At 41.4% G+C, this 72089-nt stretch overlaps 1 protein-coding gene across 1 annotated transcript; it reads right to left on the bottom strand.

Annotated features, from left to right (window-relative positions):
• Window positions 1–45185: 45185 nt before the first annotated feature.
• QPCT (glutaminyl-peptide cyclotransferase) lies at window positions 45186–70859 on the bottom strand (the record flags this gene model as incomplete). The annotated part of the gene is made up of 7 exons (XM_084235736.1): window positions 70665–70859; window positions 62631–62777; window positions 56560–56838; window positions 52216–52392; window positions 50235–50334; window positions 46954–47070; window positions 45186–45331 (listed from the first exon to the last, which is right to left on the bottom strand). The coding sequence occupies exons 1-7, from the start codon at window positions 70770–70772 to the stop codon at window positions 45186–45188; spliced, it is 1074 nt and encodes a 357-aa protein (XP_084091862.1). The 5' UTR covers window positions 70773–70859.
• Between the last annotated feature and the right edge of the window lie 1230 nt (window positions 70860–72089).

Here is a 72089-nt window from a genome sequence, read left to right as displayed (position 1 = left end):
CTGTTGTGCCATGTGGGTTGCTCCCTAGCCAGGGATCTAACTCATGCTGTAGTGGCTTGATAACACACTGTATCTTTTTTTTTAAAAAAGATTTATTTGTTTATTTATACAAGCACTGGGTACAGTCAGAAGCGCGGGAGGGTGAGAGAATTCACCAGAGCCAGAGTGGGGAGCAGAGCAGGCAGAAGGACCGAAGTACACTGCTGAGGGGAGCAGCGGCAGCAGGAGAGGTCTGCGCGCCATGTGGGACCCTCCTCCGGTGGCCGGGGAGCCGCTGGGGATTGAACCGGCGCTGCAGAGGCCGCAGGCAGCTTCGCAACCCAGCGCTCAACCACTGCGCCACCGGGGAGACCCGATAACACTGTATCTTTAACCCCTGTGCCACCAGGGAGGCCCAAGAAATAATGTTCTTGATATAACAGATATAATTGATATAATTCTGTTCATCTTCAGTGATTAGCTGACAATCCCTATTGTAGAATTCAACTCTGCCATGGCTATGTGACTTTGGGACAGACAGTTAACTCATTCAGTCCTTTAGTTTCCTTATTTACAAGTAGAGACAACACCTCTCTTTGAGAGTCATCAGGATAAAATAACATATTTACAGTAACTGGCACTCAGATAAGGCTCTATTGGCAGATTTTATTGGTTTTTTCTTATTACTTCGTAAAACCATGCTGTCTGGCAGCCATTTAACTAGTCACAAATACACCAAATCAAACATACTTTACACTCCTAATAAACATGTACACATGGGAAGAGAGTCGTCCTCAGATGTTTATAATTCGTGGTAGGAAGAGCGTGGTCTCCTTTTCCAAGATAAAGTTTCAACCCAAATCTTCTGTGTTCCATATCTCCCCGAACCTGAACTCTGGGGTTGTGGTGGATAAATCATGTCATGACAAAAAAGAGAAAGAAAGGGTCTCCCTGGTGGCGCAAGGGTTTAATGAAGCAATCCACAGCCTCTGCAGCACGAGTTCGATTCCTGGCCAGCCAAGGAGCTACCCCATGGCACAGCAGACCTCTCCTGTCTCGCCCGCTGCTCCCCTCAGCAGTGTATTTCAGTCCATCTGCCTGTTCTGTTTCCCACTCTGTCTCTGGTGAATCCTCTCACCTGCTGCATCTCTGGCCTGTACCCCAGCTCTTGTATGCATAAATAAATAAATCTTTAAAGAAAAGAAAAAGAGAAACACTCATTAAGAGTCAGCAACATACCAGGCACTGTTCCAGACATACTTTGTCACATTGTTGTCCTCATTTTAAAGATGAGGAAGCAGAGGTTCAAATGGTTGAGTATGATATGGTTGAGTAACTTGTCCTAGATCCCAACAGAGTGTATGACAGAATCAGACATCATATTTGAGTCTGTTCAACTCCAACAACTACACTTTCTGTTATGTTTAGCTGCCAAGTTTAGTTTCTGACCACAGTGTCATGAACTATTGTTACAAGAAAATGAGACCACTGTTTACTACCCATCGTGGCTAGGTTTTAAATCAAGCCTAAAGATATAAAACATATGACCTCTGTGTCTTAAATAAAAACCCACTTAAAATAAAACAAAACAATGGAAAATGCCTTAGTAATTATATTTGAAAAATCTTCAGAATGTGAGCTATCAGCTGGCTCTGTTTAGTGGATTGTCCCTGCGCAGAGATGGGGGGACATCTGTGGGTGTTGGAGCGGTCAGTTTTGCCAGTGTGGAAGACGTGAGTCTAAAGCTATGTATTTCTCTTCCTGGTCACCAAGCCACAGTTTAAATCTGTCATAATTACCCTTTTCTACAGTTTGTAAGCCTTCATCCCAACAGGAACATAGATTCTGACTAGGCTTAATTTTAAATGGAAAAACAAATTAGTTTTCATTCTTCCAGCATGTGAGTCATGGGGGCAGAGAAAACTGTGCCTGGCAGTACCTTTTCTAGTCCTACAATGCTCTGACAATGCACATTCCTCCAAAGAGCCACCACCCAAGGCTGCACCACAGAGCAGGTGTCCTGCTCCCTGGGCCACCACCACCAGTCTTTACCACATGGGAAGGGCTAACTTTTAGCCCAGAACCTGGTACAGTACATAGTGCATAAAGGATGATTAGTAATGTCCACTCAGTGAATCCATGAATGAAACCATGTCTGTTCCACCCAGCAAAGGGGCTTAAAATCACTCCTTCTTGATTTCCTACTACTTAACATTGGCTTTTCTATCTGTGCCTCCTGCCTACCAGCTAAAACTTCCCAATTCATAGATCAAAGGCAGGTGTTCATTGGTTAGATCATGACCCATGACTGCCTCATGGATCTTGGGAGGATCAACTGGATGTAGCTGTCAAAAGCTCTGGAGCCACAGTGTATGCCCTATACCATCAGAAATGGGACAGAGAGAAAGTATTCAATTGTCATCCTTGGCCATATATTAAAATCATTTAAGAAGCTTTCAGAAATAGAAACCCTAGGTCTCACCCCAGTTAAGTCAGAATCTCTGAGGACAGAGCATGGATAGGATATTATCTAAATGTCCCCCCTGGTAATATTTAGTTACATATAGATTGAAGATCTTGAGGCTGGAGAAGGCCAAGAAATGGGGACATCAGACTCTACAAGCTAGGAGAAGCATCTGGCACTCATAAAAGAGGAGGCTAGAGGATGGGAAATGCAACATTGAGTAGCAGCTATTGTTGCAGCCAAAGGGCCCCTTCCCAGGCCTACAGTCCTCCTGCTGCCCTTGGCCTACCTCCACATGTTCAGGGCATGCTACAGTCTCATTTTCAACTGGGCCTGGGAACCTGCCCCAGGCAGATTTTTAAGAGAGAACGAGCACCAGGTCCTGACTTCTACCCAACCACCCCAGCATCAGGCCTCACAAACACTAGACTGCCTCCTCTCTATCCCTATCTCCTCCTTAAATCTGGACACCCAAACAACAAACCCCGAATAAGTACTGATGGACTGTGTCTAAGCCCAGGTTGCTATAGAAAGGACCATAGCTCATTAACTCATAAAGGCAAGCTGGAGGGGGGAACATAACCAGAGATTCGAAATGCTATGTCCTCTGTGTTACGAAAGTGTCATTGATTCATCACATTGGGGAAAATGCTTCTTAGACCTCGTGTGGTATAGGAAATAGAAATAGACACACACACACACACACACACACACACACAAATGATTTGGAGGCTAAAGTCCTAAGTTCACAGCCCAGCTGTTATAGATGAAATGTGTTCCCTAAAAATACATATGTTGAAGCTCTCAGTGTGGCTATATTTGGAGGGTCCTCTAAAGAAGTAATTAATGTTAAATGAGGTCATAGGGTGGGTCCAATGTGAATGGCATCTTAGAAGATGAGACACCCTTGCTCTCTCTATCCTGTGAAGACACTGGGAGAAGGTAACTGTCTGCGTGCTGGAAACCAACCCTGCCAGACCTTAGTCTAGGACTTCTAACTTCCAGAACTGCAAGAAACAAATGTCTGTTGTTTAAGCTACCCACTCTATGGTATTTTGTTACTAACATACCCACTTTAGACAAGTCACGACGTCTCCAGGTCTCAGTTTCCTCATCAATAAAAGAGAAGTAAATCCTACTTGTTCATTACAATCAAATGAGGTAATGTATGTTTTAAGGGCTCTGCAAACAGTGGGGTATGAAATTGGCATTAACCACTCATTAATCTCCTCCTCTGTGCTCAGATTTTAATCCTCAAGCACTTACCACATTGTATTAGGTTGTTTTTTTGTTTCTCCTGTCAGCCAAAATCCTTAAGGCCAGGAGCCACTTCTCATCCATCTGTTTCCCCAGCACCAAGGTACAATTAGTGCTCAAAGAAAGATTATGGAGCAATCCCCAGATGGTGTTAGACCCCCTTTTCTTGTGTCCCAACAAACACCTCCGTGTGTACTTCCATCATTTAGCATTGGTTATCGACATTATTAATTTTTGAGTTTTTCTCCTCCACTGGACGTAACCCACAGATGGTGGAGACCATATCTTATCAGTACTTTTACCCTAATGCCTGGTAGCTAATAGAACTCAGTAAAAGTTGATAGAAAGAAGGGAAATGATTCATTTCTTGAGGAATTTGCATGCTTGAATTTCAGTGTTTACAGCTGCCCTGTATTCAATCTACCATCTCCAACAGAAAAAACATGAACTGCCCGACATCCTAGAGAGTCTTTTTTCAAGGCGCTTCTGAAAGGTCTCAGTTCATGCAGCTCTTTTATCTTCTTATAATCAGCTAAGGATCTGAATGCACCATTTTATTGTATAAATCAATATCACACACGCACACCCAGAACTAAGAGTAGTCATTTACACCACCAGCAGTTGCTATGCAACCAGCCTCCAAAGCTTAGATTGAAAGATCCAAGGCTAAGGTGGTGATTTTTCCCACCTGGAAGGGACTTTAATTTCTAAGAAAAAACATACCAATTATGCAGAGCCACTCTTCTTACAAAAATGAATTTAGCTACATCAGAAAGTATACTTTCTAAGTCATGCATATAAAACCTCTATATAATTAGATGGGTTTGTTTAGCATTTGAACCCAAAAACACACTATATGTGTTTGTGTGTTTGTGTCATTTATGAACATTTGTATATTTATAAAGATGTATATATGTGTATTTTAAAAAAGGAAAAACACCATTTATTTTTATGCCAAAGTAATTCCAGATGGGTCAAAACAGCCATTCTTTTTACAGAAGTAAACTTTATATATATATAATAGATCTGTTTTTGAGTTTTTTTTAAAGATTTATTTATTTATACAAGCACTGGGTACAGTCAGAAGCGCGGGAGGGTGAGAGAATTCTCCAGAGCCAGAGCGGGGAGCAGAGCAGGCAGAAGGACCGAAGCACACTGCTGAGGGGAGCAGCAGGAGGCAGGAGAGGTCTGCGTGCCTTGTGGGACCCTCCTCCGGTGGCCGGGGAGCAGCCGGGGATCGAACCGGTGCTGCAGAAGCTGCTGGCAGCTTCACAACCCAGCGCTCAACCGCTGCGCCACAGGGGAGGCCCAGAAGTAAACTTTTTAAATGTTTTTCTTTCCAGTGGCAAAAAAATTTTTTGAGAAAATACAGAAATATTTAAAGAAGAAAATAAAAAAGACATATCAAATAGTCTAGATAAAACCAGTTAGATTTTGCTATACAGACTACTTCCAGATAGATAGATACACAGATACATAGACAGAGATAGACAAACATATATAGATATAGATACATAAATAGTTCTTAAGTATGCATAATATCTAGTATATAATTAGTTAGGTGGGTAGTTTGAACATATATAGTCTTACTAAAATGGGAATGCTCTGTACGCAGTTTGGATATTTCCTTACTTTAAAACTTCACACCCACACCATACCATGGATATCTTTCCAAGTCAGTATATAACATCATTATCTTTAAGGCTGCATAATGTCATAGCTTAAATGCATCAGAGTGTATTTAATAATTTTCCTGTGTATCTGTTTTTCATGATTACAAACGATGTTGTGAAAAACATCCTCTTACACACATCCTTGAAAACTCATCAGATTGCTTCAGTAAAATTAATTCATGGAGAGGATTAGAGATTATGCATTTATTTTAAGGCTTTGGAACATTTTGCAAGTAAAGAACCTAATATTAGGCATTCATCGCCAAATAAATGTAACAAAATCTTTGTATTATTTTAAATATTTAACAAATAATTATCCAAGGTTTTCAAGGACATCATTTGATACAATCATTTTCAGTTTCACTCCTCATGTTGCTGGTATGCCAAACCACTCTGTCTGCTGCCCTTCGCAAAACAGAGCAAACTGTCTTTCTTTGCTCCCTAAATTGGTCCTTCTTACCTTCTTCCAGTACAACACCTCCTCTTAACCTGACCTGTGGTTACCAGCTGCATTTTAGGATTGACTACTAATGGCTCTACCCAGGCTTACAGCTAATCCTGAGGAGTAGCTTCAAAACCTCCAAATGAGGTCGGAGACAGGTTCAGGATTCGTGTACCAATTCAAGTTGTATGTCTTGAAGTATTTGGAGTATATTGACACCTACCTTCCAAGGAAACATATTGACTTTTGTTCAAGCTTCTTTCTTTGTTGAAAACATTAAAAGACTAGTTTCCCCACTTTTAACATGGCCTTATTTTTCAAAGTCAACATATACCCTTCTGAAGAGTAATCTGCTAAGTATGCAACACTGCTCATTTCAGATTCTGTTCAGAGACATTAGAGTTTCCCACACCTAAGCTCCTGCCCACCGGTCACTATACAGGTGCCTCTCTAGTTCTCCTTTTCCTAATAAATATCTCCTTTCAAAATGTTAAACAAACAAACAAACAAACAAACAAAAAAATCCAAGCTCCTAAGAATGACATTTGAAGCTCCTCCAATCTTCCCCCAGAGCAGGCTATTTGCCATTCTGTGGACACAATCTGGTTCTAGACTATGCATTCGCCCACATTGTCTCTGTTACCCTGTTCTTTCCACTTGCAAGTACATCTTTAATTTGCCCTAAACTCTGTCCACTTGTCAAAGTTTCTTAAGTTACCGCCTTTAAAAAAATCATTCCCATTCCCTCCAGTCAAAGTAATATCTTTCCATGGGACCAGAATCAAAAAATACCAAAGTGTCCCAATTCAGGAGAACTTCAAGTCCACAAACTTGGAAATAATCAGCAGTACTCCACTGAATGAATGTCATTCTAAAAAGCATAAATTTAAAATATCAAATGTAAGAAAATTGGGCCAGCAAAGGGATATTAATTTATCACAAATTAAGTATCAGATTCTTTCTGTTTCCTAATAACACTGAAGTGTGCCTGGCCCAAAAGACAAGGGCAGAGCTTTAAAACTTCCCAGGTAGTGCCACAGCCCTCACTTCCACACACTTTCCAGATCCCCCTGATGCCACTCAACCCTGAGAAGCTGAAAAATACAAACAGGCTCTCTACAAAAACAGAACAGACCCTCACAACCCACAGGAACACACCCAAGATCAAACTATGTCTGCAGTAAGCAGGCCCAGAAACCAAAACATCAACCCTGTAATCAGTCACCTGCCCAAATGACCAAGACTTAACTATTAAGTGACAGTTTCTCTGGTGTGCTACCCCCGTTCCAACTTAGGGCCAACCAGAGAAAGTCACATATGGGCCCCTAATGTATCACATAGCGTGCCCCCTTCTGGTTAGCCCACCTATAACTTCCTCAACCAACAACCTCCAATCAGAGCATACTCACACATTCCCTTTTCCCACTGGAAGGCTTTCCCACTCTGCCTGCCTCTGAGTCTCTGCTTAATGCAAATGGTAGCAGCGGACTCCTTTGTGAGTGCAGGCTCTAAATAAATGGCCTTTGCCTGTTTTCATTTGGGTAGTCTTTGTTTATTTCAACAATCCCAACTCAATCCCTGGTGCTAAGTGGTGATTCAAAAGTTTTCTAATAAACACCCTTCGTGATTTTGATTCAGTCTGCTCTAGGGGGCTGTTATGACCAATGTTAATCCCTTTCACTTGAGATGCCAACGTCCAGTGGCCAGTGAGGCAACCCAGAGAGATCCTCAATTAGACAGGCCTGGACTCCTGACTAGAAGCCAGAGGCCCCTCTTGGCTATGTCATGAACCGCTTTAGGGGTTCAGTCTCGTCTCTATGCTTCAGCCACAAAATGGGGATTAAATCCCATGCTCATTCACAGGCTTGGTGTAAGAAGACAGAATACAGTATACGACTGTGCTTTGAAATAGTTCCTAATTATGAAATATAAGATGTTATCATCAACACATGCATCCATTCTTTCAACACCCCCTGGTGTCTCAGACATGGGAGAGATCAAATAGGGATAAAGAAGGAAGAAAAAAAAAATTGGCTCAAGGCACATTCTCTGGACGAGCGAGGAAGTGGGAGCAGGCCAGCGGCTGGAGCTGGTTCCTGGTCATGTTATTCTATGCTTTTAAACTCCCACACACACCCCATCCTCCGCCAAAATACATAAACCTCTTTGAATTACACTCCTTCTCTTACAGGAGCAATTGACTACAGTTGGATGTGATTTTCCTTTGTTTGTTTTAATTTATGGATGACCAAGAATGCTGCTTGGCCCCCCAATTTTAAACACCCACCACTCCTCCATCAGAAGAGTCTTCTAGGGTCTTAGTTTTCTGGTAAATTTTTTTGATAAGAATAGTTGTGGTTAAAGGCAGCTCCAAGCACAGCCCAAGGCCCTAAAGCTCATTAAGGACTTTCCCCAACTCAGCCTCAGCAATAAATCACCAGCTCCAGGAAGAGTGGGTTGGGCAGAGCGGCTGCAGAGCCAGCCCTTAAGCGGGTTTCTGGAAGGAAGGCTGCCTGGGTCTCATTCCAGGATGACAGCTCCCATAAAGGAGAAGAGTTAGAGAAATAGAAGAGAGAAGAAAGCAAGACCAAGGAGCACACATTTCATCTCTCAGTTGGCACCTGTTATTTTGCAAACATGACAGTCAAGTAGGGTGAAGAAAGAACCAACTTCACTCATAAGATTCCTCAGGAAAGCACCTCGCTTTGAGTTTCTCACTTAAAAACCCCTAGAGCGACTTCTGTCATACCCACCTCCCAATTAGTAAGTAGCTTTGGACAGAAGTACCCACTAGAAAGACAAATTACATGATAACATCTTAATCCGAAGTTGGACAATGAAGCCGCTTTTGTTTTTTTCCTGCCTTCAATATCAGAGAACTGTACCTTTAAGACAAGCATTTTCCAAAGCTGTTGATATGTGTATACCTAAAATCAAAAGAGAGAGAGAGCATGTGAACTTAAGAAAATTAGATGAGTCACACTGCATGTTGGCCTGCTAAATGCTCTGAGAAGTCCTGCACTGAAGAAATGTTCATCTAAAATACAGTTGTAGGGGCAGGCCAGGCCACAGAGCAGGTATGATCCAGCAGACCAGGTAAAGGAGGAGTCAGAGTCCTCAGTGGTTTTGCAGGCCTTTTATTGGGATATACCCGGTACACAGCAGGCAAGGGTGCTGGGGGGCCGGGAGGCTGTCAGGCCTCCCAGCCCCCAGCAAATCCTCACTCTATCTGGGCTCTCCGGCCTTCTCTCTGCTTCTCTTCTTCTCTCAGCTTCTGCTGGTGTCCCCATGACGCCGCCCTTAAAAGCCCAGTCTCAGCCCAGGTAAATCCCATCTACCTATGCCCACACCCTAATCCAGGTGCCCGCCATCAGGCATGCATTCAGGACCTCAAGGATCCATCATCTATCCTGATGGCGGGAGGGCAGAAAAGCCTGACATTTTTCCTTACCCTGCAACAGTATTTGCCTGTATTTTAGGCAAGTACTTGGTTGCAGACACCTATTAATATTCTGCAGAAGTATTGCTCTGGTCCCCAGGAGGGAAGTCTGCATGTGGCTGTTTAGATTCAGTTTGGTTTGAAGAAAAAGGCAAATTTGCCTCCAAAGTCAATCTTTTCAATACATGGTTCCTCGCCAGAGTAATGCCGACATTCACATGGACTCAATCCCCTGCATCAGGAACAAGTGTCACCCTCTGCTCTTCTCCTTGCACCCTTTCCCACCTTCCACCACCTCGTAGCTTTCTTCTGCCACCTCTCCCCAGTGAAGGCAAGCTGATGGTTTTGTACAGTCCACGTGGCAGAGAGCAAAACAATTAAAATGGATACCAGCCAAAGAAATCTGTGAAGCAGATGATAATGTCAAATATACATTCAGTGCATTTTTATGCGGTTCCTAAATGGAAAAAAAAGACTTCTCTTCTTCCAATCCTTCTGTTCATAATTTTTAACAAATGGGCTTCTTGGAATAAGCAAATTCAGAGACGGAAGCGACGTGGCCTTACATGGAACTTCAGATTTAATTACAGAGACCATCCCAAGAAAGAGTCCCAGGCAGTGAGCGGCAAGATCCAGCTGAGGAACAATGCTAACTTTCTCCATGGAAAATTGTTCACAATGTATTGTTGAATGAAAGAGCAAATTAAAAATGATACACACACACACACACACACACACACGGCAATTCATTTTTGTAAATGCCGAAGACTCAACGTTTGGTAAAAGAATATTCATGAAAAGGAGACTATAAGAGTTTTTGACAGTAGTCAACTGGACAGGTCTTAGTGGAGGAATTTTTTTTTCTCTTTATTCTAATTTTTCTTGAATAAAATGATACTTTTAATATTAAAGTGATATTTTAGAGGGACTCCCCAGTGGCACAGTGGGCTGAGTGCAGCGCCGTGAAGCTGTCCACAGCCTCTGTAGCTCGGGTTCGAATCCCAGCCGGCCAGAGAGATACCCACATGACGCGGCAGACCTCTCCTGTCTCAGCAGCTGCTCCCCTCACCAGTATATTTCAGTAGATCTGCTTGTTACGTTCCCACACTCTGTCCCTGGTGAATTCTCTCACCCTCCTGCACCTCTGGCCTGTACCCCAGTTCTTGTATAAATAAATAAATCTTTTTCTTAAAAAATTGATATTTTAGAAATGTTCTAATCTATCACTCTTGTTATCTGTGAAGAAGGAGCCAAGGATGAAGGGAGCACTTTCTGTCATGGGGAAGAGGGATCACGAGACCCAACAGAGCAACAATGAGAATCCAAAGGGAGGACAACGTCCCCACAGCTCCTGTACACAGTGGTCAGCAAGTATTTGCTATAGACGAGTCAGACTGGGAGATGACAGCAGGGAGTCATCATTCCAAATATTGGGGAGAGACAGTATACCCCATCTAAACCAACCAATAAGTACAAGGTTACAAATAAGATTGAGATCTCAATACAAAGTCCCACCACCACACCACATCACACACACACACTATTCAGTAACTGGAAGTTCAATCTTTTTTGGTACTCTTTTCCCCAACCAGACCAGAGAATGTCCAGGGTTGTAACCCAAATATCCACCAATTAGCAGGTTCTTGGATTGATTCCCTAGGAATAACAAAGAAAGAGGTGGGGTGTCACAGATGTAATAATGGTCTCCACCTGTCCTTTTTTGGCCTGGCCTGTTAACCATGGTCAGCCAGTCACCCACAGGGCACTACCCCTCAAGGCTGACCAGTATTCTCTAAACCACCAAGGTGGGCTGCTCTTCTCCTGTTCCAGACAGTTGGTAAACATGCATTTCCCAAAAGAACTCCTACCAAAGGCATCCCCCACAGGGCTGTGGAGCCCCTCTGCTCCTTTTCTGTACCTCAGTTCCATTCTCTTTAGGGTAGACAGATACTACCAGATTGGGGAGACGCTTGGGGATGACTTGGGTGCATTTGAGAAGTAAATATCTTAGCTAGGCTGATAAGCACAACCCCACATTACCTCAGAACTATCATATTTTTACCTCGTTGCTCAATTTAGCTCAATCTGCCAAACTCTTTCGCACAAAAAGTAGGGTTTTTTTAAGAATTATTCCTTTATTGCAAGATTTTTATTTTATTTATTTTGGCACAGAAAAACTAGGGTGTAGGCCAAAGGTGCAGGAGGTGAGAGGATTCACCTGAGACAAAGTGGGGGTCAGAACAGGCAGATCCACTGAAATACACTGTTTAGGGGAGCAGCAGCAATATGGGAGAGACCTGCTGCACCATATGTGGGTTAACTCCCTGGCTGGGGGTCAAACTCAGGCTGCTTTGCCGTGGGAGGGCCTTCACAGTGGTAGCACTGAGACTTAACCCCTTGGCCACCAGGGACGCCCCTCCCAAAGTAAGTTTTTGCAAGCAGGGTTTTGTGTCTGTCTTCACTAGAGCTCCCTTTAGACTCCACAGTACCTCAACTACTTCAATACATAGCAAAGCTCCAAAAATGGGCAGAGCTGGTATGTATTCCCAAGACTCATGGGCTCCAAGCAATCAAGAAAATGTAATTAAACTCATCCCCTTAATTTTTCTTGACAGTTGAACTGTTAATAAGTGTCCCCAACATCTGAAGTTGATTCTAAGACTAATGAACCCCAAACACAAAGAGGTTCATTTGAGAGTAGTCTTGTTAATTCCACAGCCAACCTGAATGGCCTTACTTCTCACATGGTCATAATGCCCGTTGTGTGGATGACTATGCAAAGTGAAATGCATTTTACTCAGAATTACGAAAAGAATTATTAATTTACTCAGAATTACTAAGAGAAACCTCAGTAATTTCCTGGAAACTCCCCAGATCACAGATAAAGAAAAGGCTCATGGGTTGCTCCAGCCAGGTTAGTGGTAAAACAGACTGGCTGCTAAGCCTCCCAATGTCTAATTCCATGAAATGGAATATCAAGTCCCTAATATTAAAAAATGACATGTTATAGCATGATATACAGAATAAGAGACAGCTAATCAACCCAAATCCAAACTCTATACTAGATCTTATTTTTGTTTTTCATTGAGAAATGTCATTCTCTTAGTCTTTAATATTACCTTCTTTTTACAGATGAATTCATTAAGGCTCAGGAAAGTAACTCCTGGAATCATACAGTTTGGACATAGTGGAGCCAGAATTCCAACTGAAGTCAGTCTGACCCAAGTGTGTGTTTTTTGTACAACACTAAACTGATCTCAGGGAAGACAGAGCAGATGAAAGTTCTTACATTTAAACACAAAGTGGTGATTTATCAAGAGGATTTGCAAAGAAAATAAAGCTCCCTACATGTGATGAGTGGCCCTGACTCCTCATACGAAAATCCAGTTCCAAATAAATCAATGTTCTGTTTCAACATATTTCTCAAAATTTTTGTGACCTCCTTGTCAATTATACAGAAAGCTTATATAAGGAATAATAATATTATTTAATCAAGTAACTTTGCAGTAAGAATGAGTGCAATGCCTATGTGCTGCAAGGACATTACAAACATCAAATAGCAACTCATAAAGAAAGAAAATAAAATACTTTTAAATCAATGAATGGTCTCCTTTAATTTCTAAAAATAACTTGAATATAAGAAAGCACCAATTCATTAAAATCTTATAATTTATGTCTAAGAAAATTATCTTATTTTTGCAAAATGCTCTAACACTACGTACTTTTCAAATTACTAAGACTAATAAAAATGGAGTAAAGCTTCACACTTCCCAACACCTGCTGAATGGAATAGACTTGGTGGGGGGGGGGTGGCCCATACATGCTTGTGCAAAGATTTTGTCCCTACTACATGAGTTGGTTGAGATAAATGATTTATATGAATGTTTATCAATGCTGCCCTAAAATGAAAATGAAACAAAACAAAAAAGCTACAAAACAGCAAACATACATTTTATGTCAGAGAGAAAGAGAATCTTCTTCCATTTAGGGTTTCCCTCTAGCTCAACCCATAAATACAATGAAACATGGATCTCAGAGAGAGAGAGAGAGAGAGAGGATCGTGTGCATTCCATCCATAGTCTCCTTGTACCACATCTTTTCCTATTATTTTCTAGGAGTATTTACTAAGGATATTACTTATAGATGTTAAAAATAGAAAGTTTCAAGAATGCAGAAAAGCCAATATTACTCAGAGACCCTTACAGTGAAGATCTGTTGTAGTTTCTATTTCAAACACACCAAATATAGTTTTTATTCAATTTGTATCACTATATCTTGTATGTTTTGTCTACATTTAGATATAATCTATAAAAGCATGATATTTAATGACAGCATAACATATCACCATGTGGATATCTAACAATTTATTAAGCCACTTTGCTATTGTTCAATATCTAGGTCATTTTCAGTGTTTTGCAATTATAAATACAAGTTCTAGGAAGTACCTTGTTGTGCATTTGTATCTAACTTTAAATTTAATTTTTGAAAGTAATTACAAAAGTAGAATTATTAGGTCAGGATTCCATTTTTAAGGTTTTTTTCTTTTTTATTTTATTCAACAAATACTTTTTTTAAAAGATTCAATTAAGACAGAAATACAAAAAAAGAAAACAAAAAATCCTTCCTGCCTGGTTAATCCTATCCTTGTCTCTGGATCACTATTTCAGTCCTGAGTTGAGGTCATTCTATTATTTATTCCATCTGGTGATTTTTTTTTTTTTTTTTGGCAATGAGTTTTCAAAAACCCCGTCGTTCTCTGACAATTATCTTCTTAGAGCACTTTTTTCTGTTTAGGAATACAACCTCCCCTTAGATTGTTTTTTTGTTGGTTTTTTTTCCTGAAGACAGAATATAGGCATGAAGCTGTTCACCTAGAAAGATGAACTGCCTGGTTAGAGGGTTGGGGTTTAGAGCCACATAATATCTTTTAGGAATGGAATGTTTTTTTGTTCTCTGAATTTTATCTCTCCTAGTTTTCGCTAATATGTTTATTCATCCTAATCCTTCTTCTTGCTGTATATCGGATATTCCTGGATTTCCCATCCATCTCTACAAATAAAAGCTTGGGAAGCTTTATTTCAGTAGCTTTGCAGATGCAGAGATCTTTCCTCACCCTCCCCTCTCCCAAACTGCTTGAATGGGAGGGTTGACTCTGTGCTGTCTTGGAAGGTTCCCATCCTAAGAAGGAGCCCTGCCCAAGCAAAGGGGATCTGCCCTTATGTGAAGGTTTCAGTGTTTTACTCTGGAGTGAAGTCTATGTACCCATCTCCACCCCTGTAATCTGCAGCCCATTGTCAAAGGGATTATGGACACAACTGGCCCTGCTCAAGAACAATGATCCACCTCGGGCCTCCCCTGGTGGCGCAGTGGTTGAGCGCTGGGCTGTGAAGCTGCCAGCAGCCTCTGCAGCGCCAGTTCGATCCCCAGCCACCATGTGAGGGTCCCACATGGCGCGCAGACCTCTCCTGCCGCACCCGCTGCTCCCCTCAGCAGTGTACTTCGGTCCTTCTGCCTGTTCTGCTCCCCGCTCTGGCTCTGGTGAATTCTCTCACCCTCCTGCGCTTCTGACTGTACCCAGTGCTTGCATAAATAAATAAATAAATCTTAAAAAAAAAAAGAAAGAGAAGAACAAGTTAAAAAAATAATAATAATAATGATCCACCTCATGGCCCCTCAAGTATCTTTTGTTCTTTTGAAATTTTCCAGGATCTGCTCTTATCTCCCTAGCTATTTTCTGTGTTTAGTGTGATGCTGTCTCTTGTCCCTTATCAAATCAATCCCATTACTTTCCACCTCCAGCAAATTCTTTGTAATTTTGTGTATGTTGGTGTTGCCCCTTCTTGTTTTTCTTCATTGTTTTTCTTCATAGTTTAAAAAGAGTATTTTTTTCTTTCATTTCAAGAGTTTTAGGATAAGGACAGAGGTGGCCGAGTGTGCCTACGCCAATACCTAAATCCAATATACCATACCTTTTTCTATTGTAAGAATATTATTTTATATATGGCTTTTACTTCCTATCAAAATAATCATCATCTTCCATATTAAAGCAATTGTTTCAGAAAGGTGTTGTATATAAATATCAGAAAGTGCTGATCCAGGGCCTCCCCGGTGGCGCAGCAAGTGAGCGCTGGGTTGCGAAGCTGCCCGCAGTCTCTGCAGCGCCGGTTCGATCCCCAGCTGCTCCCCGGCCACCGGAGGAGGGTCCCACATGGCGCGCAGACCTCTCCTGCCACTTGTTGCTCCCCTCAGCAGTGTACTACGGTCCTTCTGCCTGCTCTGCTCCCTGCTCTGGCTCTGGTGAACTCTCTCACCCTCCTGCACCTCTGACTGTACCCAGTGCTTGTATAAATAAATAAATAAATAAATAATCAAACAAACAAACAAACAAATAAATAAATAAATGAAAAGAAATAAAAAAGATTAAAAAAAAGAAAGTGCTGATCCAAATTGACTAGAAAAATAAAGGGAATACATAAACCCGCATAACAACAATTTGGAGGTATATGAAATTCAGGTGCAACTTGATCTAGCAGTCCAACATTGATACCAAAGACTGCCCTTTTCAATGCCTTCTTCAAACTAAGGTTTCATCCTGTAGTTAGAAGATGGAGCCTAAGGGCTTCTAGATCTACTTACATTCCTGTTAATATCCAGCAGGAAGAGGGTGTCTTGTCAGATACACTCTGAAATTTCAAGAACAAATTGTCTTTCCCGTGGACCCCTAGAAAATATCTCGCCATGGTTCATTGGACCAAAATGGACTACATGAGCCAATTATTGTAATCAGAGGGAAGGAATTTGCTTATTTGGTTTAAGTCAAAAATGGGGCACTTCTAGATTTGAAGTTGGTTGGGAGTCATCTCTCCCAGAAACAGAGATGGGTACTAGGAAATTCGAGAGAGGTGAATCCTGAACAGAAATAGGGTTCTATTTCAAACAGGAGGAAATAAGCCAAACAAGCACATAGACACCACAATCATAAAATAACATGAATATTTACCAAAAAAAACCCAAGTCATTCAAGGGGAAGTAGCAGCACATTTTGATTACGGAACTGAGAAAATGCTCTTCCCTGATGTTGGTTATACTTGCTCTCTGTATACAGTTTTGCCTTCAGATTCATGCCATCCTAGTCATCTACTAATGGGATATTATTTTGGAGACACCTCTTAGGAACCTTCACATAATTTTATGTTTGAGATTTCATACAAAGATTTTAAATTCAAGTATTTGCAATGAGTTTCCCAAACTAAAGTTTCCCAAGGGCACAGGTCCCTACAAGACTGCCCTCACCGAAGATACCAGTCACAAGTTTGGGGATCCAAAAGACACTCTTGTTTCAAACCAGTTGGCTATAAATTTTGAAGAGCCCGTGAATTCCCTCAGGTTTGGTAATTCATTAGAATGAATCACAGGACTCAGAAAAGCACTGTACTTACAGGGGTTTTTTTTTACAGCAAATGGACAGAAATAAAAACCAGACAATGGAAGAGATGCATACAGTTTACTGTGGAAGGATTCTGGACATGGAGTTTTTGTCATTATCAGGGATGTGTTACCCTCCTGGCATTGAAGTGTGACAACACTCAAAGACTGTTACCAACCAAGGAAGCTCACAGGAGCTTCAGTGTTGAGATTTTATTGGGGGTCTCATTACATACATTGTTAATTGAATCATTGGCCTTATAACTCAACCTCCAGCCCTCGCCTCTCCCCAGAGTTTTAACCAATTTTGAAGTTTAGGCTGGTATTAGGTGGCTCCAAGTCCTAACCTTCTAATCACACAGGTCATCTTTCTGGGTGAACAGCCCCCATTCTGAGTCATTGCATTAACATAAAATAACAGAGGTCTTTTTAAGGATTCTATAATAAATAAAAAAGCAAATTCCAAGGGTTTAAAAAATTATCTACCAGGAACCAGGGACAAAAGTCAACCAAATTCCTTATTGCACACATTTTGTTTAGAATAGTACTCAACAAATTTGTATAAATAGATTTTATTACCAAACTATTCATAATAAATCAAGAAAAACATCCATCTTCTTACCATTTAACAAGTAACATAGAATCTTAATTTAAGTATATAGCATAAAATATGATTTCTCAACAAATCACTTTAAAATGACTTACATCATATTTGAAGTATTGTCCCAATACCTTTTAAATTCTAGACTAAATTTAACTATGAGCTCTGGCATTAAAAACACCAAAATTCAATATTTAGAATTCTTACAGATGAGTGGATCCAGAAGATTTGGTATATATACACAACGGAATATTACTCAGTGATCAAAAAAGATACTCATTTGTGGCAACATGGATGGAGCTGGAAGGGATGATGCTGAGTGAAATTAAGTCAGAAGGAGAAAGATAAATACTGGATGGTGTCACTAACATGTGAAATACAGAGAACCAAAAGTGAGAATCAGATGAAGACAAGCTTTAACCCTTGAAAGCTGTCTATGAACTGTAGCATCCAGAGGGAAGGGGGTGGGGGAGGGATAAGAATAAAGAGGGAAGGAAACACAATGGATGAAGGTAATATTGGCAATATTACCAATATTTAAAATAAATAATTTTTAATTCTTATATTTTACATTTAAAAACATTAAAGAACTTTTTTTTTTGCTTTTTTTAAAGGCATACTAAGAGAATATTTTTAACAACTATCTAGAAATATTTCTCTGCAAATAACCTTGTGCATGGCTCTTTAACCTTTATCCCCAATATAACAAAAGTCAGCTGATTATATAATCACCAATGTATTTTCTGGTTTTTGAACTCTGGAGTTTTTGATTAGTGCTGAGATTCCTATTATAATGCTGACAGAGATGGTAACTCATTTGTTTAATAGATTAACACAGAACTCACAGTATGAAACAGAATTACTGTTTAAAGACTATGTACTGACTCATCCATTTACTCATAAATTAATTGAACTACCAGTTAAGTTCTTTGATAATGCCATCTTTTTCTTGCTTTGAAGGATTTCACATGTCACAAATGTGAGTTCGCTATGATGCTTGCCTTGAAAACAGAACTGAGTGATCAGCTGATAACAATCACAAAGATAAACACTCAAACGTGTACTTTTAGAAAAGTGACTAAGGGCAATTTAAACAGAATGTTTGAAACCTCAGTAAATTCAAAACAAATCAGCTATGAGCTCCACAGAGGACAAAATTTACTTTGTGTTGCTACCATGTTGATATATTTGACTACAATGTCACTGTCACAGCCTTATCAGCTGATGGTTTTACTGGGTTCAGGACCCTTTCACAAAATACATTTGTTATATAATAGATTTATAAATTTGGGGAAATAAATTCCTCATGAAGTCCTTCTGCCCTAGGAATTCTAAAGAGATCAGTAAAAATTTCAAAACCCATTTTTTAGTCCTGAACTAAAATATATAAAACACTAAATCAAGCGAAGTTCTTCCCTTTTTTAAAACTCTCAGACAGTGAAAGTCAGAATGAAATTCATGGCTTACACTTTTAGGGCTTCTGTTAGAAATGTGATCCCAATATGTTCTACTTAAAGATTCTTCAAACTGGATAAGCTAATGAGTTCAAACAAAAATTACTTATTTATTTTCTTGCTAATATGTGTTTTTCAAAATGAGTTGATCACTAAGAAATGTTTAAGCAAGATCTTTGGCTGAATTTCAGTGGAAAAATAACTCTACTCATGAGGTCCCACTTAAAACTCATGTCTTTTCTGAACCCTGCAGATCATTCTAGTTATCTTCCTTTTCACTGAGCTTTTACATCACTTTTGTCTCCTCTACTAACTTTGATACTATTTGGACATTCACCTATGAATCCTGCCCATCCATCATGAGTCCTGCCCATTACTGTGAGAGACAGTTAGCAAATGAGCTGATGAATCTAGAGTCTTCTGTGATTCTCGATAAAAAAAAAAAGTTAGCTGTCAAATTTCACCAAGAAATCTAAACTTCACTTAAAACTGGTTCTTGCAATTTGTCCAACATTATATCTGGTAGCAACTGGAGCTGCCTGCATAAAGTAAAGTAATTTCTCAGCAGTCCTGTCTAAGAGAAAGGAAGCTCTGGTTCTAATAGCCAGTTAGTGAGAATGTATCTCCAGTGCACAAATACAGACTTGGACAAGGTGATATACCCTGAAGGACAAGCCCTTCATAAATTCAACTTTCTTTTCTCTAATTCCATAATACTAAAGTGTACAGATGTGTTATTTGGGCTCCTGAATGTGTTTCCCCAGATTCAATGCTAACAGTTGGAAAGAAGTAGAAGTTTGCCTACCCTCCTAAGCTAGCAGCCTTACAACACAGCCAGGTTTAACTAGTTATTTCTAATACTTTGCTCAGTTTTCCCACAACATTCTCTTATCTCTGTTTTTATCTCTCCCTGATTTTATCTTGAGGAATTTTAGATGCACAAAAAAGTGAGGGAAGTACAGAGAGTTCCCATATACCTATTTCCCAGTTTCCCCTATTAGCAGGTTTCTGCATTCGTAGGGCTATATACAACTAATAAGCTAATATTGATACACTATTATTAACAAAAGGCCATAGTTTACAATAGGGTTCCCTTTTGGTGCCCTCACCTCTTTATGTTCATTCCACCCAAGGGTTTCCCTACTTCTTGGCCTAGTACCCCTTTTATCTGAAGGTCCTGCCCTACTCCATCACTTGCCAAAAGAGACCTCTGTCCCCATGTTGGAGCCAGCCATCTGACACTTGCTTCCAACCTAGTCTAATAATACATAGTACATAATATAATATACAATATGCATAATAAACAAGTCTAACAGAGGAAAGAAGCCTGCTTTTCTCATCCTGCCCTAAGATGTCCTCTCCCTGACCAATTACTCACCCTCACTCCTGTCCTCATCAGACCAGAAAGAACAGAAAATGAAAACCAGGATGTTCTGACTCCCCCCCCCTTCCTTGCCTCCCAGAGCCTCCTTGATAATCTTAACTAATCAGTTAATGAGGAAACATCTGCAAAACGCCCTTCAATATAAGGTGTCAGTGGGGGCTGTCATCAGAAGGTGAAATTCCCACTCTTCTCAATGTCCCTGTCATTCATGCCTGTCAACATCCCAGGAGTCTGTCCTCAGACTGGCATATATCCTCCTAGCAACAGCCCCAGCCCCTTGGCAACACCTTGACTGGTGTTTGTTACTAACTCCAACAAAACTGGAAACTCAATACCTGCCAGAGTCATAATGCTGGAAAGCTGATATTTGGGGAATGCATTGTGCTTTATTAAAGACTTTCACATCCAATTTACTGGCTGAATTTCAGACCAATGGCACATTTAGGCTCCATCAATATGAATCAGCTTGACTGAAGTCAGTATAATATATGTGTATATAATTCAATCAGATTTTCAGAATTTTCTTTATCCACATGACACCGGTGATATAGTTTTCACTCTTTCATCAGTTGTTTTGACAGGTATAGTCATAGATTAAGCTACCATTTTGGTTTTCTGCTCGATATAGAAGAGGATTAGAAAAAAAAATCTTCTGGCAGAATTTTTAAATGGTATTTTCAAATCTCAGAGGGGATTTGCCATTTCCTCACAAGCTAAAATGCCTTTAGGATGTGTGCTTAACTGCATTCTCACCCCATCGTGCATTGCACAGAACTTACAAGCCCCAGTGGAGAATTTGGGTCAATTTTATCATTAAATAAACTCTGGAATGCCCCAGGCAGGATCATTAACTTGTCTCTACTACAGACTAAATGTCCAAATAGCCACCTTCCTTCTATGGGCTCCCATGGGTCTCTGGGCATGCTCCATGGCCCACCTCCTGACATGAGGGGACAATTGCACCATTATATTTGCATCAGGAGCCAGCAGCCAGGTCAGTTCAGCTCTGTACACAAGGATGGAAAAAAGGGGGGGGGCACCAAATATAGACCACTGGGACAATTTATTTGTCTTAAGAGTGTTTAAGGCACAGAAGCAGCCCCCAGCAGGTTATAAATGGTCAGCTTTGTGCAATTACCACACAAGTCTGAAGAGAATTCTACATAAAATCACTTTAGAACCTCGATGGTGGTTCACAGCACGTAGGTGGCCTTGATAAACATCTCCTTCTTTACATCTATGACAAAACAGGAGATTAAGGACCCTTCTTTGACCCTTCTCCACATTATGTTTTTAAACATTTATATTATTGTCTTAAAACATTAGTTTTAAATCCCCATTTTTCCCTCAAAATAAAGGGTTAAAATTAATGAGTCAAAATTTCCAAAAGTTCTTCTTGTCCACATCTTCAATTTTCATAAAAGGAAACTTATGACCAGTTGGGTCATATACCATTGAACAATTCTCTTCTAATTCTGGCATTGTTACCAACAAAGAGTCCGATTTTTTTAAGTCTAGGGGTCACCAAAACTGTTGACTGTGACTGAAATTCATACTGTGTGTCTCTAAGGCCATTAGAAAATGGAAGGGAGAGAGGGACAGAGGCAAGGAAGGAAGGAAGACTTGGAACCTGGTTTTCTCATTCATTATTTATAGCATGTCTTTTAGATAGAAATACTGGGACCTCTGCCTCATACCGCCAGAATCCACTCCTCTCTATCAGAGAACATCCATTCATCCACAAACTGAGTATTTCAACCAGCAGGCCTGGCTGCTCACCCTCTTCTGGAGAAATAAATGTGCTCTCTCTCTGCGGTTGAGCATTGTGTGCCACAGAAAGAGACCCCGCAGACAGAGACATAACCCACAGCAGGCAGAAGCCTCCACTGCCCACTGCCAAGCTTTGAAGTCCTGGATCACAGTCAGGGTAAAGTTTCCATCCAAAGGCAGCTGCTGCTGCTAAGGGTGGACAGGGATGTGAATAAATGTAAAGGTTGCCAGAGTGACAGCTATGAGACTCCCTTGGAGACAAGTGTCCAAGATAAAACTGGACAGAGGAAAAATGAATCCATAGAAGCATAGAAATAAAATTGTAAGCTCATTTCTCTTTGTATTCTGACACTGCATGGGCAAAACTAGGCAAGGGTAACATACCAAAAGTACCTGTCTCTTCCAGGAAGAGATTGCTGCCTCCCACCCCGCCACTGCTAGAGAAAACGGATCAAGTAGTTCTAAAGCCAGGATGACTCAAAGAGGGTTGCATAGTGTTCATCTTTAAACTGTCTCATCTACCCCAGCATGCTCTACCTAGAGCCCAAGACACAGGCAATCTCCAGCAGCCCAATGACCCAAGCCAGAGTTAAGGTAGTCACAGACCACAAGGACCTGGTGGAAGGAGGACCTGCCACCTAGCAGCTTTCTACTACCTCTTCTGTGTTGAGATCCCTCCACTGTCTCCACCAGTGAGCCCCACATCTTCCTCTTTCTTTCTCAAGATCTTGGGCAGATGCTGATTAAAGGGAGATGCTCCGGACTAGGGAAGGAACACCTAGTCTAAGCTTCATTCTCCAGCCAGCTGGACCCCAGGAAAGTCCGTTAACTAGTCTGACCTCTGTTAGCTGGTTTCTAATCTGTCAAGTTGGGATAACAAGCATAGTTTATGGTTTAATCCCTTTCTAGTTGTGGGGGTTAAGCGTGCACTTCTGGGACCAAACAGTTTTATTTTTTAATCTCCTGGATATCTTTGGATAAACTCCTTGACCTCTTTTATGCTTTAGTTTCTTCTACAAAATAGCATGACAGTATTGTGTCAATGAACTGAAACAATGTACAAGGGAATTAAAGGTGATACAGAGAATCAAGCCCTCAGCATGGTACAAAGTATGAACACAATAAATGTTAACCATTTGCATTGTCATCTTGCCATCTTCTGTGAAACAGGGGATAATGGAAAGTGTTTTCTCTCCCTAAAAATAATCAAGTGCTACACATGTTTTTACCCTCACTACAGGGGATCCACTTTACCACTTTCCTCAGTCTATTTCACTAGTTGAAAGGAAGGGCAAACGATCCTGTCTTCACTTTGGGGAGCTCATGGGATCTGAGAGACGGACTTTTTATCTTCAATTCTCAACGGAGTTAGAACAAAAGAAGCTTGCAAAGCACAAAGAGGAACAAAATCACCAGGCCTGCTCTGACTTCCTTGAATCTTGGGCGCCTCCTAGTGGTTATCCCCCAGAATAACTCTGAAAACATCCTTAGAATCTAAGGGAGAAACTGGAGTCATTCAGACTTCTAGGGAGGTCTGAATAACACACCAAGATATTTCATTGTTTTTTAGTGTTTTCTTTTTTATTTTTGGTCATCACAATTTTTGTTGTTTCCATCTTTAATGAGATATAGTTGACACATCATGTAAGTTAAAGTTGTATAATGTGGTGATTTCACATGTGCATATACCACAAAAATTTTACCACAATATGATTAATTAACACATTCTTCATCATTCATAGTAACTGTTTTGTTCTTATTGATATGATAAGAATGTTTAAAATGTACCCTCATGGCAACTTTCAAGTATATAATACAATAAGTTATCATGGGCCTCTCTGGTGGTGCAAGGGTTTAAGCGCCACACTATGAAGCAATCCGCAGCCTCTGCAGCACAAGTTCGATCCCTGGCCAGCCAGGGAGCAACCCACATGGTGCAGCAGACCTCTCCTGCCTCACCCACTGCTCCCCTCAGCAGTGTATTTCAGTCAGTCTACCTGTTCTGTTCCCTACTCTGTCTCTGGTGAATCCTCTCACCCCCCCCATATTTCTGGCCTGTACCCCAGCTCTTGTATGCAATAATAAATAAATCAAATCTATTTAAAAAAACTCATCATGCTATAAATTAAACCCCTTAGAATTTATTCACTTTATAACTAAAGGATACTCACCTTTAACCAACATCTCTTATTTCCCCTACTCCTCAGCCCCTGGAAACCACCATTCTACTCTATTTCTATGAATTCAGCACTTTCAAATGTTGCCTATAAGTGAGAATCTGTCTCTGTCTAGTTTATTTCACTCAGCATAATGTCCTCAAGGTCCATCCATGTTGTCATAAATGGTAGGATATCCTTCTTATGACTGAGCAATATTACATTTTATATCCCACATCTGGGATCCAGCTAAAGACACTCTAAAGGATAATTTCTTTATAAATTCCTACATTAAGAAAAAAAAAGAGGGGCCTCCCTGGTGGTGCAGCGGTTGAGCGCTGGGTTGTGAAGCTGCCCACAGCCTCTGCGGCGCCGGTTCGATCCCCGGCTGCTCCCCGGCCACCAGAGGAGGGTCCCACATGGCGCGCAGACCTCTCCTGCCGCCCGCTGCTCCCCTCAGCAGTGTACTTCGGTCCTTCTGCCTGCTCTGCTCCCCGCTCTGGCTCTGGTGAATTCTCTCACCCTCCCGTGCTTCTGACTGTACCCAGTGCATGTATAAACAAACAAACAAACAAACAAAACAAATAAATAAAAAAAAGCCTCTATAAAAAAAATTTTAAAAAAAAGAAGAAAAAAAAGAAATAACTCAAATTAAAAATCTAACTTATACTTCAAAAACTAGAAAGAGACTAAGTTATGTCCAAAGTTAGAAGAAGGAAGGACTCTGAGGCTAGGAGGAAGGAGAGAGGGAAAAGGACAAGGGAATATAAGAGGTGGTGGTGGGGAAATATATAAAGCAATGTAGGAATTCAATGGAATACTTTGATTAGAGGCATGACTTGCTATGATTTACATGTCAATGGAGTCATTCCAGGAACTGATTGTGGAGTAGATTGTAAGGAGCAAGAGTAAAAGCAGGTAGATCATTTAGCAACCACTGCAGTAAGTCAGATATAATGATGTCTGTCTGGATGATTTTTTTTTTTTTAGTAGAGCTGAATAATTGCTAAAGTTTGGATGAAAAAAAATCATCATAATTCTATCCAATTGGGCTTTACTTTTCAGATATGTGTCTACTACATCCATAAAAAAGAAAGAAATGTGGTCAGCATCCAACAGACTGGAAGCAGCAGAGCTAGAATCCAAATCCAGAGCTAGAATCCAAATCCAGAGCTAGAATTCAATCTGACTTGGAAGCACATCCTTAAAGCACTCTTCTATGATGCTGGGGGATGAAAGGAGTTTCAGAGAAGCTTTTTTCAGCAAAAGTAAGGAGACTGGTTGCCCAGGCAACAGAGCTCTCAATTTCAAAACAAACCATACGTTCTCTGCCAAGCCAAGCCTAGAGGATTTCAAGACCTTTGCTCCTAACATAAAACTGGGACTGAACAAGTGACTCAAGACTTAGACCACCCAAGTCCAACCCAGCCTCTCTAGTCATGACCTCTAGCCAGTTCAGCTGGTCACAGAACAGATACAATGGGTGTTTCCCTTTTGTGCACACATGAATCTCCCAAGAAGTCTGTTGAATAAAATTCTAGGGTCCTGTATCCAGTTAATTTGGCTGAAACAGGCCTGGGTTGGGTCTAAGAACCTGTGTTCTAGGGAAACTAATAAAATTATAGGCTTCAGAGACAAATATATCCGGTCTGAAGGCTAACTGTGATCCTTTGGCCAAGTAAGCCCATCTGATCTTCCTTTCCTTATCTAGAAAAGAGAGTTAATAACAATACCTAGCTCTTTAAAGCTGTGAAATTTTAACGACACTGTGCTTTGAGAATGTGCTCACTAAGTAGTAGGGTTTTTTGGGTTTTGTTTTGTTTTATTTTTTCAGTTTATGTGTGTTTTTCCTAGAAAGTCTGAAAAGATGGTGTTTGGCCACCAATCCAGATGAAAGGCTTTTTCTCAGAATCATTTCAAACATGCTACTTAGTCAGACAAAATCAACCCAACAGAGTAAGCAAAATAACCAGGCCTTGTAGTCCTCAGGTACTATTGATTTGTGTCCCTTCTGGGAGACTTGAATATCTAAAGTGGAACTTCATTGACTCACAAATGTCTTCTTTTCCTGGCCTCCAGAAACAATCCTGAGGAAAAGCACTAAGAAACCATGAAGCAGCGCTGACACCTACTGGCGGCAGGAGGTCCCTGCAAAAGGAGTTGCTGCTGCTCAACTGCTTCTGAAGAAGGATCCTGCCTCTTCATCCTGCAGCGCGTTTCCATGGCAACCGCTGATAGCCAGTAAATAGGCTATGTGGACAAAGGTTTACAGGCAAAAGTTTTCATCAGATATTCCTACTGTTGATCACTATATCTTTCCAACATTTCCCTCAACTATAATATAGTGTTTACTTGTTTCATCAAGTTGTGTCTCCTGCCCTTGTCCCAGTGACCCACCAGACACAGTGTTCTTGAGCTCTGTGTTGTATCAGTATATAAGTTTTTTCTCTTTAAAGGTTCAAAATAAAAAAAAAAGGAATAGATGAGATTTTGCCATTTGCAGCATCATGGAGAATTTTCTTACATCAACGATTGACAAAAAAAGGTCTGCTCTGCTGGGTAGGTGAGCAGGCTGCATCTCCTGGGTGAATGGCTGGGATGGCCTCTGGCTTTCTCCCCCATGTTTAGCAAGACCCTGGATCCATTACACAAGAGCTCTGCAGTCTCCTGACTTCTCTGAACTTCACTCTCCTCATTGGTTGAAGATGACAATAGTCCCCCAACTGCCCTCCACAATTGCGAGCTTTGTGTGAGATGTCTTTTTTTTTAAAGATTTTTTTTTTATTTATGCATACAAGAACAGGGGTGTAAGCCATAGGTGTGGGGGATAAGATGATTCACCAGAGACAGAGTAAGGAAGCAGAACAGGCAGATCTACTGAAATACACTGCGGAGGGGAGCAGTGGGTGAGGCAGGAAAGATCTGCTGCACCATGTGGGTCAGCTCCCTGGCTGGGGATCAAACTCATGCCACAGCAGCTAGCGATAGCTTGATAGCACTGAGACTTTAACCCCTGTGCCACCAGGGAGGCCCCAGATAATGTCGTTTGAAAGCAAAATACATTCAAGTTCATAGCAGTCAACATCTTTGATTGCATGAATGTAGACCAGACACTTGACAAAGAGCTTTCTTACACATTATTGCATTTAATCTTCATAAAACGCCTCTGTGTGCATATAAACCCTATTTCACCCATGAAAAAACTAAGTTTATAACCTACTTTAAATCAAACACCTTTTACATTACAGAGCCAGGATTTGAACTCAGCTCTGTCTTTAAAAGTCAGGCTCTTAAACGCTATGCTTTACCATTGAATAGAATCTAAGCACTCCCAGGGACCCAAGGAGTTACTAGGTTAAACCCTTATAGCTTGTAAATGAGGACGCCAAGGCACAGCAATGGGATATGACTTGCCCATACAACCAACTCAAATGCCACAAACTCAAGACACTCACCTCACAAGACACAAGGAGCCTCTGCAGAGTCTGCTGGCCCATACGGCTCCTGCTGGTTTGAGCCTAGGATGTGGGCAGAGGTTTCAGTTCTGTTAGCTCCATGTCTCTTTTGCTGGGAGCAGACACTTTTGGATCTACTCTGCTACTCAGTGATCAAATTACACATATTCTTAACTGAGTGAAACTTTGAACTTCAGGGGAACATGAACTTCCACATGATCAAGTTTTCAGCACAGCCAAAGCCAAAGGGATGGAGCATAGTAACAGGGGCGGAGAGGCCACCAGTGAGAGGGGGATAAGATCACCTGCCAAGCTGAGGCCTAGATGTCAGATGCAGCCCAAATTATATCATCTTATCTAGGACCCTTGATAGTGAAATGGGGACATTACTAATAATTACAGTCACAGTATCCAGAGGACAAAGTCATTGTCAGAAGAACCATGTTGAAGAAGAAGCTAGCAAGGGGCAGATGTGCCAAAACCAAAGTCACAGGATCTGAGATCAGAGGCAGAAAGACAAAGCTGAGTTTGGGCATTCCCCTGGGCTGTGGTCCTGAGACTGTCCAATGATTCACCCTTTATCCATACGTAAGTGTCACTTCTTTGGTGCTGTGCCTTAGCCCACAGGGAGTGATAGACAAGACTCAAGTATATGAAAAGATCACAATGTAAAAGCAGCTTCCACACCAAGAGTGTAATGTGCATAGAAGTCACCACACAAACATCTCCCCATTTAGCTCACTCTACATCCCATTCTATGAAGTAGCATTTCCCCCTGAAACTTTCACTTTCACTTCTATTTTATGTCTGTGTGAAAGAGGAAAACCATAATCAAGTATCCCTTTCTATATCCTAATCATGAGCTATACTAGATTCTTTTGTGTCATGAAGTATGATGTAGCCTTCCAACAGCCAAGGTGGGGAAAAAGAAACTAATCTAGAAGTCACACTTGTATATGGGGTCAAACTAGCAGGATAACTGATTTTTCTTTTAATCATATTTGCTTATTATCAATAACCATGCAATAGACTCCAGAGGGCTTTAGAATTGACCCATCTGCCCACAGTTTTGGCTCCAATTACAACCTGAAATGTCAGTGGCCTCTACACCCACCTGTCCTGTGACTGCCTTCCAAGACTATCTTTGATTTTATTAACTAGTCACTCATTCACATTCACTTATTTAATAAATATTTCATGTCAGTCACTATACAAATAAACAAAATAGATCTCCACTTTTAGGAACTTCTATTTTAAATGAGGAATAAAAAATTTAAATAAGTAAATTGTACAGTATGTGGAGAACAATAAATCTTTTATTTATTTGTTTGTTTGTTTGTTTGTTTATTATTTATTTATACAAGCATTGGGTACAGTCAGAAGCACAGGAGGGTGAGAGAATTCACCAGAGCCAGAGCAGGGAGCAGAGCAGGCAGAAGGACCGAAGTACACTGCTGAGGGGAGCAGCGGGCGGCAGGAGAGGTCTGCGCGCCATGTGGGACCCTCCTCCAGTGGCCGGGGAGCAGCCGGGGATCGAACTGGTGCTGCAGAGGCTGCGGGCAGCTTCGCAACCCAGCGCTCAACCGCTGCGCCACCGGGGAGGCCCATATGGAGAGCAATAAAAGAAAAAATAGAAAATAGGAAGAGATCAAGATTAAAATTTTAAAAGAGAAGATCAAAGAAAATACCACTTAAAAGATTTGGCAAGGATAAGAAAAGGATAAAGAAAGTAGTCATGAAGGTATTTGAAGGGAAAGTTCTCTAGGCAGACGGAACAGCCTGTGTAAACGTCTGAGGTAGGATGAAGTCTGAGAGCGTGGAGGCCAATGTTGCTGCAGCAGAGTGAGCAGTGGGAAAGAATAGTCATAAATGAGGTCAGAGTGTTTTAAGGGACAGTTTATAGGGGGTCATTGGTATTTGTTCTGAGTGAAATAAGGAGATTATAGGGTTTTCAGAAGAGTGACACAATCTAACCCACTTTCTTAAAGGATCACCCTTGCTCCTGCATTCAGAATAGGCTGATAGGTAGAAGAAGGAAGACTTGATGAAAGACTCTTAGAATAACTGATGCAAGGATACAGAGGGCTTGGACGAGTGTGGCAGCAATAGAGGTGGTTTGAAAAAATTGGATTCTGCATGTACTCGGAGATAGACTTGACTTATTTCTTGACTCACTGAATGTGGAACATGGAAGAATGACTCCAGTGATTTTTGACTGAGCCACAGAATAACAGAGCTACCCTCCACTGAGATGGAGAAGAGCATGGGCAGAGCCGACGTGTGTGGAAAGATCAGCTCAGTGGGACATGTTGAGTCTGACCTCCAAGTGGAGCTGCTGATTTGGTAGTAGGACATAAGAGATTGAAGGACAGTGGCGAATTCTGGGGATCAACACTCAGGGATCCAAGTACGTACATCCTTGACATTGGACTAGGTCAACAATGGACTAAGTGAGACAGGGGAAAAGAAAATGACCAAGGACTGAACCCTAAGACCCTTTAACATTAACCAGTCTGGAGACAAAGGGGTATCATTCAAAGAACCTGCAAAAGTGTACAAATGAGGTGAAGGGTGTTAGGGTCAAGCAGTAAGACAGGCTGTAATTTCAATGAGAACATGTGTGAGGAATATTCTACTCTCCAGTGACTTTGTTCTTGGCCTCCCTGTGACCACAATCCTGGGTGTTTTCCCTTTGCACTTAAGGCACTTATTTCAAGTCCTTTCCCTATCATACCTGGGTACGGCTGGCAGCAGTCAGAGCAGCATCTCTGATATCAGGAAAATAGCTCAGACAGGCAGCTTGTCTGCTGCTTCAATATTCCCTGTGTCCAGAGGGCAATGTGCCAATTCAAACAGAACCTACAGATAGTGCCCTACCCAATGCTAGCAAAACACAGAAGGAGAGAGCACTCCAGCAAGCTGCCTGGGGTAAATTCTTGGGGTGTCACACAGTCTATGGGAGCACAGCTTGTAGATGACACACCGAATCCTGGAAAGAAGACCGATAAACTCAGAGGCCCAGGGCACCCTCATACTTGACACTGGCAGCGCTGCCCTCTGGCCTTGTGGTCAATGTACTGAAGCTGCTCTAAGGAGGAAACAACATCTAGGAATTCAGTTCTGAGATTTTGAGAACAAGGAAACATCCTCAAAGCATCAGCTCTGCAGTCTGACTTATATGCTGGCTTGTGTTTGAGATGCCACCATTATCACAGTGTAATGTCTTCATTAAAAAAAAATGTTTTTAATAAACCCTGCTATCCACCACTCTCAAGTCAAAATAGAAAGAGTCTGGTAAAGAAGAACAGGAAGAAGGAAGAAGGCATAAGATTGGGAGGATGAAGACCCTCCCTCCACCATGGCCACCCCCGTCCCCCACTTCAAGGGAGGAAGATGGTCCAGAACAGGAAGGCAGGAAACAGAACCTCACCACCTGGAGTTTCCCCTGTTGAAAGATGTAGGAGGGAGGCACCAGTGTGAGTCAGAAACTTTTTGGTGGTGCTTTAGAGCTGCTCATGCAAATTTTCTTAGGCCTTCTTTGCTACCACAGAGGAAATAGCCTAAACCCAAAGGCCTTGCTGATTCACAAAAGCCTCAAGGAGGCCAAGTGTGAGTCTTCTGAGCCTCTGAGGGTCTGAGGGCAGTTTTCTCACTCAAAGACAGAAAAAGGCTCAACTACCCCTTCATCTCCTACCTTGTCAGTCAATTCCTTCTGCCTGCTGCTCCCTATGCAAGTCTGTTTCTCACCCCAAAACTTGAACCAATGCGGAAAGATACAGAATTCTGTGATTCTTATTTCATTTTATTTGATACCCCATATTTCTCATCTCTCTTCCCTGGGCTTTCTTAAATTCTCCCTCTTTTGAAGAAGATGGATGAGAGGAGGGAAGAGGTGGCCCAAGGGCATTCTCTGGATCCACTGAAAATGGTTGCTGTTCTAAGTAACCTCTTCTCTGAGGGCAGCACTCTCTGAACATGCTGGAAACCAATGGTCATATCCCCTGCTTGGAACCCGGAGCCTCACCTTGGTTGCTCTGGGGAAGGAGACTGGGCACTGACAGCTCACAGGGCAACAGGTCCCTAATTCATGCACCTTGATCTGTTGCTGCATCTGTTTCCCTGGTGATTCAAAACAATGTGCAGCTTGTTTGGGAAAAGCAAGGAGGTCAATGTGACTAGGGTGAAGTAAGTGAAGAAGAAAGTGGTAGGAGGTGAGATCAGAAAATATACAGGGCCCTCCCTGGTGGTGCAAGGGGTTAAGTTGCAACCTATGAAGCTATCCATAGCCACTGCAGCATGAGCTCGATCTCCAGCTGGCCAGGGGGCCAGGGAGCTACCCACATGGTGCAGCAGACCTCTCCTGACTCACCTGCTGCTCCCCTCAGTAGTATATTTCAGTCAGTCTGCCTGTTCTGTACCCCACTCTGTCTCTGGTGAATCCTCTCACCTCCACACCTCTGGCCTGTACCCCAGCTCTTGTATGCATAAATAAGTAAATCTTTAAAAAAAAAAAAAAGGAAAGAAAGAAAGAAAATGTACAGGAAGCAGCTTATGTGGTACCTGGCCAGTAATGGTGAAAGAACTAGAATCTATTTCAAATGAAAGGAGAAGCTTCTGCATCATCAAAGCAACAAGAGAGAGCAAGTGTCGGTGAGGAGGTGTAGGAAAGGGAACGCTCATGTACTTATGTGCCCAATTTACTGGGAATGTAAACTGATGTAGCCACTGGAAAACAGTATGGAGTTTCCTCAAAAATTTCAAAGTGGTCTTGCGTTCCATCCAACAATTCCATTTCTGGATACATAGCCAAAGAAATGAAAAATATATTGAATATCTGCTCTCTCAAGTTCGTTGCAGCATTATTCTCAGCGGCCAAGATGTGGAAACAACTTAATTGTCCACTAATGGATAAAAAAAAGGAAATGATGATCAATGATAGATAGATAGATAGATAGATAGATAGATAGATAGATAGATAGACATATACAGTGGAGTATTATTCAACCATAAGAAAGAAGGAAATTCTGTCATTTGTGACAACGTGTATAGACCTTGACAACATGATAAGTAAAATATGACAGAGGAAAACAAATACTATATGGCATCACTTCTATATGGATTCTAAAAAAATAAGCCAAACTCATAGAAACAGAGTAGACAAGTAGCTGCTGGCTTGTGGGAGAAATAGGGAGAGCTTAATAAAAGGGTATAAACCTTCAGCTATAAAATTAAATACAATTTAGAGTGGCACAAGGGGTTAAGCACAGCGCTATGAAGCTGTCTGCAACCTTGCAGCATGAATTCAATCCCCGGCCAGCCAGGGAGAAACCCACATGGTGCAGCAGACCTCTCCTGTCTCGCACGCTGCTCTCAGCAGTGTACTTCAGTCAGTCTGCCTTTTCTGCTCCCCGCCCTGTCTCTGGTGAATCCTCTCACCCTCCCATGCCTCTGACCTGTACCCCAACTCTTGTATAAAAATAAATTTTTTTAAAAATCTTTAAAAAAATTAATACAGTTTAACCGATACAGGGCAGCAAGTGGCACTCAAACTGACCAAAGACAGTGCCCAAATACTCCACAGGTCACTGTCTGAGTTCTTCACCCATGCACACAATTGTAAGACCCCTCAGGTTTGAGAACAACAATAATGGGATTTATTTAACAAACCAGGGAAAACAAAGAGTTACTGAGGCCACAAATGTCCATTTACCTCACCCGAAGCCATATCCAGTGTTTAAGTCCTAAACACTAACACTCAAAAAATGGCATCTTCCCATAACTACGGACCTAGAGCAGTAGCAGCCAGACTATAGGCCAGGATCCAACTCATGAAGACAGAAGACAAAACAGGAGCTGCTCACCTGAGCTGCCGAGATGTGCCAGCACAGCACCAGACAAGCAGGACTCAGAACAGCAGCTGCAGCAGCAGAATGACCCGACAAGCGGCCCAAGCTCACGCTCACACAGCTCAGGAGGCAGCCAGCTCCAGGTCTTCGCCCTCCCTTCCAGGCTGTAACAGCAGCAAAGTTGGGCACAGTTTGAGTTGCTTGGCTACCTGCAAAGTCTCTGAACTTTTCTTCTCTGAGGTTGGCTGCTGAAAGCTTCTCTGCAACCATCAGAGGCCCACAGCAGCCTTCTGGAACATCTGCATGGTAGGGGCAGAAATTGCTGACCCCAGAACCACCAAAAGGTCCGGAAACACCAAAATCCCGAAAGCTGAATCCTGAACATTGAAAATTCTGGGGGCTGCTGTTTCTGTCCCTTACATTTCTTATCAGCGGCTCCACCCACACCTACTTAGTTCGTATTTTGCCTGGGGCTATCAATCCTCACCAGCATCCCCCCTCCAGGGGGTGCCATCTGTAACAGTCTTTGGTATCAGCCCCACTACATAAGGATCAGTTGTACAACATGGCAACTACAGTTGAAAACGCTGTATTACATAATAGAAATGTGCTAAAAGAATACAACTTAAAAGTTCTCGCAAGAAAATGTATATATGTGAGGTGATGGGTTTGTTAATTATTTTTTTTAAAGATTTATTTATACAAGAACTGGGGTACAGTCAGAGGCGCAAGAGGGTGAGAGAATTCACCAGAGACAGAGCAGGGAGTAGAACAGGGACACAGACGGAAGACATTGCTGAGGGAGCAGAGGGCGAGACAGGAAAGGTCTGCTGCGCCATGTGGATTTCTTCCTGGCAGGCCAGAAATTGAACCCACACTGCAGAGGCTGCAGATAGCTTCACCGTGCTCAATCTGCTGTGCCACCAGGAAGGCCCGGGTTTGTTAATTATTTAGATGGTGGGATTCCTTTCATAAAATAAACAAATATCAAATCACCACAATGCACACTTTAAATTTCTTACCATTTTTTGGGCAATTACACCTCAGTAAAATTGAAAAAAAGGAAATAAGCCAGCACTGGAGGGTTTGAGCAGAGCAGGATATGACCTAATTATAATTTTAAAGGATAGGTCGGGCCCCTATAGGGAAACACTATTTCCCTATAGGGGAGAGAGGTGAAAGATAATGGTGACTTAAACCCAAGTGAGAGAGATGCTCAAAGGTGGACAGATTCAGGACACATGAAGGAAAAGAACAGGATTCACCAATGTCCTGAACCAAGATATAGGGTCCACAGCTGGGTCCAAAAATCTTCCATTAACTGAGATAGGAAGGAGAAGATTCAATGGATTGCGTGGAACCTTGAGTTCATTCTTGTGTATCTTCATTTGAGGTGCCAAATGGGAAATTGCAGTGGAGATGCCTGGAGGTTAACGAGCCCATTGGGACTGGAAAAACAGATCTGAAAGTCATCTGCATATGAATTAGAAGTATTGTATGGATATGGATAAGATGAGGGGGAGGAGGAGAGAATACAGCTGCAGAAGAGATTCAAAACTAATCTCCAGAATATTCTAGTTTTTAGGAATTGAGAAGAAGAGGTGCAGCAAAGGAGAGAGGAGAGAAGCAAAACAAAGAGGGACCTGGAATCCATTGCATAACAGTTAACTGATTCAGTCTCTGAGAACTGAGTAAAGGAGACTGAGAATTAAATCCAAGTCCCAAACTACATTTGGCAGAGCCCTGAGTTTCCTGTACTGCCTGCAGGGTTGGGGAGGGGCAGATTAAGGTGGGACTTGGGCCTCCAGGTTAAGTAAGACTTAGTCAACAAGCTTCCAGACCATCCTCCTGCTTCAGCTCTTCTCTTCCAGTTTAGCGTTCCATGTGAAATTTCCTCTGAAGAAAGGATTCCACTACTTACAACACAAAACTGAAAACTTCTGTAGCACTTTCTACCACTGGGAATGCAGAGGGTCTCTCCTCAAGCACCCCTCCAGGGAAAAATTCAAAGCAGAGGTTAAAAACCACAGAGTAGATGATTTCTGAGACTTTCAACTCTGAACCCCTGGATTCTATTCTTTTAGTCCCAGCTGAACAATCATCTCAGTTCAGACTCCACCCAATGGGCTGAAAATGACGTTGATGGAGACATATGGCCTAGTTTGTCCTCATACATGGACTTGATAAATTTATGAGCCTTTGAGGAGGGTTATAAGAAATATTTATTGGGTCAAAATACTGCCTCAGACTCCGATTTTAAAGAAAATTGCTGTCCTGAACTGTTCAGTGAATCAACCAAGCCTTCCTGACACACCTTGGTCAGCTCTTCCTGACACACCTTGGCAGTGCACTCCTTGGCAGTGCAGTGTGTCTGGCCTCAGACAGTTTCTGAGCAAGTTCTCACCCATGACTGCCAGCCTACAGCAGCAGAGCAGCCTGCCTTTCCAGCTCAGTTTTTAAGTATCTTCAAATTTTCTTGGTTTCCTAGATACTATAATTTCTCTGTCTTCTGCCAAGCAGAAACATTAACAAGTTTAGGTAGCTAAGGATGCCCTTTCTGTGGTTCTAAGTTTCTAAATTCTATCAATTTGCCATGTAGGTCTGTTAGAGAAATATAATGATCTTGGAGAAAACTGAGTTTAGGGGAAGCAACTTTGCTTTCCTTCAACAAGCTTTCATTTCCAACACCAGGATCTAAGGAAATGAAGCATGAGTTGGATTTACAAAATTTTAAATCCATATTTTGAACATTTGAGCCTTAATCTGCTCTTGTAATTCTTCTACTCCTCTTCCAAGATATTCTTCCTATATTTTAAGAACTTTGATCAAATATATCTTTATCCTAAGAGAACATTATAATGCCATCTCCTATGTAAGACAAGAGAAGCAAATCAAAAAGCATGGTGAAATATTTCACACCCGTGAGATTGTTATAGAGCAACCCCGATATTAAACGGGTTCCTGGCTGTGGGTCCTCACCGGCGCGCTTTAAAGGGACTTATGAATACTCTACTACAGACGATGGGATTTGGAGTTCCCAGTGTCTTTGGCTTTGACCTGGGGTGGGGGTGGAGTCCACAAAGCCTATATGGAATTTGCTTTGGGACATCCTTTTCCCCCTAACAAGATTGTCATACATTATAAATATCGCCAGCAATCTTTTTTGTGCTGGACAGGGTATGGAAAAAAAGGATCCTTACTACATTGTTGGTGGGAATATAAATTGGTGCAGTCATTTTGGAAAGCAATCAGGATCTACCTTTAAAAACTAAAAATGGAAACAGTGTAATGTTGTTGATCAGTGCAGCCCCCAAGGACACACAGACAGCTGATGCAAGAACAAAAAGGAGTTTATTACAGGCTCGAGTCCAAGCTCACGACAGGCACCGATGTAACGGCGGAGGTTGGGAGCCCTGAACAAAGGGAACGGGGATCTTATATAGGGTTACAATTAGATTTCTAAAAATTAAATCATGTTGGCAATCATTCATTGGTTACACAGGTGCACTTCTTAACAACGGTGGGTACACAGTTTCAGTTTTTGAGCTGATTGGTCATATTGAGATGCAGCGCTACTTTATGGCTAGTTTGACCCCATTAGTGGCCCGAATTGCTCGGCTCTATTTTTTGGCTAATTAGACCCATTACTCGGCTCCGCTGTGGCTGGCCGTCAGAGATAAGACCAGAGTGGGGTGGGAGTCAAAACTTTCTGTGGAATGCAGTCTTTCCTGGAACAGCAAAACCTAAAATTCTAAGATGGCAGTTACACACAAAATGACAAAGCAATGGCTAAGAATACTTATGCTTGGTTCCACATGTATGACCCAGTGTAGTGAGGTAACCAGGTGCGAGGCATGCAAGGGGAGGCGGAGAAGGGGAGGATGGGGTGGGTAAGGAGGCCAAGAGGCTGGCAGCCTCCCAGCCCCCACTAAATCTTTACTCTTTCCCTGTGAGCTCTCTCTGGCCTCATCTCATGGTCCTGTCTCACTGTAGTCACTCGTCCTCTCATAGCCGTTCCACTATAACTCTTTTTTTTTTTAAAGATTTATTTATTTTTATACAAGAACCGGGGTACAGACCAGATGGGCGGGTGAGAGGATTCACCAGAGACAGAGTATGGAGTAGAACAGGCAGACTGGTGAAATACACTGCTGAGGGGAGCCGCGGGCGAGACAGGAGAGGTCTGCTGCGCCATGTGGGACCCTCGCCAGCCGGCCAGGATCGAACTCGCGCTGCAGAGGCTGCCGACAGCTTCACAGTGCGGCACTCAACTGCCGACGCCACCAGGGAGGCCCCATAACTCTTTTGTGTGACACCACCATTATATCCTCAGCCTCCAGGAAGTGTGGTGTGCACACCTACCCATGCCACACCATGCTCCAGGTGTCCACAATCAGGCACATATGCAAGACCACAGTGCCAGCCATAGATGCTAATGTCAGGAGAGCAGAAAAAAATCGGGTAACTTCCATTTACCCTACATCCAGCAATGCAATCCCACCATGGGGCATCTGTCTAAAGAATATAAAACCATCAATTCAAAAAAATTACATGTTCCACAATATTTATTGCAGCATTATGTTTAATATCTAGGACTTGGAAGCAACCTAGGGGCTCTCTGAAAGATTGGATAAAGAAGATGTAGTACATTTGTACAATAGAATACTATTGAGGTATAAGAAATAAAGTTATCATTTACAATAAAATGGAAGGATTTTGAGGGACTTACGTGTAGTAAAGTGAGTCAGGAAGATAAAGACAAACATTTGGTGTGTTCATATATATGAGTAAAACAAGGAATCACATGGATAAAGCAAAAAAATAAAAAACTAGTAGACATTCATAAAGGAAGTGAGATTTTTGAGGTTAAGACCGAGGGGGGAAAGTGAAAGGGTCAAGGCATAGAAGAGAAGGTGCTGTGTTGGGGGGAAGAAAAAGAAAATAACCATTAAGTTTCCTCTCTTAGCATCTACCTTGTAAGGAATGTGGTGGACTGAAGTATAATTTACACCTGATTAAATGTTTTAGAAAGTTAAGAAGAAGGTTTCTCTGTGATTAGCAAGAAGTAATTATAGAAGATAATGACTTTCTTATTTGAAATACAAAAGTACAAGAGATAAGAAAATTTTAAAGAGTAAAAACAAACAAAAAAAAAAGAAGGGTTTTAAAAGGTGTGAAGTCTTACATAATTTTAAGCTACTGTGTGGTAAAGTAGTGTTAATTTTGGAGCCTGATAATGGTATTGCAATTACACTTGTGAAAGTCTTTTAAGAGCAAGGGTCAGTCAACTTTTCCTCCAGGGCCAAGTAGCAAATATTTTAGACTTTGTGGACCATAGGTTCTCCCTCTGGGAAAGCAGCCAGTAGACAACCAATAAGCGAAAGGGTGTGGCTGTGAGCAATAAACAGTCTATAAAATAAGAGGTTGATCCACTGGCAAAAATTTGCCAACTTCTGACTCAGAAACTTACTGAAACACCTATGAGTGAGTAGAAAAGATAGCCAAGATTTGCTTCACAAGCAAATAGCAAATAAAGTGGGTAGGGGAAAAATTAAAACAGGATTGGTCCTCAATCAAAAAAGAAAAAGAAAGATGTGATTTGGAACATGTAAATGTCCTATGAGAATAAAACAAAGGAAAAGCCTGACCCAAAAATGGTCGGATTATTGTGGCGCTTAAAGGCAAAAGGGCAGGAAGTTCCTAACTAGGCTAAGGAGGTTTAGCTGGGGAGAGTAATAAAATGAAATGACTACAACCCTCCCCTCCACTCCAGCTCCCTCTCAAAAGAGAGAAAAGCGGTGTGTGCTGGGCCTGAGGACTGCCCCTAGGGCAACTACGCATTTGCCTGCTGTGGCAGACACTTGTCTCTCTGGATTGTACAGCATCCTCTCTCTAGACCTTTCTTGGGGAAATGTGCCCCACCTTCAGCCCTGAGGTTTGGTGGGGCTAACCCTCTCCCCAGTAATAGGGGTGGGCATGAGTCACAGGCCAAAGTTAATCTGTGTGTTTCAGCTTCATCTCCAAGTGCAGAGATTGGTCAGGAAAGGACCCAGAACCACATTTTAGCTAATGAAAACCATGCCTAAGACTTGGTGGACAGGAAATGGAAACTTTCCTTTCACTAAAATGGAGTTGGGAGTATGAACCTGGGAGCTACTGGCAGCCATCTTGCCCACAGGTGAAAAGCTTACCTAAGTTTTGGAGCCCACTCACAGGAGAGCAGAACAAAGGAAAAGGAGCCTTCTGGATCTAGCTGTGCCTGAAACAGGAGACATGAAATAAACTTTTTTTTGGCTTAAGTAGGTTTGAATTGGGTTTTCTGTCACTTATAACCAAAAGAATCTTAAATGATACATTCTCATTGGATCTTGCTGGAATAGAAAACTGCTCAGTGTTTCTCAGCTGAGGCATCAATGACATTTGGTAGGACACTTCTTGATTATGCTGACTGAACATTTGTTTTTGCCTCTGCACACAAAATAACAGAAACATCCCTGATTATGACAACCAAAATCATTCACCTGTCTCATTAGACACACCCACACTTTCCAAATGGCCCCTAAGAGGCATGTACTATCCCCCTTTGAGAAAAAGTAAGCTAGAAAATCTGTAAGGCCTCTCCCACAGAGCAAAAATTGCTCATGTCACGCAGCAGAAATCGAATTCTCTGGAGTCTAGTTTTAACACCAACTGAGAATAACTTAGTGTCTGTGTTCACTTATTTTTTAAAATACAGTCCCTAATCTATAGCTACATGGGTAAACTTATCAAAAAGGTATTGCAATAAATTTCTCATGAAATAATTTTCCCAAGGAAAATATCCCACTTTTGAATTACTCTATAGCTTATAATTTGCCCTCTAACAAGATACTATTTTAAAAAACTGAAGTTTTAAGGTGATCTTTTCATACCTTTATTTCCTCTATCAGTAGAAGATTGAAGTCACTTAGAAAGCTATTCTGTGTCACCATTATTTTTCTGGACCTTTTAATTATATCTCCGCAAAAGTGACAGACTGGAGGGGGCAGGGATACCTATCATTTCTTTATAGACAAATGGGTTTTATTACTTCACAAGTATTACTGCAAGTTTGACTAATAAACAACAGTGAAAATGATGACTGTCAGTCCTTTAAGCTCATTCACTTAGCCGTGCCAATCTCTTAGCTCAGATAATTTACTACATGTCATTCTTCATTAGCCAAAACCACAAATGTTAAATCTCTGAATGCCAATGACCTCTTGTACCCCACAGTGCTCCATAGATGTAAGAGGATAAAGTTTTCCATGTTGTTGAAAGGTTATCAGATTTAAAATCTATTTTTTATGTTACCTTTATAATCTTTGTGATTTTTGTTTTGCTTTAAGCCATATTTGTTTTTTTCCCCTTCTTGGCAATTTTGTGCTCTTAATATTAATTCTCAAATAAATTCTCCACTGGCAAATTTGGATATATCAGGAGAGTGGGCTACAGTCCATGTGTTGCCTTTGAAATATGAGCACAATAATATGACTTCACATTGCGTGAGCACGCCGACCAAATTCAGGCTGAGGACTTCAGCCACAACACAGACAGTCCTTTCATCTCCTCTCGCTTCAAAACTGCCATAAATTGTTGCTGCTGGGTATAATGCCAGGATCCTGGGGCCAATTTTTATGTTTCGGGAGATTTGAAGGATGTATGCAATACCATCCTGCTAGTTCAACTAGCTGACAACCTCTTCTCCCATCTCAACCCTTCTGTGAAACATGGCGGGGACTCCTCACAGTGGTGTTGCTGCTTGCAACAAAGCAGTTTGCTATTTGAAGGCTGAAAAAGGAGGACCGTAGAAGTCAGAAAAGTGAGACAGAAGGGATAAAGAAGGGGAGGCAGTTAAACCACTTCAAAACTACTTTTTGAATTTCAGACTGAGTAGAAAGTGGTCCTGAAACTCAGAGAGAAACCTCAGTCTTTCGTACATTCATCTTTGAGGTCAGAAGTTGGTGGGAAGGCTGGCTGGCAAAGCACCTTCATGAACAGCAAACTTAAGTAATTTCCTCAAATGTCCCATATGACCTTCGCTTTAAATTACTGTGGCTACTGTAAATAGTCTCCTTCATCTTCTATTTCCTTTATCCCCATACCTTCATTCCTCAGATTTAAGTCTTGCAAAGAAATTAAGAGGCCATTTTCAGGAGACTATATCATGCCTCAGCCCCGTATGGGGCTCTCTGTACATTAGCGAGATGGAAATGTCTCCTGTCTCATGGGCCTCCTTTAAAAGAATTAATTGCCTGCAGCTGGTCCACGCTGGTTGCACGAATGTTCAGTTTTCACATGATTTTGCCACAGCATCATAATGACTGCAGTTCTTTGATGGAAGAAAGAATGTCCATGGAATAAACAGTTGAAGGATTTGGAGCTGAAGTTGGGAACATGGGCTGCTTTGTTCTTATGACAACTGCTTCACCATCAAAAACATGTCTCCATTTTGAAGGATCTGTCTTTTCTCTTCCAGTCACAACCCTCCAGCTACAATAACAGACTCAAGAGTTTTTTAAATGCCAAGGTTATGAATATTCTTTTATGATTATTTTCCTTTGAACTCAATCCTCTTGAAGGAGAAAATAACCCTATGTATTGCAGGGTTGACAGTAATAGACAAAATATAAAAATTGTTCTCTGAGGGGCAGTAAAATGCTCCAAAATGCATGGAGAAAAATTCCAAATACAACATAGTGTTTATGGAGCTCTGCCTTTGCAGCTATAATTTTTAGAAAGTAATATTTCTGACTAGCATGTATTACACAGAACATATTTCAGAGACAAATATCAAGATTAATACCTTAAAATGGCTCCCTTCATAGCTTCAGGTTTGCTTTCCCCATATTAGTGCAAACTCTCAGTAAGTTGGATTTTAGGATGTGCCATTGGGAAGGAAGGAAACCTTCGCAGTATTAAACTGCTTATGTTTTTATTTCTTTTATCTCTTTTCAACATACCCTCCAACTTCCTCCTCTAAAAATAATTCAACTAATGCCAACTCAACAGATTATAGTAGATCTCCTGTTAGTTTCATTTTGCTTCAAAAGGAATTTATTGTTTCGGCTTATAGCTATATACGTATGAATGTCAACTAATGTTTAGGTTCCTTATTAAAACTTCTTTTCAATCTGCTTTAATATCATCAATTAAATTCTGTTCAGTTGTTTAAAAATGTTTTTCCTGATCCCCTTTCAAATGCTTTCTCTCATTTAAAAGTTAATCCAGAAAATTGTCTCCTTTAATCCTGCTTTGTGGCTTAGATTGTGTAGCCCAGGAATCACTTGCATTGATTTCTGTTATACCCATGTGGATATAAAAATAGCCTTTACCAGGCAGAGAAGTAATTCTGCAGGCAAATGATGTGCTTTTAAAGCCCAACTTTGTTGGGTGAATTACAACAACAGTGGTTTAAGAATCATGCCCCAGGTGCAGCAAGTGACCTATAAAAATTGGTGCTTTGTGTTTGGTATTAGGAATGTTCTGTATAGTTCTTCACATTTAAAGAGACAATATACAACAGTGATTCAGAGCATGACATTTAAAGCCAGACTTTTTGGGTTCAAATCCCACCCTTGCCACTTAATAACTGCTTTATCTTAAAGAAGATACTTAAGGGCCTCCCCGGTGGCGCAGCGGTAGAGCGCTGGGTTGCGAAGCTGCCCGCGGCCTCTGCGGTGCTGGTTCAATCCCCGGCTGCTCCCCGGCCACCAGAGGAGGGTCCCACATGGCGCGCAGACCTCTCCTGCCGCCCGCTGCTCCCCTCAGCAGTGTACTTCGGTCCTTCTGCCTGCTCTGCTCCCCGCTCTGGCTCTGGTGAATTCTCTCACCCTCCCGCGCTTCTGACTGTACCCAGTGCATGTATAAACAAAACAAACAAACAAGCAAACAAATAAAGAAAGAAAAACATGCCTCTATTAAAAAAAAAAAAAAAAAAAAAAAAAAGAAGATACTTAAACCACAAAGTCTCATCAAATGGAGTTACTAACACCTACCCCTTACAGCTATTGTGAGGCTATGGTTGGAAAAAACATACAAAGTACTTATGACATTTTCTGACACAGTTAGTCCTCAATAAGCACTAACTCTTAATATTAACTCTCAAAAGCAAATCCATTTACCTAATTCTAGAAGCAGATTTGTAAAATAAAAAGAAATCCTAGAAAAAATGTCATTTGGTAAAATTTACCAACATAGAATTATAGCCCATAATGATATATATATATATATGTGTATGTGTAAGTTTGTGTGTATGATTATATATAATTATAGTTATTTTTTTAAATAATTATATATATATATTGCCCTATAGATAAAATTCTTTTTTGGAAAGCACTTTTTAGTAAGCAAACTTCTTTCCCTATGACTTCCACTGTCATTGAACTTAAAACTTCCATTACTTCCCCACTTGGTTTATCTGTCTCACTCCCTTTCTGGTTCCCCATTAATTCAGGGTGCATTTACTGAATGTCTGCTCAGACATGGGCACACGAAGAACAGTGGCACCCAATAATTATATGGCAAGACTGGTTTCTTGGGCCTCCCTGGTGGCAGAAGGGGTTAAGACACAACCGATGAAGCTAACCACAGACTTCGCAACATGAGTTTGATCCCCAGCCAGGGAGCTACCCACATGGCGCAGCAGACCTCTCCTGGCTTACACCCTGCTCCCCTCAGCAGTGTTTTTCAGTCTGCCTGTTCCATTCCCCACTCTGTCTCTCATGAATCCTCTCACCCCCCGTACCTCTGGCCTGTACCCCCATTCTTGTATGCATAAATAAATAAATCTTAAAGAAGATTTTTTTAAAAAAGACTGGTTTCTTAATTAATTGATCAAGATTGTATATGTACATAGTTTTCTTGCTAAAGAAAACTCCATGAGTTCCTATGTTCCCAAGCTAAACAGTTTTGTTTCCATGAATCTCCTGAAATAAATATGCTATAAGAAAGCAACCAAACTTGAACATGAGATCACTTACTATGCAAAAATATCTACTGTGCTACCACCGCTGTGTTACTCTAACACTGTGGAGTCACATTCAACAATCTTTTACTGTCCTTATCTTAACTCAAGACCAAAAAAGTAAATAAATGACTGGTAATTATATAATTTAGCCACGAAAAGGCAGAAAATATATAGGTACAGTTTGATTATAACGACTTTTTTTTTAATCTGCATTGAAAATATATGAGGAAAATCTAAAGAATAAAAGGAGTTTTATGAAAGATTTTGTTAATATAATGGGATTATCATTTTTAATCAATTTCCCATTTTTGTTATTATTTTACAATGAAAATGCTACATTGATAAAGCTACAAAAATTAAACTATGAACTGTACAATTCTTCATTTACATATAAAAAAGTAATTCATGTTTTGGCATTCAATTCTGATTTATTTTCCATGAAATAAACACTACAATTATTTCTCAAAGAAATTTAAGAGTTTTCATCTTACATTTCTTTATTACATGTAATAGATTCCCAAGTACAAAAAAAAATTAAAGCTAAAACTACACATTGCACATCACCATCATATTTAAGTACTGTTTAGACCATAATACTAAATATCTGAATCTGATTTGGTTTCATAATTTCTTATCCAGAGAATTTTTGAAAAGATATTTATTTTCTGTTTTCCTAAATATTTACCTTTCTTTAATCTCTAGATAAAAATTAATGATCAATTTAGAACCTGCAGATTGATTCTATAGGATAGATGTTTCCACACAGCATTTTTCTGCAGTCAGATTATTTGAAATGGCACTTTGGTTTCTGAAAGCAATACTAGATGCAGGTACCGTAAGCAAAACCAGAATATTATAAATGAAGATACTCTAACACAAAGACTTGTATGATTTTGTTTAGGTTGTCAATGGTTGCTTCATCCAAATTTTCTTCATTGTCATCCATGGTATGCCAGACTTCAGGAAAAGGATATGATATCAGATGTAAAACTGGAACACCTATAAGAAAGAACCAATTTGCAATAAAATGCATATTTCCCATGAAAAATTGTCATTTTTCAAGCAAAAGTCTGAGTGAGAGTTCTGTACCATATAAAGCCAGTCAATAATTCATCTTTGTGTATTATGTTACTTTGTGTCTTCCCTTGTACTCCAAAATCATTGATTCATTAAACAAATATTAATTTACTAAGTAATTACAAAGGGCCCACCATGTGCCAGTCCCTATTCTAGGACTGCAAATTTCATCAGAATAAATCAAAGCCCTGTCGACATGGAACTTACATTCCAGTAGAGAAAGAGGCAAGAAAACAAATATATAAAAAATAAGTTCAGAAAATGATAAGGTTTATAGAGAATAATACACAAGGTAAGGGACTAGAGGTGGAAGGGAAGACAGCATGGCCTATTTGGAAACTAACAATTAAATATAGAGACATGCAACAAAGGGAAAAGCAAATGGTGCAGAAATCAGAAGATAAGCATTCTGGGCAGGAGTATAAGCAAGTGCAAATGAGCAATTTAGCAAATGAGCAACAGTGTGCTGTTCCTGATTGAGTAACAGGAATGAGGACTATGTGACTGGATCAGAGCAATAATCTGAATGAGGGCCTCCCCTGGTGGCACAGCGGTTGAGCGCTGGGCTACGAAGCTGCCCGCAGCCTCTGCAGTACCTGTTCGATCCCCGGCCGCTGGCAAGGGTCCCACATGGCACGCAGACCTCCCCTGCTACCCGCTGCTCCTCTCAGCAGTGTATTTTGTCGGACTGCCTGTTCTGTTCCCCGCTCTGGCTCTGGTGAATTCTCTCACTCTCCTGCGCTTCTGACTATACCCAATGCTTGTGTAAATAAATAAATAAATCTTTAAAAAATAATAATAATCTGAATGAGGGGTAGGGAGTGATCTTGGAGAGGGGGAACAGAGTCAGAAAATGACTGGAAAAATGGAGGCCTTTGTAAATCAGATAAAAACTTATTCTACATGATGGCAAGCTACCAGAGCTTTAAGTCAGAGAAGAAACATAATTTAAGTTACATTTTCAAAATGGACTCTTACGGCTGGTAAGGAATAGAGAAGCAAAAGCAAAACCTAAAAGCAATTAGGAGGCTACTGCAAAAGTCTTTGGGTTGATTTAGATTTCCACCATCTCAATATCAAATATCTTGCATCTTCATTAACCAGAAAACACTATAATACATAAAGTATAAGAACACAATCTAATTCTATATATCTATGGTCATACCATCCTGAACACACCTGATATCAGAAGCTAAGCAGGGTTGGGTCTGGTTAGTACTTAGATGGGAGATAGTCTAACTTTATTAAAGGAAAAGTGGAATGTCAGTGGTAATATAAGCTTTTTTTATGGATATAAAGTGTAAGAAAAATTATAAAGTCATTGTCAAGAATTTGGAATGGCTTTCACAAAAAAAATAGAAGGCATGATATTATTGTTGGCTATTTAATTAATCAATTAATTAAATATAGCATTTCTTCATGCTTTAGATTATTGCAAATCTACATGTAGCACATAAATATAATAGGCAAAAAATGTATATGGGCATGCATACATATATCCATGAGCTCATGCGCTCATGCACACACACACACACACACATTACCTTTTCGTAAAAATGGAATATGGTCATCCTGAATCACACCTCCATTACCATAATTCTGGAAATACTGTGACTCCCAAGAGTGATTTTTGAGCAAACCTAATTCATGGAGTTCATATTCTGCAGGTGACAGACAGCAGATGAATATTTATTTTTATCTGATCAATGTTCAGAATACACCCAGAGTGAAATCTTAGCACATGTATGTGGCCATCATTTCTAAAACATTATGTAATAGGAAGCACAGTCACACCCATGACAATAAATACCTGAGTTGAACTTGGGTGTGTACATTTTGGAGTAGTTCTAAGGAGAATAGAATTATGCATGACTCTTACTTTACAGGTGAGACCCTCCTTAGGGGTAAAACTCAATACATTAATGAAGAGATGGAGAATGAGAAAGTCAGAGGAAAATGGAGGACAAGCACAGGTGTGCTTATACACCTAGGATCCTGCATGAAGAATGCGTGGAGAGACATGAGAATTTGAAAGGCGAATACTCCAACAGAATAAAGTACCCTGAGCAGTCATTCTCTGGAAAGGGATATCATTATTGCCAAGGTGAGGTCTCTAAGGAGTAACATCAGCATCACGTGCAACTTGTTAGAAATGCAAAATATCTGGCCCCTCCTCAGACTACTGAAGCAGAAACTCTGGGGGTGGAATCTGTGTTGTAACAACTCCTTAATGTGATTCTGATGGTGCTCCAGTTTAAGAACCTTTGATCTATAGTCCATATTTTTGTCATCTTGTAACATAGAACTCAAGAGTTACATGGTCCATAAAATATGATGTCCTATATTACATGGTTACAAGATACAGGATGTTCAAGAGAACACAAGAGGGCCTCCCTGGTGGTGCAGGGGTTAAAGACAGTGCTATCAAGCTATAGCTAGCCATTGCAGTACCAGTTCAATCCCTGGCCAGGGAGCAACCCACATGGCTTAGCAGACCTCTCCAGCCTCACCTGCTGCTTCTCTCAGCAGTGTATTTCAGTACATCTGCCTGTTCTGCTCCCCACTTTCTCTCTGGTGAATCTCCTACACACACCTCTGACTTACACCCCAGTACTTGTATGAATAAATAAATAAATCTTTAAAAAAGAGAAAGAGAGCAAACACAAGATGTTACAAGAGAACACAAGAAGAATGTAAGAAATTTGAAGCTTCCCAGGAAAGTTGTTTTTGTTTTAGGATTTTTGGGTTTTTTTGCTAAATTTAAAGGGGAAATGTAAAGTGGTAAGCATGCACAAGTAATAAGATATTAGGAACATTTACCTTAGGATATAACTTTTCCTTGTACAATTAGAGATGTAGTTTGAAGTCTAAATACCACCGGGAGGTGCATACAAAGGGCTAAAATTGCATTAAGGTATAAGTTACCATTATAAATTCATTCTGATGGAGGAAATAAGAAAAGTGCACAAAATCCTTGAAAGAAGGCCAAACCCAACTTCCTGAGACCACCATTAAAGGAAAGAAAACATACTAGAGGAAAGCAGCCCAAGAACCTTACGGTAATAATGTCATGATAGCAATCTTTCAAACTAGGAATTGAAGTTTGCCAAAAATAAGCATGTGAGGTCCAGGTAAAAATTTCTCTCATAATATTCTAGATCTGGATGTTAGCAAATTCTGAATGCATGGCAAAAGCATGAGTTGAGAGGGCAATACTTTTCCTACTACTTAGAAAGAATACAATTCTGTCCTGCTACAAGAAATTTATGTGGCCGATAAGGAATTCCTAGTCTAAAGTTCTTACCTCAAAAACAGTTCTTCCAGCCTGGATTCTATAATAAAGATCTATCTCTCCCTGATGTTCACTGGTTTTTCTGGGTGTGTGTGTATGTATGTGCATGTATGTGCTGGAGGTGTAGGTGTAGGGGAATCGAATCATAAAGAGAAGAAAATATTCACATTTCCTTCTCTAAGCCCAAGTCTCTCTCTTAAGTCAAAGATACCTGTTTCTTTGCCTAATCTGACTTGGCCTGGCCTAGTCTACCCTCACTTATTTGACTCTAAACCATCTCTTAAATGACTCTTGGAAGATTTTATATCCAATCTCTTACTCACTTGAAGATAAACAGAGATTGGACTAGATTTAAAGAAAAATAATGTCTGGATAAGTCAGAAAATAGATGACAAAAACAGAGCTGGAAAAGGAAAAATTAAAGAATATTTTTGTTATCATTTTAAGGACATAACATTCATCATCAGCTAGTATGTTTTACTGAGCAAATTTTTCCCAGAGATGCATTCCAAATGCTTCAAACAAGGCTCTGAGAAAATATTTTCAAATAATTTCTAAGGATATGCAAATATGAAAAGCAATATTTTATGTTTCCATTTCAAAATGTGATTTCATGTAGAAAAACAATGTAAGCCTAGTAAAAGAGATGAATAGGAATATAAACTAACTGTGTTTGCTTCGGCAGCACATATACTAAAAATAGGAATATAAACTAACCAACAAAGTAAGAAAAAAAGCCATAAAAGTATATCATATAGGGCCTCCCCGGTGGCGCAGCGGTTGAGCGCTGGGTTGCGAAGCTGCCTGCAGCCTCTGCAGCCGGTTCGATCCCCGGCTGCTCCCCGGCCACCAGAGGAGGGTCCCACATGGCACGCAGACCTCTCCTGCCGCCCGCTGCTCCCCTCAGCAGTGTACTTCGGTCCTTCTGCCTGCTCTGCTCCCCGCTCTGGCTCTGGTGAATTCTCTCACCCTCCCGCGCTTCTGACTGTACCCAGTGCATGTATAAACCAAAACAAACAAACAAATAATAAATAAATAAGACATGCCTCTAGAAAATTAAAAAAAAAAAGTATATCATATAATTAAATTATACACTGAAATAGTAAATTTAAAGTTTTCAATGCAGTGTTTGTCAGTAAGAAGAAGCCAGGTTTGGGCCTCCCCGGTGGCGCAGCGGTTGAGCGCTGGGTTGCGAAACTGCGCGCGGCCTCTGCGGCGCCGGTTCGATCCCCGGCTGCTCCCCGGCCACCAGAGGAGGGTCCCACATGGCGTGCAGACCTCTCCTGCCGCCCGCTGCTCCCCTCAGCAGTGTACTTCGGTCCTTCTGCCTGCTCTGCTCCCCGCTCTGGCTCTGGTGAATTCTCTCACCCTCCCGCGCTTCTGACTGTACCCAGTGCATGTGTAAACAAAAAAACAAACAAACAAACCAGCAAAACAAATAAATAAAGCATGCCTCTATTAAAAAAAAAAAAAAAAAAAAAAAAAAAAAAAAGAAGAAGCCAGGTTTGACTGTTTATTAATAGTGGTGCTTACCAATTGCTTGAAGTCTTTGAAACCATCTGGCAGAGTTTGGGAAAAAATTGGGAAATGTTGGATTTGAAGCTCCAATTAAATCTAATAAAACCAATAAATCCTAAAGGAGAAAGAATATCGTTTTAACCACTGTTACCAAAACACCTTTCATACTCACCTATGAAAAAAAAAAAATCAGTCAAAATTAACTGCATTTTAATAATTGAGAATAATATGAGCAGTTGTATAAATGAACAACAGTTTAATAACATGATAAGATAACTATTTTTAGAGAACTTTTTAAAACTTGCTTACACAGTGTGGATAAATAGCAAATGATAGGTCCAAATGGATATCATTAAGGATAACATAGGAAGAAGCTAGTTTGACAAATATTTCATAGTTGTTTTTTTTAAAGCGTAAATTTGCTATATTTTCCAGACAGGAATCCAAGCCTATCTGATCTTTTATTCCATTCTAATTAACCATTTTCCTTAGTCAATAGTGATTCAACTGCATATAGGTGAGTACTTGGATAGTAACTATTCCTCAAAGCAGTTAATAAGAAAAAATGTTTTCACTAGGAGATACATAATCGTATATCTCTGCATTTCCACTTCATTTTCTATCAAATGAGGAATTCAAACTTTCTAATCTCTAAAAGTCTCTTCTGGTTATAAGCCTCTATGATTGAACCAGTGTTTCTTAATTGTTTGAGCTGTAAAATAACCAGGAGGCCTGAGGACTCCTTGAAGACTATCCCCCAGATTAAAAACTCCTCATTTATACAAGTGAGATAATGTGTGGGTAAATATCTAGCATAGACCTTGACACATAATAAATATTTGCAGATTTTAGGTATATAGTATCTAACTCATTAATAATGATTAAATATATTCATTGGAAGAAAAAGGCTTGTTTAAAATAGGATTATATTCAAAGGTTGGATAAGCTACTAAGAGCCTTAATTATCACTATGGATTCATATATTTGGACTGTTTAATAAATGTGTCCCTCCTACTGATCCACAGGTCTCTCCTCTTCGAAAGTTTCACAGCCACTTGGACACAAAAAAAGGCTGACTGAGGTGCTAACCATATTCCTCTGACCCCATTAAGAGCTACAAGTGGACAATAAGATGGAGAAAATGTCCATATCAGATGTGTTAGAGTCATAGAGGATATTTAATACAGCAAATTGGACTCATAAGGTGAAGGTCGTTGATAGGGCAAAGGACAGAGATGGGGGAAGGAGGTTAGGAATAGGCTATCTATTCAGAGAGGGAGATGCAGGCTGGGTGGAGATACAGAGGTAGTATGAGGTTCCCAGCTGGGGCTAGTAAGGACTTGAGGGCTGAGTAGAAGCCAAGTATGAGAAGAGAGTCAAAGTAGGGAGGGAATTCAAGAGTGGGGTGAAAGACTAGGCATGGGCCGTGGGACAGGAATAAGGCTGAAAATGAGACCTTGTGTAGCACTCATTGGTAAGAAGAGCAGGGTTTTAAGCAGCATCAAAGCATCTCCAAACCCATGTCAAAAACACCACCTGAAAACTGATACATTAAAATATCACAGACACAATTAAGAGTCCCCCAAGGAAATTCTTCACTACCCTCCCTATACTATGTCCCACACTTTCTACACCTTCCAAGACCCCAGCATCCTTGTATTTTATGGAGACTTCAAACAAGGGATATTTTTCTCTCGACCTCTAGACAGTATTGAGGCAATATACTCCTATTGGACTGAACCGAATCTGATGTTTCCTTAATGTCATTTTTTTAACATCATTTTAATTAAGCTCAAACATAACTTCTAACCCAGAATCATTCTTTTTAGCTCTGGGATTCCTCAAAAATCCAATGCCTGCCAAGGAATGTTCTATTATAAACACTCTGCTCCAAGGATACTATAGCATTTTTTGGTCAGTGACTGGTGTAACTGTGGCTTCCGGTGAAGCAGCAGAGCCTGTAAGTTAAAGCACCAGAGAGATTACACGAACTCACCATGCCATGCAGCTGGGTGGTGTCTCTCGCTCCAGGTGGGTGTGGGGTCGATGCCATCTTCGAAGCTAGGTGCTTAGACCCATACAGAGAGTCACTATAAGACCAGTGAAGAAATGCCTCTTCCCCATCAAAGAAAATGAGCTGGAGTGAGAGATCTGGCTTGGAGTCTGAAATATTCTGGTAACAAACACAGTAAAGAGAAAGTTAAAATTCTGCAAGGATTAAAAAAAACAACAGGCTTTCCTACTCACTGGGAAAAAAGGTAGAGATACCATTAAGAACAGAAAGCTACTAGAGCAAGGGAAAATATGCCAACATTTATTTTGCACCACTTCCTCCAAAAACTGTCACCCCTCCCATAGTTCACACATATAAACCTCATCTTCTTGCACTGCTTCTGAAAACAGAAGTCTTATTTTTTTTTTCCAACTCCAGAGAGAACCCTGAAATGATTAGCCTGCTCTGGCAGACACCTCCCAGTGTGTTCTCAGAGGACGTACTGTTTTGGCTTCAGGAGAGAAACCTGTCAGCTGAAGGCCTTCAGCTGTTAGTCCCTTTAGGATTTGTCTCAGCCAATGAGTGGGAGTAAGGTCCTATATCCAAAGATCAGTCTAAGCAGCTCCTGAGGGCTCTCTCTACAGGGCCATTCCACCTCCAGAGCCCCCCAGGAGTGCACTGAGGTTGATATTGAATCTGTAGTGCAGTTCAGCTCTTCCTCTGATTAATCCATGTCTCCCCTCCCTGGCACAGGTGTTGAGCCAAAGTCACACCCTAAGGAATGACTTAGTTGCTAAACTCCAGTCAGAGTGTGTCTCCCAGGAAATCCAACCTGAAAGAAAAGCAAGTCTTTTTTGCATGTCCACTCATTTAAGTCAGCAGATTTTTATTGGGTCTAAGTTCAAGATTCTGCCTTAGGAATGCAGCCGGGACAAAAAGAATAATAATTACAGCCATTCCCTTGAAAGAACCTATATTTTAGTTGGGTTAGGGAAATATAAATACATGAGCACAACAAAATGTGCCAAGGATCACAAAGGCAATGTAAAACTCCTTTAGAGACTGGATAGAATAGAGACAGAATGCTTGGGTGGCGAGGAAGATGTTTTGGAAGTGACAGTATTAGTGCAGCACTTGGAAGGGTAAGTAGGATTGTGATCCACTTTATACCTTCCACCGTCTTACAACTCTCACATTTCAGATTAGTCCTTCTGGTACTCTAACCCCAGAAGGAATCCCTAGTCGATTGAATCATTCACTTTTTCACAGTCCTTCAAACCCATCAGGTCTTCACTTCACTCCATATTCAGCTTAAATGACAGATCAGTCATTCTCATCACTCTTTTGCATGCATGCTCAACTCCACACCTGCCTTTACCTTGGTCAAACTGACATGGCAGAAACAGAAGTCCAACTCTGCCTGTCTTGTGCCTGAATTCAAGCCACTGAAGCTACTGCAGAAAAACACACAATCCTTCACTCTCTCAGCCTCTCTCGAGTCCCCAGAGCATGTGCTCCCATTGGGCCCAACTTAATCAGATGCTTCCATTCTTTATTATGGATGTATGGATGTAACCTGTCCTCCTCTCTCTGAAGAGATTTTTTTTAAAGATTTATTTATTTTTATGCATACAAGAACTGGGGTACAGGCCAGAGGTGCGGAGGGTGAGAGGATTCACCAGAGACAGAGTGGGGAGCAGAACAGGCAAATTGAATGAAATACCCTGCTCAGGGGAGGAGCAGGTGAGACAGGAGAGGGTGCTGCACTATGTAGGTTGCTCCCTGGCCGGCCGGGGATTGAACTCCTGCTGCAGTGGCTGCAGATAGATTCATAGTGCTCTGCTTAATCCCTTGAGCCACCAGGGGGGCCCTCTAAAGAGATTTTTTTTTAAGATATATTTATTTATTTATACAAGAACCGGGGTACAGGCCAGACGTGCAGGAGAGTGAGAGAATTCACCAGAGACAGAGTGGGGAACAGAACAGGAAGAATGATGAAATACACTGCTGAGGGAAGCAGCAGGTGAGACAGGAGAGGTCTGCTGCTCCATATGGGTTTCTCCCCACGATCAAACCTACACTGCAGAGACTGTGGACAGCTTCACAGTGCAGCACTCAATTGCCTGTGCCCCGAGGGAGGCCCCCTGAAGAGATTTAATAGTGTACTCTAAGTCACCTTCTTGTACTTTAAGTACTCTGAGTACTTCCTTGTACTGTAGTTTTTCTGAATTCATTTTCCATTTGTTTTGATTGCTTGCTTTCATGCTTGAGACTCAAATATCTGGTCACCCTTTGGGTTCATCCATATTAAACAATAAGGTACAAAAATACCGATTAGAGACCTGTCTTTTATCCTCTTCCTGGTCCCAGGAAGAAGTCCCATCGCCTTGCCTTTAGCAATGACAAAGGTGAGAGATCAAGCCCACTTGCACAAGCACATTTCCAGCCTCTGCTTGTGTCACATCTAAAAGCATCCCATTGGCCAAGATAAGTCAAATACCCAAGACCAAAGTCAAGGAATGAGGAAGTACAACCTGTTCCAGTGAGAGAACACAACAAAGCTAGAGACAAAAGATGTGAATGTGTATGTAATCTTACTGCTGGAGCTAGGAGGGATGCAAGGAGCTGGGACAATTACATCTTCTACTATCTAGTCTTTTCCACCACTACTCTCCTAATCCATGACAGTCGAAGAACTTAAAATAAATCCTTCATGCAAATTTAAAGTTCTAACGGAAGAATACGTCTTATTCTCTCAAAAGTTTTATTCAGAACCAGTATTTTTCCCTAATTGTCTTAGAAGAGCTACTTAAGACATATGTGTACTTATTTTATTTTTTTAATGGGGATCTCCACCTAACAACCTTTTCATCCCTTTCTATTTCTGCTTCCCCCCAAAGCAAGTATGAGCTACATGGAGAAAGATAAAGAATCTCACCAAGAGAAAACATACCCTCCACACAGACTATGTCTTTAAGCCATATATCATTTCATGTCCTTATAAAAGAAATGAAAATATGAAAAATTTAACTTTTATATCAGCTTCTGAACTCTCTGACTGAACTTGTAGGTAAGGATGCTAGTTAAAAGCAGGAAACAACAGGGCCTCCCTGGTGGTGCAAAGGGTTGAGACGCAATCTATGAAGTTATCCACAGCCACTGCAGCACAAGTTCGATCCCTGGCCAGCCAAGGAGCAACCCACGTGGTGCAGCAGACCTCTCCTGACTCGCCCGCTGCTCCCCTCAGCAGTATATTTCAGTCAGTCTGCCTGTTCTGTTCCCTGCTCTGTCTCTAGTGAATCCTCTCACTTCCCACACCTCTGGCCTGTACCCCAGTTACTGTATGCATGGATAAATAAATCTTAAAAAAAAAATGCAGGATAGAACATGGGACAAAGACTTTATAGAAGGTTCATAAAGCAAAACAAAATGAAAAAACAGTGGAAAGGATACTGAGAGGTTGTAAACAATTCTTGCTTTCTTCAAGTTCAGCATATCCAACAAAAATAGAAGCAAATATCTCTATTACTTTCATTACAAGATAAAACTTTTACTTCTTTACCCCCATTGTATCAAAGGCTGGCCCCTACATAAAGCTTTGAGGGAAGAAAAAAGGCATTTGCTGCCTGCAAACAAAGTTTTTTGTTTTGGCTTTATTGTGTTTACTTGGTTATGAGTGATATCTGAACAAAATGTCTTCATCTAGCTTAGCACTTTTTTCCAATATACCCTTAAGAACACAGAGGCTGAAATAACATCTGAGAGTCCCAGAGTATTTTGAGCTGAGAACATAACAAAAGATGGCTATGCTTCATAAAATTGAGCCGAGATTCACAGATAATGACAATAATGCATTTCTGCTTCATGCTTTTCATCTTGATGTGTTTGAATTACCCACTCTCTGCTTCAGAGCAACTTTGCAGCAACTCCCTTCCCCCACCACAGGAGCCACCATCTCTCAGATTAGAAGGTTGTGTTATTTTGTGGCTCTATAAACAGGAAGCAATAGACACAGTTCTCCTACGTATGCCTGTACCATCCTTCCGCTTTTCATTTCTCCATGAAGAAATGCTGCCTGTAATTTAATGTGAATTTGCAATTGAGAAACCAGGTGCCAACTATGAATTCACTATCACATTAATTTCTCAAGGTTAATATTTTAAGGAATGTAGTCTTCCAACTAATATTTATCCAACCTCATCTTATTTTGCAACAAAGAACAAAATGTACCCAAAACCTGCATTTCTAAATGACCTCCTCACTGTCCACCACCCAAGGATTCTAGAGTTCCTCTGAGTTATTGCTAACATGTTTTATCTCAAGAAGCTATTAGAGGGAAACAGATACCTTCAAAGAGAGAAGTTTCTTGTCTAAGGCCCGGGCAAGTTCCAACATCATTGCACATGGCACAGCTGAGTCTATGGCTCCCACAAACACCCTGTTTTCCCAATGGGGAAAATACTTGGAGTCATAATGACAGGCGAGGACCAGGTGGCGCTTAGCAGTGGGATTGAGGGTACTGATGATATTGGAGAAAGACCGGTACCCATAGGGTGTCCAGCTCAAGAAGGTGTCTACTTCCAAGACCCAGTCAGCTTGAAGTCTCTGAATTCTCTGCATGATGTGCTGATCAAAACAAAATATAACACGTCAGGTCTAGACACAGTTTTCATTTATTAACAATTTTTAAAATTTTTATGCAATAGTTTTTAAAGTTAAAAATGTAACATATGGTTATTATATTAATAGCAAGGATGTTTAAGAAAATATGAATTCTCTGCCTCCCCTATAAGCTTCCCCTTGCCAATCAATCCTGACCAAGTGTTAATATTAACAACATTAATAGTCTAATACACATATTTCCCCTTCTCCCTGTACTTCTCAATGCACTTACACATGAACACATATGTTTGGCAGAGCAGTGTATATTTTTATAGGACTAGAATCCTACTTTACAGATTATTCTACCCCTTGCTTGTCTCACTCAATAATATGTATTTGACATTCTACATGTCAGACAATAGAGATCCAGTTCAGTAGGTGCTAAAGTTCATTTTTAATATTTCTAGGAGGCATGTTTGAGGCATATTAGGATCCTACATGTCTCAACTAGCACTCTAAGATTTTGGGGGGCTAGAACTGCAAATGGTAGGTCTTTTTGTCCCCGGGATTTAGCATGTGCCCCAAGTCCAGCAAATACTTCGTTAACATCATGAAGTCTGACAAAATATACTCATGCTGGTCTGTTAAGGATAACATAGGGAGAAATCCCTAACAAGGAGGTGGTTGGAGGATAGTTGGGTGTCCTGCCTATTCTAAAAATCAATAAGCAACTTTGAACTATATGACAATCAAGTAGTTTTCACTCTACATTCAAGCTAGGCCCAGACCCAATGCAAGTGCTGGTAAGAATAAGAAAGAATCTATTTTCCCACCTCTCCTGATCATTGTGGGACTTAAGAGCAACATAGTAGGAAAAATGCAGTAGATGGAAAAGAAACACCTCTTTCCAGGGTTAGAGGTATCTTCTTTTCAAATTTAGAATTTGTGGTGTGAGAAGTTATGGGTGAGTTCATTCTGTCTCATATGCCCTCTCCTATTTTTAGTCTTCCATTATCTCATTTTTCTGACCATATTCCACTTACTTGGTTTTGAAATATTATGTACATCTTTGTAAGTTACCTTGAAAATGTTTTTTTTTAATTCATACAATAAACTAACCATAATTATAATTGGTGATTTGTTCCACAATTAATATCCAGTGGAATGGACCTTGAGGTGAAAAATAACTTATAATAACTGGAAATGATTGGGAGATCTTTTCCCCCAAGGAAATACACAACATTCTAGCCCAGCCAAGACTTGTGTGGTCTGCTTTGGCTGATGTGACACAGCACGTAGGCAAAGGCCTTAGAAAAACCTTAGGAAAGGCCTTTGGAAGAGCAGAACTAAATCCAAGAAGGACAGCATTCTACAGTTAATCCTGCAAATGCAATGCCAAATAAATAAACAGTCCCCAAATAAACAATAGCGAGTATACCAGTAACTTGCCTTTTAGTACATCTACCAGTTGTCTTTTCCTATAATAAAAGGAAGTGTTTCTAACTTTTTTGACATTATCATAATATTAATATATTAATATATGACACAGAATATTTGTAATTTCAATGGGACGATATCACCATGTTTCCAAAATAAGCTTTCCTCAGAATATGAAGAAAATCTATCCCCAAACTTTGGGGAAATTTATTTTCTTCATAAAAGGGGTCATCTGAAAAAAAAACCACATATATTCCAGAACATCTGGTATCCAGATGATGAACTACTCCATAAAAGTCTTCAACACCAATAACAGCTTGAATGCTTACCCCATGAATTGAGTTTAAATATATATATATTTATATATGTTAGTTTGGCTCAGTTGATGTCTCACACACAAACTTGTGTCTTAAATACTAAACAGGTCTTGGCCATAATTTCTGATATCTCTGTTGATGCTAAAATCCACAAAATCATCAACAAATGCTCCAGAAAGTTCTCCTTGAGGTAATGATTTTTTTCAGAATAAATATTTTTATTTATCTTAGCAACTAATTTCTTTATAAACAATCAAATTGGCTGCACAATCTAATTAGGTCACCAATATTCGTTGCTGTTGTGCTTTTGGCTTACAGACTCAGTCTGCAACTTCCCTGTATAATGCTCTAGACTAAGTGCCAAAAACCGCTGCTCTTCTCACTAGAATGCCTTTAAGCAGGGAGTGCTAACTCTGGAGGGGTGTCTAAAGCAGCTGCGCTGCCCTAACACTGGGTAGCAAAAAAGGCTGAGGCCCAGGTGGTATGCTAAAATGCAATCCAGAACACACTGTGTTTTGGATTACTATACATTTTTTTTAAAAGATTTATTTATTTATACAAAAACCGGGGTAGAGGCCAGATGCACAGGAGGGTGAGAGGATTCACCAGAGACAGAGCGGGGGACAGAACAGGCAGACTGATGAAATACACTGCTGAGGGAAGCAGCGGGCGAGACAGGAGAGGTCTGCCTAGCCATGTGGGATTCTCGCCAGTCGGCTGGGATCGAACCCATGCTGAAGAGGCTGCGGACAGCTTCACAGCACAGCACTAAACTGCCTGCACCACCAGGGGGGCCCTATACATTTTTTTAAATGGGAAAGGGAGAAAAACCAAAAGAAATGGAGAGTAATTGCTTTTTTTGTTTGTTTGTTTAAAGATTTATGCATCCATGCATACAAGAGCTGGGGCACAGGCCAGAAATGTGGGGGTGAGAGGCTTCACCAGACACAGAGTGGGGAACAGAACAGGCAGATTGACCAAAGTATACTGCTGAAGGGAGCAGCGGGAGAGTCAGGAGAGGTCTGCTATACCACGTGGGTAGCTCCCTGGCCTGCCAGGGATTGAACTCATGCTACAGAGGCTGCAGACTGCCTCATAGTGCAGTACTCAACCCCCTTCACCACCAGGGAGGCCCATTAATTGCTTCTTAGTAATACCTTATCATCCTAATTTTTAAATTCATTTTCATTCTGCCTCAGCTAGAAATCATAGTCATACCCCAAAATTTCAAACTCCAAATTTTACATTAAAATCTCTCCTGAAAGGATTAGGGTCAAAATAAGGGGGGGGTGCAATTGTATGGGGAATATAACCAAAATGAAAATGCATACATTGAGCAAAAATGAAAAATGATGTAAAAATTATATGAAATAAAATATTAAAAAAAACAATAAAAATAAAATCTCTCCTGAAATTAAAATATCTCCTTAAATTAAAATATTGTAAAAATCTAACAGGCAATGTTAAGCTCATGGATTAAAGACAACAAAAATGCAGGTGATGAGATATTGTTCCCAATATCAGTCCTTGAACGGGAGTCCTAGAAATGCACATCTTTATTGTCAACTGCAAGTTAATTCACTAACCAATTTGATATCAAGTCCTCATTATTTTGGAATTTGAGGGTCTTTTCTAACTTTAAAGTTCATAACCTATAATCTATATTTATAATTTTTTAAAAAGATTTATTTATTTATGCATACAGAGCTGGGGTACAGGCCAGAGATGCAGGGGCTGAGAGGATTCACCAGAGACAGAGCAGGGAACAGAACAGGCAGATTGACCAAAGTACACTGCTGAGGGGAGCAGCGGGCTAGACAGGAGAGGTCTGCCTCACCATGTGGGTTGCTCTCTGACTGGCTGGGGATCAAACCTGGCTGCAGAGGCTACAGACCGCTTCATAGTGCAGTACTCAACCACTTGCGCCACCAGGGAGGCCCTATATTTAAAATTTATAACTTGTAAACTATGAAACATCAAGTGCTCAAAGGGGCCTTGGTAGAAAAAAAAAAAAAACCTGCCCACCATTCTTGTTTGAATTTAGTTCTGCGTGCAAGGTACTTGCCCCAGTCAAATGAAGACCATCAGTGCAGTCCCCTCATGATCACTCAGCGCCATCTACCTCATCTTTAAAAGCCAAACCCCTTTGCCTTCTACCATTTAGGTGACAGCTCTCTAAAAATGATTGGTGATTCTCGTCTCAAAAAAATCATAAAATTTAATCTCTGAAGTGAGATTTCTGACACAACCATTCTGAACCAGGATTCCTACTATGTCATCAAGACCAGATCCAGGTAGCCCAGCAGCCGTCCCTGACTCATTCCACAATACCATCAATAAATTTCCTATTGCCTCCAACCCATATACTTACATGGAGCAAGCTATTGTGGATGAGTAACATTTTTAAATAAATACATATTTTTAAAATCACAATACTATGCATATTATTTATGTTATATATTCTGTTGAAGCTAAATAAAGATCACAATCGTAACATTTGATGTGTTTATGGACTTCTAGAGCCTGCAGGCAAAGAACCTCATGTCTGAAGTATGCATATATCTTTCTGGGTCTATATGACTTTCTGAGCAAAAGGTAGGAGGAACTGAAAAAGGTTGAGTTGAGTTGAGTGAGCATTATAGACCTAGGTGTTTTATGATGAGAATCTGAGGATTTTGGAAAGCCCCAGTAAGTACCCTGAGTTTCTTTTAAGCATGCGCTTGGGAGATGAGCCTATAGACTCATTGAGAACAAATATACAGAACAGGTTCCAGGCAGCCACTGCTCTCCAGTGATAGGATGGAGAATGCAAACTTGCATTCTTGGTCTCCAGACTTGCATTCTTGGTCTGCAGACTTGCAGACTTGGTCTCCATTCTGGACTCATCACTACTATGTGTATAACTTTATAAAGTTATGTAGGGCCTCCCCTCGTGGCTCAGGCGGTTGAGCGCCACGCTGTGAAGCTGTCCACAGCCTTTGCAGTGTGGGTTCTATCCGGGCCAGCCGGCGAGGGTCCCACATGGCGCAGCAGACCTTTCCTGTCTCACCCGCTGCTCCCCTCAGCAGTGTATTTCGTCAGTCTGCCTGTTCTGTTCCCCGCTCTGTCTCTGGTGGATCCTCTCGCCCTCCCACACATCTGGCCTGTACCCCGGTTCTTGTATAAATAAATAAATCTTTTAAAAAATTTATTTATTGGGCCTCCCCGGTGGCGCAGCGGTTGAGCGCTGGGTTGCGAAGCTGCCCGCGGCCTCTGCGGCGCCGGTTCGATCCCTGGCTGCTCCCCGGCCACCGGAGGAGGGTCCCGCATGGCACTCAGAACTCTCCTGCCGCCCGCTGCTCCCCTCAGCAGTGTACTTCGGTCCTTCTGCCTGCTCTGTTCCCCGCTCTGGCTCTGGTGGATTCTCTCACCCTCCCGCGCTTCTGACTGTACCCAGTGCATGTATAAACAAAACAAACAAACAAACAAATAAATAAATAAAACATGCCTCTATAAAAAAAAAATTTATTTATTTAAAAAATAAATAAATCTCTTTAGAGGACCTCCCTGGTGGCACAAGGGATTAAGTACAGCACTACGAAGCTATCTGCAGGCACTGCAGCAGGAATTCAATCCCTGGCAGGCCAGGGAGCAACCCACATGGTGTAACAGACCTCTCCTGTCTGGTCCACCACTCCCCTCAGCAGGATATTTCATTCATGTTGCCTGTTCTGCTCCCCACTCTGTCTCTGGTGAATCCTCTCACCCTCCACACCTCTGGCCTATACCCCAGTTCTTGTATAAATAAATAAATCTTTAAAAAAAAAAAAGAGTTGGGAACTTAGTGTCCAGTGTGATAGTGAACGCCAGAGATTACATTTATTTGGATTAATGTGTATTTCTTAATCCAGTATAGACATTTACTCACAATTGTATAACTTTTTTAGTTGCCTATTTGAGTGAATAAGAAGATGAGATGACAGATCTCACTTTTAGACAACTCAGAACTTCAGGCATACCATTATCTCCCATGTGAAGACAGAGACATCTGATAACCTTTAGGTCTGTGTGCTGTGCTCTCACCTGGCGAGCAGCAAAGCTTCCAGGGGATCCAGGATACCGTTCTATCAGCAGGGGCCTTAAGTCATTTTGCCACATTTCAGAAATGCTGGTGCCTTCTGCGACTTGCCGAAGAGATGACGAATTCAAAATGGCTGGTTGGTGATAATTCTGAGGATTAAATAAAATTACTGAACTGGCTATCATTTTATAATACAGTTACAACATTTCTTGAGACATTTGCAATTGAAAATATTTGCATTGAACCTCAAAATAAAGGGCCAGCTCTTGTGTCATGCAAAGCAAATAAAACTACTCAAACTTTAGAATTGGCCCCTTAACATCTAAAAAATTAAATTAATTGTTTTAGCAGCTTATTTTAAAAACAAAATTATCATAATGCTTTGAATTTGAGAATTAATCTTTTTTTTTAATGATTTATTTTATACAAGCACTGGGTACAGTCAGAGGCGCGGGAGGGTGAGAGAATTCACCAGAGCCAGAGCAGGGAACAGAACAGGCAGACTGACAAAGAAATACACTGCTGAGGGGAGCAGCGGGCACGGCAGGAGAGGTCTGTCATCCCATGTGGGACCCTCACTGGTGGCCGGGGATCGAACCGGCACTGCAGAGGCTGTGGGCAGCTTCCCAGCCCACAACCGCTGCGCCACCAAGGGAGGCCCTGAGAATTAATCTTTAACATTATTACTTATGTAACTTTTAGTGATTTCTGGTACAATTCTATAAAGTTAAGATTTAAAATTACCAATTGTTGATCTCCTGTTCTTAAGAAAATCCAAAACTATAGCCAACAAAACAATGCGTTTTTATTTTTAGCATAATTGTTTTTTCTACTAATGTTCACATTCTTAGGTACACTTATGTAATTTAACCAGCTAATAAACATAACATTCAAATTTGTATTTTGAATATTACTTCCTCCATGCTGTGTTTTCTTATGACACAAGTAATGATGGATTATTCACTCTTACATGTTTATCAGGCAATGAAGAGTAAAGGTTACTCCTCCCTATAGGGAAGTGAGTGGTTCACCCACTGATTCCACCCTAAGGGAAATGATGACTGTAACATAAGGATATTAATTTCTTTGGTAAGCAAAACAGAAATTGGAGGAGGTTTGTTTTGTTTACAGCCCTTTTCAGGATCAGTGTTAGTTGAGTATGTCTGAGTAAATCACAGTTATTTTCACTCCGGTGAAACACTCCATGTGGCTACTAGGAAACTGTGGAATTAGGGGATGCTCTATGCCTAATTACTTATCTGCACTTTGATATGCTGTGTCACTCTCAAAGAGCATGGGCCACAGATTCAGGCAGATCTCAGCAATCTCTCAACTCAGTTTCCTACCACTTACCGTAACTGGCGAGGTTACTCAACCTCATTAAAGGTCAGTTTCGTCATCTGTAAGATGAAGGTGATAACACCTAATTCTTAAGGTAACTATAAGGTGAGCAATATATGCAAAATGTCATAGTAAACACTCAATAATTTTTAGTTCTCTTACCTTCAGTCAAACTCTAAAGAGGGATAGAATTTAGCGCTAGAAGAAATTACCTAGTCCAACCTCCTTGCTTTATGTCAGTGGAAACTGAGGTTCACAGAAATGAGCTGATTTTCCCACTGTCATGGGAGAGTTACAATAAACCCATAAAAAGATCCCAGTTCCATGGATCTCCAGACGCTGGCTAGTTCTACTCCTTTCTGCGTCACCAACGTGCTTGCAGTGGGCTCCCGGATGTTGATGCAGTACCTGTACATCTTAAGATTTACTTGTTTACTGGTGATACATTTTATTTATTTTTTATTTTTTAAATATTCATTTACCCATACATACAAGAACTGGGGTACAGGCCAGAGTTGCGGGGGGTGAGAGGATCCACCAGAGACACAGTGGGGAACAGAACAGGCAGATCGACTGAAATACACTGCTGAGGGAAGCAGCGGGCGTGTCAGGAGAGGTCTGCTGCACCATGTGGGTTAGCTCCCTGGCTGGGGATCGAACTCATGCAGCAGTGGCTGCGGACAGCTTCATAGGCTGTGTCCCAACCCCTTGAGCCACCAGGGAGGCCCTCGTGATAAATTTTAAAATACATATCCTTAACAAATTTATTACTGTAGACTTTAAATTTCAGGACCTAAGTCCTTATGTTAACTCCCAAACAGCACTTTGAGAAGAATGTAGAAACTAAATGACAGAACAACAAAAGTGTGAGATGGGAAAAGCAGAAAATGGAGGCAAGAAGTCAGAAGGCTTACAGGGTTAATGTTACCTAACCTGGTCAACAGGAGCCTGCCTGGCCTCTCCTGCTACCTAACAAACCCCATGAAGAGCCACCAGCCCAGCTCCCCATGATTCAGTTTTGCCCGCACCCACCCTTCCAGGGCCCTAAAGCAGAGTGAGGCTCCACCCACTTGGGGCCTTGGCATTGCAGTGCCTTCCACCTGAAGGCTTTTCCCTTCAGCTTTCCCTGGCAAACTCCTGCACATTTCAGGCTCTTTGTCTTCAACTCTTTGCCTTGCATTTGAGGCCACTTCCTTGGCTAGCGTGTGGAAGCTCTCATTCCTGCATACAGCATGTCAGCTCCAGGAGGACAAGCCCTCTCTCTCTTTTATTTTCCACTCTCTACCCAGAGCCACGCAGTGCCCAACTCACGTTAAGCTCTCAATAAACTCTGGGTGAATTCATCTAGTAAGGAATCGACAGATGTACTATCTTTCTACAGCTACGTGCACTAAGACTATGTTTCCATAACAATAAAGTAAAGTGGGCATTTTGGCCATCATAAAGACCAAGTCAGTTGATGGCACTAGCAATTATAAAGATGGGGGAGATAGGGAGCTACCGTCACAAAGAACCAGGACAAAGAACCAGGAAATTCAGTGATTCCACATCGTGGGCTTTGTCCTGTATGTGATTTACAAGTGGATTAACTGGGATAGTCACTGCCATAATCAACTGTTGTGCCAAAGGCATTTCACCAGTGGCTCTATTTACTGTTCCATTTAATGCTAATTATTCTTTCCCAGAGCCTACTTAGTCCCAAGGACATTTCACTTCACGTCCACTCTGAAAAGAAATTAAGCTTGTGTTTAAACAGATGACTTGTGGAAGCTTGAAAGAATTCTTGAGAAATTAAAAAGAAAGCAGGAACAAAATAAATAAGCCTCTAGTATCTGCAGCTATAACAAATATTGTGGAAAAAATATAGCTGACAACTCCAAAAATTGCTTGATGGATGAATGAAGGGTAAGTCCAGCAGTTAGGCCAGTTGATGGTCCCAATTAGAGACTCAGATGTGTTGTTTCTCAAGCTCCTGGAGCCATGAACTCTCTGTTTCCCTGGGGGTACAGAACCCCAGTGAAATCACAGAGATAAAAGCTTTCTAGTCAGTAAAGGATAGAGAAAGGGAAACAACCACACTCAATTAATTACTTATACCTTTCTATTCATTAAAGCACTGGATGGAAAAGCATTTGACCTCTCCAACCTAAATGGCATCCATTCGATTTTTATAGAGCCTTACTCTCAGAACTCAATAAATATAAAACTCTGTGGAGATGAGAGGAAGGAGTAAGAGACACCTGGAAAGAAAGCATGACCTGGGCGTGTGGAAGGTAAATGAGGCAAAACTGTAGTGAGCCCACTGTTAAAGGCAAACCCCCAATTTTTCTAGGTTTAAAATAGTTAACAGGCACTTAGATGAATTTCTATCGGTACAGACATTCTCAGAAGAACAAGTCTCTTTTACAGCCCCTGCCTTGTCTTTTTCAACCAGGCAGAAAGGACAATAAGTCTGCTTTGGGTGACAAGAATCTTTCTTTTTATAAAGTGTGAACCGATATCCTGAAGCATCTCCTCTAGGCTAATCACAGGGTGCCAGGCCAAAGAGGGTTTTAATTACATAATTTGTAGAGCCAGCCCAGCTTGCAGGAGACTTGAGGTCCCAGACCATTGATTTAAAAGGAGATCATTACAGAAGCACAGCCAGTTCCATTCCAGTTCCCACCCCATGTGAGTGCCTCCCAGACAGTGCTCAATTAACACCTGTCTACCTGCAAATTCAATGTTGCCAGCATTGACGGAACTTGTGTGTGTCGGATGCCACTGATAGCACTATTGCAATTGTGGAAAGGTTGGGAATTAATGAGATAAAGTTTTTTTAACTTTATCTATGCTATCAGCCCTCTACCAAAAAGCAAAATAGTGCAGTGCTTCAGCACAAAAAGTTAAGCCCCAATTCCTGCTCCCTTACTTTTTAGCCGTGACATGGAAATGCTTCCTTGTCTGAAAAATGATTGGTCTAGTATTTACTTTCCAGATAGTAGAAGTTCCAAAATGGCACATTTTGTCTTTCTTTCCCTATCAAAATTTGGCCTACCTTCCACTGACCTTCCTGGCCCTGCTTTGTGGCATCTCCATTGCTGCTTCCAAAAGAAGAGCTAAGGACTTTTAGAACCATGGAGAAGGGAAACACTAAGGACTTTTAGAATACATGTGACTCCAGAACCAGAAGAATGTGACATGTTGGAAAGAGGTAAAACAGTTTGCCAGAGCTGACCTTGGAGGACTCCTAGGTAAGGCCAACTCTCTGGTTTGGGGTTCCTCTGTTCAAAGCATCTGCCCTTTCACCTCCACTATGACTTGAATTTTTCTCTTTCACCTTTGTGATAATAAAGGAAAACTCTACCAATGAAAATATATTAGGTTCCAGCTTTATGATAGAGAAAGATTAGAAATAACCTAAATATCTGAAAATTAAAGAATAGTTAAATTATGGGATGATGATGATTTATAATCATCAACTGATATTTTTAAGTAAGTTTTATTGGCTCAGAGAAATACTAATTCTAAAGTATTAAGAGACATAGCAAGATATGTATGCAGCACATATATGAAATATTTATATGAAATATTTGTGCGTGTTTATTTTAAAAACAATTAACTTTATTGAGCATTTACTATATGCCAACCACTGCACTAAGTGCTTTACATGTACAGTTCACGCAATTCACATAAAAACCCATGACACAGGTATAAATATCATCTCTGCAAAAAAAAAAAAGAGATGTATGTATGTGTCTATATGTATATGTATATATGGAAAGAGAGAGAGAGAGAACAAGACTAGAAATAAAAACATGAAAATGGTTAACAGCAATAATCTCTGAATGTGGGATTATAAATGAAAAAACTTGTCTTTTGAGGACACTTCTCTGTATTTTTCTGGTTTTCTAAAATGAGTACATGTTAACTGCATAATTGGGAGACTTCAATAAAATCTGTGCTCTTCAATGCACTGGAGCTAATAGCCTCCTTTTAAAATACCTAGGAAGCCCTTTTTTTTAAAAAAGATTCATTTATTTATACAAGCACCGGGTACAGTCAGAAGCGCGGGAGGGTGAGAAAATTCACCAGAGCCAGAGCGGGGAACAGAACAGGCAGAAGGACCGAAGTACACTGCTGAGGGGAGCAGCGGGCGGCAGGAGAGGTCTGCGCGCCATGTGGGACCCTCCTCCGGTGGCCGGGGAGCAGCCGGGGATCGAACCGGCGCTGCAGAGGCTGCGGGCAGCTTTGCAACCCAGCGCTCAACTGCTGTGCCACCGGGGAGGCCCCCTAGGAAGCCCTTTTAACGGGCAGCAGTCATTCATATCTGAAGAAGGACTGATTTAGCAATATACCTTGAAACAGTTAGTTGACCAGGTTGTACTGAAGAGATGTGTTTCCACAAAAGGAATAGAATTGGGGATCAAGGAGAGGGAGCAGGAGTCAGGAGAAGTAACTTTGGAAAATGAATCAATCCCAGAATGACCTTTATGTTATAAGGAAGGCCAGGGAAAGGAGGGATGAGGGAAGGAATATAGTTTCCAAAAGCTATCTACTTATTTTGGAATTCCATTTAGGGTCCACCCTGACCCAAAAAGGGGCAAGTGAGCTCTATCTCTGGCCCCCAATTCTCCCCACACACCCCACAGTATTCACTTCCTAAGCACTGTGGCCTGAACTGTCAGGTGGGACTCATCCACCTCAAAAGATGGGGAGGTGGAAAGGAAAGGACTCTTCAATTCCTTGGTGTAACTGCAGCCAACTTTCCTTCTCCAGAGGCCACTGTGAGATCAAGGGAGATGGTTCCATATAAAATACCTGTTAGGTAGACGCCCTTGCAGATACACCTGTGGGCCCAGCTTTGAGTCCAGCAATTGCAATGTTGCTTCTATGGGAAAATTGTTTAGAGGTTTCAAGTAAGCAATTTTCCAGCACAACCATAAATAAGGGTTGAACTGGGGGTTTTGCCTATCAGATGCCTCTGGGAGAGACACACCTTTACTTCAAAGCAAAGAAAGCGGATTTCAAAATCAATGCTTTCTTCACCACACCTCACCTGTGGGCAGACCAGTGTACCAAGGCCACACCTCACCTGATTAAAATAGCTAAATGCCATGTAGACAGGGAGGCATGTCTCTCAGTGTGAACAAATTCATTTCCCAGGCTGCAAACTGTACTGGCCACCCTGGAGACTTTATATGAAAACCTGAAAAATAAGCGGGGAGGCGTCCAGAAATCAGGAATTGTCATAGCTGATTTTGCCTTTTGCTTCCTTCACAAAAACCATTTGAAAGCATCTAGCTTTACCAAAAGAAGTGATTAGAAGCTTCTGAGAAGACATGTAAAGGAGACTTTTACTTTAAAAGACATTTCAAACAGCCCCATCCATTTAGATGTAGCATAAAGACACATTTGTTGTGCCTGCATATTTAGGTACTTAAGGTTTCCTTCCCATTTTCTGATCAAGAAGGTACCTACAGTGATGTGAGGAAAGAGACAATGTAACTAAAGAGTAACAGAGTTCCTCAATGGATGTTATTCCTACTGAAGCCCTATGGGCAGTGGCATTTTTATTTAACAATGAAGTCATTCTTGAGTGGACTTTCCTCCTCTCAACCAGGTTCCCTGTGGCTGGTGGTCTCCATGTGTAAGAGGGAGCATGTTGTGGGCCCTGAAAGGTGAGGCTATTAATCGCAACCCAGAGAGCTGAAGTGGGCAATTATTGGTGCACATACATTTGTGGCTGTGTGAGAGAGGGCGCTTGGGCCACCCCAGACTCTTGCCTTCACCACTGTGCCCTGCATTTCAAATATGTGAGTGAATACAGGCATACTGTAAGCCCTGAAGAGATCTGTTGATTAGCACTTTCAAAGTCACATCCATTCCTTTACTGCTTTACTTATTATCTTTAAAAGCATGCCATTTTATTTCACTATCTTAACATTTGCATAAGTCCCTAGCAATGTCATCTCTTCACAAGGATACAGAAGAAAGGAAAATAATTGTGAACCTATTTATTTCACACAAAGGGACGTTGCAAATCACTTGTATCCTCTGTTCCTTGCACCAAATCACCACCTACAACTAAGTGCGTTTTCACTGACCATTGCATTTTACTCTTTTAGGAAAAAAATATTTTAAAATCAAGCGGGTCTCTAGTTAAAATTCCTTCGTTCAGAGCTTCTCCACTTAAAAATCTAAAACAGACAATCACTAGCATATGTCTGTCCAGCGGCTGCATGGAAACTTCACCGTCCCTGGGGCTTCCTGGGATGCAGCGGTGGGGAGCGGCTGGCACACCCCCAGGCTCGCCTGGCTCCGGCGCGGCGGGGGAGCGCCCAGACCGCTGGCCTTGGGGGTCCCGAGTGGGCAGAGACTGGATGAGGCGACCTCACCTCCCGGCTCGGTAGCCGCGGGCGAAGCACACTTCTGCGCGCATCAGGACCCGCATCAGACCCGAGCCGAGGTGGGGAGAGGCCGGTGACATCACCCAGCCCCGTGGCGTCTCCAAAAGCAGCCCCGCGGCCATCGAGGCACCCAGGCGAGGACGCAGAGCCGCGAGTCCTGGGACGCCCGGTAAAGGCACAGTTGCCAGGGCCAGGGGCCGCGGCGCAGTCCCGCGTCAGGCTCGCCTAGGTGGGGCTCGCCCCGCCCGGGGTCCCCGCACCCTGCAGCAGCTGCCCAGGTACGATCACGCAGTAACAGCCCCTCACCTTCTCCTCGGTCCAGGCTACGGCGCCCAGGATCGCAGGGGACAAGGTGGCCAATAGCAGCAGCAGGTGGAGGGTGCCCACCGCGCGCCGGTCCCCGCCGCTGGCCATCTCTCCAAGGCTGCCGGGCGCGGATTCCCGGCGCAGCCAGCGGTCACGAGCCCGGGAACGCGCGTCCTTCGTCTTCTCTTTTCTCCACCCTTGGATTTACTGCGCCCGCCCCCGCCGGCTGCCCGGTCACCTCCCCGCTGCGCAGCGCAGGCCGAGGCCGCAGCCCTCCTCCCCTGACCTTGGCAACAGGGGCCTGCGCGGCCCTGGGAGGGAAGCTTCCGAATTCTGGGCAACTGAGACAGCCTGTCTTGGAGAGGAGAAGAGAGAGAATTTTTATGATCTCAAATGCCATAACTGGGATAGGAATGGGCTGAGGAGGGAGGGGTCATCAGACCCTGTGGGGCTATGGAGTGTTTACTAGCAGGGATGCACAGGAAATTGACATTTTCTGAATACTTCTGTGACAGCCACTGCCCTACATGCTTTCCCTAAGTTTTCTTGTTTAATTTTCATAACTACGTAAGGTAGATGTTAATCCCATTCTGTTGATGGGGAGACTGAGACACACACACCCCACAAAGCCTGAACTAGAATCCTCAAATTGTCCCTCTCCACCTCTCTCATTCCCTGCACCACTTCCCAGGTCCTGCCCTCCTCTCTCCTCCTCTTCCCTCCTCTCCCCTCTCTCCTCTAGCCTTGTCTTATAAGAGAGAGACTGTCACAATCCCAAACTGGACCATATGCTTTCATTAATTATCTGAGATAAATGATCTCCAGTGTTCACAGTGACTCTTCAGGAAGTTGTTTCTCCAATGCCTACTGTCAATATAATCCTAGAAAAAAAAATAAAAACAGTATCTCAATTTTGTCCATAAAGTTCTGGTCTAAGTGGTCAGGACAATTACTTCACCATACTCTTTTTCTTCCAAAGTGAGATTAGCAGGCGACCAAGAGGTTACTCCAGGACCACCAAATGTGCACTCTCTAATGGGGTCTGGTCATCTGTGTGTAGAGACAAAGCAGATTCTTAGTGTGAAAGAACTTTAATAGAATTAATGTATAAGAGAGAAGTGAGGAAAGGATAATAGTTTCCCTATAAAACACCCAAAGTTACCTATCCCCTGATGGGTAAATGCTCAGTCAAAAAGGGTCAGCCAGAAATTGGGCTGCTGAGGCCTGACAGCTTTCCACACGTGGTGGAAGGCACCTTCTGGTGGGGAACCATAGAAAAGGGGATGAAAGGGCCAGGCAAGTCTGGGACAAAAGGAGCAAAATCAAAGCATGAATCAAAATAATGACCTCCATTGTCAGCAACCGGTAAGTCTCTTCCTAGTGCCTCTAATGGAAACTGAGAGTAGAAAAATTTAGATGGAAAGT

Source organism: Talpa europaea (assembly GCF_964194135.1).
Source record: "Talpa europaea genome assembly, chromosome: 6".
In the NCBI taxonomy this organism is placed as follows: domain Eukaryota; kingdom Metazoa; phylum Chordata; class Mammalia; order Eulipotyphla; family Talpidae; genus Talpa; species Talpa europaea.
The sequence above is the reverse complement of the archived record's forward strand: the minus strand, read 5'-3'. Positions and strand labels throughout refer to the sequence as shown.